The sequence below is a fragment of the Lampris incognitus genome, chromosome 3 (assembly GCF_029633865.1).
Source record: "Lampris incognitus isolate fLamInc1 chromosome 3, fLamInc1.hap2, whole genome shotgun sequence".
NCBI classification, from domain to species: domain Eukaryota; kingdom Metazoa; phylum Chordata; class Actinopteri; order Lampriformes; family Lampridae; genus Lampris; species Lampris incognitus.
The window spans coordinates 29,087,302-29,159,390 of NC_079213.1; the positions used below are offsets into that span (position 1 = coordinate 29,087,302).

The 72,089-nt window shown below is 45.8% G+C and overlaps 1 protein-coding gene across 1 annotated transcript; it reads left to right on the plus strand.

Moving 5' to 3' along the window:
- The first annotated feature begins 9,702 nt into the window (after window positions 1-9,702).
- Window positions 9,703-58,347, plus strand: syt1a (synaptotagmin Ia). Its single transcript, XM_056277218.1, has 8 exons — window positions 9,703-9,868; window positions 23,757-23,929; window positions 27,678-27,803; window positions 33,019-33,186; window positions 34,286-34,453; window positions 39,206-39,323; window positions 53,723-53,856; window positions 58,141-58,347. The coding sequence occupies exons 1-8, from the start codon at window positions 9,703-9,705 to the stop codon at window positions 58,345-58,347; spliced, it is 1,260 nt and encodes a 419-aa protein (XP_056133193.1).
- Window positions 58,348-72,089: the final 13,742 nt, after the last annotated feature.

Below are 72,089 nucleotides of genomic sequence, written 5' to 3' on the forward strand. Positions count from 1 at the left end.
ACAGTGATGAGTTTCACCAAGGGGGCCGTAGCACGTGGGAGGATCATGCTACCCCCCCCGAACAGGCGCCCCAACCGACCAGAGGAGGCACTAGTGCAGCGACCAGGACACATACCCACGTCCGGCTTCCCACCCGCAGACACGGCCAATTGTGTCTAGGGACACCCAACCAAGCTAGAGGTAACACGGGGATTCTAACCAGTGATGCCTGTGTTCGTAGGCAACGGAATAGACCACTATGCTACATGGACACTCCCCTCATTAGCGTTTCTGTGTTAGTAAAAATGAAGGAAATGTGTCCCTTGTATAACTGGTTCTGGTTCCCTCAGAAGAGCAGAGTCTCCATTGGGCCTGCTTGTCTTGTCAAAGCACACTCGTATTGATTCAGACTATTGATCGCAGCATGATGCAGAGCAGCTAGAAACTCTTCCTCCCTCTCTGTGTAAGCACTTGATTTGTTTCTGGGCAAACACTTATGCTTATTAGTCCCCGTTTAGAAAAAAACAAACAGATTAATCCTGTGAATTAGCGTCAACTCTTATGGAAAAGTATATTTCATGGGGTCATGTGATTACAGTTCAATATGGGTATATTCTGGTGTTGCTAATCAGTTCTTCGAGCCCTCCTTTGAGGAGTTGTATTTGTTCACTGTTTAATTGAAATAGGAACAGGAACCACCTCATTTAGTTCAGTCAAACCACTTCTGTGTTTTTTTTACGTCATTAGTGGGTTTGCATTGTAGCATGACGTAATCGAGTTGTTATTTTGTCTGATTTTTGTATGCATCTTGCAATGTAACAAATCTTAAGTTTGTGTAAATGCAAGTACAAAACAGTACACTGAAGGGAAACGTCGGATTGCCAGAAGTTCAGGAAATGGTTTTAAATCTTCACTTTCTGTTCTGTTGTCCTTTTGATAATGATAACCAGCGTTATGTGTTGGTCATTATCCAGTGTTCATACTGTCTCATTCACCAAGATGATGAATGTGTATATATACCAGGTAGTTATTGACTACCTCATTCTCGAATAGGTGTCTACATGCATTCAAATAATTTGAATTAGGTTGAAATATATCAAATATTGAATCGTTTGTGATGGCGTGCAGAGAGTTCTTGGTTTAATTGGGTTAATGGTCGATTTAATGGGTGGTTAACTCACAAAACGCAATATGATGAGGAGGAGAAAGAAGCAGCGCTGATGAATAGCTGCCCGAGCATCGTCTCACTCCCTCGATACAACCCTGAATGGAAAGCAACACTTGGGGCCAGCGCTTCTCCTGACAGCCTTATAATGTCCTCAAATGGACATGGGCTGTAACACCTGGCCTGCTCCCGAAACGGCCTAAAATTGTGGGACTAAAGAAGTCCACACGTGACCAATATGCTGTCCACACATGAAAATTAATGGAGGTGTTATGAGCAATTTTCCTCCGCTACAGTCACTCTCATCCATCTCCTGTCTTCCTCGTGCCTGTTTATCTCTACCTATCTGTTACCACTCGCTCCTTCCTCCTTGTCTAATCGGCTGCTAAAGCTCCCTTAAAACCAACTGCAGCGCCTCCATCAGGCCAATGTGAGGGGCACAGCTGCTCGATTTGGGGAGACAAGAAAGAAATCGTTGGAAGAGATCCAGGCAGGGGGCGGAAAGATGAAGGAACGGAAAAGATGGAGGGAGGTACAAACCAAGGATGCTGACCCAGTTATCATGTGTGTGTGAGAGAGAGAGAGAGAGAGAGAGAGAGAGAGAGAGAGAGAGAGAGAGAGAGAGAGAGAGAGAGAGAGAGAGAGAGAGAGAGAGAGAGAGAGAGAGAGAGAGAGAGAGAGAGAGGGGAAAGCTGGGCATGAGCACAGCCAGTATGAGTGGGGACCTACTGGGCCATCTGGTATCCCTGTAATTGGGTTGGGGTTTTACACCTGTGTGGCACACCTCAGGAGAGATGGTTTGGGTGGAACTGGAAAGAGGGTCGAGGCATCGTGTTTCGTCTTGCAGCAAGGCTTACAGGGAAATGACTTTGACAGCAAAGAACTGATTATGCCACGCTGTTGTTTTTCTGCACTGCTCGTTTTGATTTTGAAACGTTGAGGTCTTCCTAGCATTTAAGCCCGGATTGCTCACACTTTATGGGTCAAGAAAATCTGATCTGGCACCTTTAGCCGAGCAGGATCGCGGGACTTTATTTAAAAGAGGTACTAAAACATGTGCTTTTTTTAGCTGTAAACTGGATGATATGACAGTTTGGTGATGAAACACATCAATGCTGGTGTTAATAATGATATTTCTTACCAAATTTATAAGAATGGGCATTTCATGGGTCGTAAGTGGCTCTACTGTTTTAAATCAGCCCCGAATCTTGCAAGGCCGATGCTGAGGTAGAGTCAACCGTCGGGACCTGTCTACGTAATTAAATTTAGAAAAGGATATTAATGCCCTCTGATCAGAGGTAGGAACACCCATAGTGGGGGAGAGGGGGAAAGCTTTCTGGGGTCCAGCCGCTGTGGGGGGGGGGCAAGGAGGCCAGCAATAATCATGTTCATCCTAAATATAAGCAATGATAATGGCAATACTTGCCATTGAGTGTGAACTGGCTAAACAGATGGACTTTAATATATTATAAAGACTGCATCCAATAAGACAAGGTAGATGGCTGTATAAGAGACAAAGATGAAACGAGAAGGTAAAAAAGCATTTTCTACTAAGAAATGTGTGGTGTAAGTCTAGCAGGTCTTTGTTGACCTTGGTGTGTTTAAGTGTGTCAAAGAGTTCTATTATTATGCACGTGTGTGTGTGTGTGTGTGTGTGTGTGTGCGTGCGTGCGTGCGTGCGTGCGTGCGTGCGTGCGTGCGTGCGCGCCTATGTAGCCCGTTACTGAGTAAGTCTGCCAGTTTACATGTGTGTGTTTAGAAGGAGAGCAAGCATACATTGATATGAGTAAAGCAGATTGGGGGGGCATTCACTGGACCTTATCGGGGGCCCAGCCATTTCTGTCAGCAGGCGTGATCAGAGGTGGGCGACCAACCTCCCTCAGCCCTGCCCTTTAGTATGAGTTTTTGAAGCCGCACTCATTTTCAAATATAGTTTGATCGAGACTCATCGTTCACGGGAGTTTACTCGCTGACCTTGCGCCTTTATTACTTTTTCTACCAACCTTTTGAATTTCTCTGTTTACAGTTATAGTTAAATTATTTCATCATTTTCAGTTTTGGTGCAATGGTTCGGACTTTTGCTTTTGACGGCTGTAGAGGCACCATGGAGCTGCCAGGGAAGAGGAAAAGAGGAAGGCCAAAGAGAAGGTTTATGGATGTGGTGAGGGAGGACATGCAGGTGGAAGATGCAGAGGACAGGAAGAGATGGAAAAGGATCATCCACTGTGGCGAATCCTAATGGGAGCAGCCAAAGGTAGTAGTAGTAGAGGCACCACCAGATAACTGGGTTGGTCGGGCTGGGGGAGCAGTCGCCCGCCTGTCTCTGCCATAGGAAAGCCGTGGCCCATCTTGCGGGGCCCCCTTCCGTCTTCGGCGCATCTGTGTTCCAGTGGTCAGGTCGTCTTCACAGGACAGTGTCCAAAGGCGGGCCGGTGGAAGGGGCTGGGTATGGGGGGGTGTGGCGGTAAGCTGGCAAACACCGGACCCTTTGCGCGATCTCCCCAGCTACTCCTGCTCATGCTCCTGCCTCACACATCCACACCTTCTCAGCTCCAGCCCCTTGCCCACTTTTTTTTAAGCATTTTTGAACTTATACAGTGGCTGAAGTTATGCTCAGAATGGGGGAAAAGTCACCCTTTAAAATGGCAAAGCGGCCATTTTGTAGGACAACATTTCTGCATCTTGTCATGTGAATCAGTAAATGTGGGCTATGTGATATATTCTTCAAAGTTAGCAAGAAAGAGGGTCATGGTAATGTAAGGGCGGATATTGACTTTGTGTTGCTGTGGAGATATGATTGCAGAGTGATGACAGCCCTTGGCAAGGCAGAAAGGTCAACATTGCTTTCGGTTTTTCAAGATGATTTTATTCAGTCTGAATGATGCTCTCCATTCAGTTAGGTTGCCTGCTGTGAGCCCTTACACACACTGTAGATGATATGAAAGCTGTGATTTTATGCACAAATGGACAAGAATTCATTTAAGTGCAATAATGGTCTGAATTAATTATGTTCTACTTTCCCCAGTGATTTGAAACACAATTGGAATTGGTAGTCCCTTACACAAACTGTACAGCTGTTAAACAGGAGTCCAGTGCCTAGTAATTAACATTTTCTTTAACACATTGAGATAGCCTACATCAGACTTGCGTAATTACAAAGAAAAGTCTATATGATAGTACCTCATGTTACCCCAATGTCTAACCATGTGAGAACCAAATCTTGGGGCAATTAACTGTTCAGTGTGTCACTTTGCACATTGCATAGTTCTGTAATGAATGAATGTGTTGTCCTCTGCTTTAGATAGTAGCAACGGTGTTTTGCTTGGCCCCACAATATCAATCTGCTGTTAATGGACAGCTGAGTGCTACCTCCTTCAAGGCAATTATTGTCTTTTCAAAATGCCGTTCTTTTATATCTGACTCATGCAGGTAGGGGTGTTGTGAAAGGTCATAGGTGTGCATTTGTGTTGCCCACACCAGACAATGACTTACATGGAAATATTGAGGTGAAGCCCCCCCCCCCCCGGCATGATCGATTCATTTTCCATAGAAGAAGCCTCCTATATGCACTCTCCGGAGCATCATTGTGCTCCCTAAAAGTCCTCTTCTGCGTTGAAGTATCTCTGTCACTGCCTAGCGTACCTCTCAATGGCTCAGCCCCCACACAAACCTTGCAGAATTTCAAAGGGAGACCAAAGGGAGGCAGAGAAAACATGGACTTGTGTAGGCGGACATGGAAGCGACGGGGAGGTTCAGGGGGCTTAGGTAACTGATGGTTGCCAGCTCAATTCATCTCACATCTATTCCATTCCTTTCTTGTTTTAACTGCAGAATTTCTATCTGTTGTATGTTTCCCAACATTAGATGTTTTCCATGCAAGGCATCCTCATCCATTTCTGTTAGCAAGTGAAATAACAAATGAGAGATAAAGGCCCTGTTCACACCTGGCATTAACATGCGTCTTGGGTGATCCGATCACAAGTGAACAGCTCTAAGTACATCAGTTCACACCTGGCATCAGAATGCGTCTCACGTGCATCTCGAGTGACCACTTGTATTCGGATCTCGCTTTCCCCTCTGTATGCAAATAAAAACATACATCACTTCCGTTTGCAAAGACCAAGTGCGTTGTTGTTTTTAACTGGTGGGAGGTCTTTTCAGACGGGGATTCGCATGCCTAAGGGCATGTGTCCATATAGTGTTTTTCTATGGCAGAAAAACGCTGGCGGGGCTAAGAGGAGTGGTGGGATGAAGCGCTTGTGTGGTAAGAGAAAAAAAATGCTGGCCGTGGGTTTTGTTTCTATGACAACAATATCTTGACAATTTCCATGACAAGCTAACAAAGCTTACAACATGATAAAAGCACAACACTCACCAGCAACATTCAGTGTCTGGCCAATCTGCTCCCACAAATGGGCTTTTCTGTCTTTGTTATGATAGTTTCTGTCTGACACATCATAAAGCTAAGGATAGACAGACAAGGCCAGAACAAACTACTCCTCCATTTTCTTGGTTGCCAGGGTGATGAGTCCTGCCCCAAAATTGACGAGAGACAGATACTTGCCGTTTGATATACAGTGCATCCGGAACGTATTCACACCCCTTCACTTTCCCCACATTTTGTTGTTACAGCCTTATTCCAAAATGGATTAAATTCCTTTTTTTTTCTCATCGATCTACATACAATACCCCATAATGACAAAGCGAAAAAGGTTTTGTAGAAATTTTTGCAAATTTATTACAAAAAAAAACTGAAAAATTGCATGTACATAAGTATTCACACCCTTTACTCAGTACTTGGTTGAGGCACCCTTGGCAGTGATTACAGCCTCAAGTCTTCTTGGGTATGAAGCTACAAGCTTGGCACACCTATATTTGGGGTATTTCTCCCATTTTTCTCTGCCGATCCTCTCGAGCTCTGTAAGGTTAGATGGGGAGCGTCGCTGCACAGCTATTTTTAGGTCTTTCCAGATATGTTCAATGGGGTTCAACTCTGGGCTCTGGCTGGGCCACTCAAGGACATTCACAGACTTGTCCCGAAGCCACTCCTTCGTTGTCTTGGCTGTGTGCTTAGGGTCGTTGTCGTGTTGAAAGGTAAACCTTCGCCCCAGTCTGAGGTCCTGAGCGCTCTGGAGCAGGTTTTCATCAAGGATCTCTCTGTACTTTGCTCCATTCATCTTTCCCTCGATCCTGACTAGTCTCCCAGTTCCTGCCGCTGAAGAACATCCCCACAGTATGATGCTGCCACCACCATGCTTCACCGTAGGGATGGTATTAGCAAGGTGATGAGAGGTGCCGGGTTTCCTCCAGACGTGACGTTTGGCATTCAGGCCAAAGGGTTCAATCTTGGTTTCATCAGACCAGAGAATCTTGTTTCTCATGGTCTGAGTGTCCTTTAGGTGCTTTCTGGCAAACTCCAAGCGGGCTGTCATGTGCCTTTTACTGAGCAGAGGCTTCCGTCTGGCCACTCTACCATAAAGGCCTGATTGGTGGAGTGCTGCAGAGATGGTTGTCCTTCTGGAAGTTTCTCCCATCTCCACAGAGGAACGCTGGAGCTCTGTCAGAGTGACCATCAGGTTTTTTGTCACCTCCCTGACCAAGGCCCTTCTCCCCCGATTGCTCAGTTTGGCTGGGCGGCCAGCTCTAGGAAGAGTCCTGGTGGATCCAAACTTCTTCCATTTATGAATGATGGAGACCACTGTCCTCTTCGAGACCTTCAAAGCTGTAGAAATTTTTTGTACCCTTCCCCAGATCTGTGCTTTGATACAATCCTGTCTCGGAGGTCCACAGACAATTCCTTTGACTTCATGGCTTGGTTTCTGCTCCGACATGCACTGTCAACAGTGGGACCTTATATAGACAGGTGTGTGCCTTTCCAAATCATGTCCAATGAATTGAATTTACTACAGATGGACTCCAATCAAGATGTAGAAACATCTCAAGGATGATCAGTGGAAACAGGATGAACCTGAGCTCAATTTTGAGTGTCATAGCGAAGGGTGTGAATACTTATGTACATGCAATATTTCAGTTTTTTATTTTTTAATAAATTTTCAAAAATTTCTACAAAACCTTTTTCACTTTGTCATTATGGAGTATTGTGTGTAGATTGATGAGAAAAAAAAGGAATTTAATCCATTTTGGAATAAGGCTGTAACATAACAAAATGTGGGGAAAGTGAAGGGGTGTGAATACTTTACGGATGCACTGTATATAACTGTTTTCTTTTTTGGCTTTTCCCCAATTATACTTGGCCAATTTCCCCACTCTTCTGAGTCGTCCCAATCGCTGCTCCACCCCCTGTGCCAATCCAGGAGGGCTGCAGACTATCACATGCCTCCTCCGATACATGTGGAGTCACCAGCCGCTTCTTTTCACCTGACAGTGAGGAGTTTCGCCAGGGGGACGTAGCACGTGGGAGGATCACGCTATTCCCCCCCCATTTCCCCCTCCCCCCTGAACAGGCACCCCAAACCAAACAACCAGAGGAGGCGCCAGTGCAGCAACCAGGACACATACCCACATCCAGCTTCCCATCTGCAGACACGGCCAATTGTGTCTGTAGGGATGTCCAACCAAGCCGGAGGTAACACGGGAATTCGAACCGGTGATCCCCGTGTTGGTAGGCATTGGAATAGACCACCACACCACCCGGATGCCCCTGACATGGTCTTTTCTGCGTATTATGGTCTTTTCAGCAAGTACGTAGTCAAAGCATGAGTACATACTTTAGTCTTTTTGGCGAGTATGTACTTCTGCTTAAACAGAGGATGTCAGTTAAGTAGGCCGTCTTTCAGTGTGACCCAGGACACATTCGTGTTGACACTGCTAAATGAATGTGGCCATAGGCAGCCCAAACTACCTCCGAATGTGGTCTGAGCGATCAGATGTCAATGCGTCCTCAATGCACTTAAAGCTGTCCACTTGTGATCGGATCACAGAAGATGCATGTTAATGCCAGGTGTAAAAAGGGCCAAAAAGAAGTTGTCGTGAGTGTTAGATAAGTGTTAAAATCACAGCTGGAAAGTGCCAAGCTTAGATGCTTTCCCAGCATGATGTGACACAGCAAGCGAACATGTGACAAGAACATAATTTAAAGTCAGAGATCAGAATCGCTACCATTGCTGCTCGGCGAATTCAGCTTGTTTAACCAGCGGCGGCACATAACAAGACCTTATAAATGAGAGAAGGGGATCAGACAGGGACAGAGGTGAGGAAGGGGAAGGTCGGAGGGGGTACTCTGCATCGGGCTTTTAAGCTTCACCACCTGTTAGAAGTGAGCGTGTCGACGGCATTCTGCCGACATCACTGATCACAGGCAGAGAAGTATGTGCTTGTGTTTGAATCACAAGCGAAGGCTTTGCTCGTCTCTATTCCTCTTCATCCACTTCCTTGCAAAGCCTGCTCTTCAATGCATCTCAGTTTCCTGAGCTCATCAATAAGCCATGGCTGGCAGTTTTTGTACTTTGCAATAGTTTTTCTCTTTTTGTGCATACCCCCTTAGCAGCGGGAGATGGAGAACCACCCTATGGTGCAGATATTGGTACCGTTTGTTCACGTCAAAACCTGTCCACCAGTCGGCTGAGTCAAGGACATAGCTTTCCCATTTTTCACTGGGTCCAACAGAGTATTATTTGCTTCAGACAAATGCAAGTATTTTCCCAGAGTTCCTCCAAATAATCCCTGATTCCTTCAATGAACCAGAAAATCTATTTCTCAGCCATATCTGATAATCCTGTTTAATCTAATACTTCTTGATATCCAGTTTTATCCTGCAATACTATACCCAATAAACTGTCTTGATGTCTGGAGTCTGTTAACTGATAGTACAATATTGGACAAGGGCTGAATACACAATGTGAAACCAATCTATGACAGTACAAGTGACTATCTGATGTATTGCAGCTATATATAACAGTGTATCGGAAATCCACACAGGTGTGACTGTGTGAATACAAACACATTTATATACACAGAGTATTGTTTAAGCAGAATGTTATGTTTCTTTCTCCTTCTGAGAAAGACGTGAATGCAGAGTAAATACACCTGTTAGCCACCTGAGGCTATTGGACATGGTGTGATGAGATTACATTTGGGTAATCCCTCCCCATTACTAAAACCTGCTGTATCCTCAGTCTATCTGAAAAAGGACAGCACGACAAATGAACCAGTAGCTTTGTTAGGGTTTAATGTGCAGCAGTAATAAATAAATGCCACTTCATTTTTACATGTTATTAAAATCTGGGGGTTAAGAAAGGTGTGAAAAAACTTTGGGCTGCTCTCAGCATTATGGCCAACTCTTCATGCCTGCAGCGGCTGGTGGGCGTCTGCAGGATCATTCTGGAACCCCAGGTGATGTTTACTCAGGCTGAGCCGGCAGCTGCTCACACAGACTGCATCAAATTACTCATTTGACAAGGCAAGAACGCCGTCTCTGAAATGCATCTGTCACAGTAGCAAAAATCTCACCCATTCTTTCTTGTCTTTTGCCACCTGTCTCTCTCTCTCACTCCATGTCTCCCTTTCCAGCAACCGCCTGGCTGCCCAGCACTACCACCATGAGTGAGAGTCGAAGGGAAGCCCTGGCGGCGGCTCCTGCCTCCACCACCACCTCTCTGGTTGGTGCCAACACCACCGACCTGGCCAGTCCGGGCGCTGGCGAGAAGGACGAGGCCTTCTCCAAGCTCAAGGACAAGTTCATGAATGAACTCAACAAAATCCCACGTGAGTCTGACTGTTTTTCCCCCACCTCGCTGTGGCTGGCTGACTTGGCATTGGTAGTGTGTGAGCTTATGTTTAACATCAGTCAAAGGAATTATGATTGGATATCACCATGGCCTTTCTCCAAGAATTTTACTTAATAAAGACTACCAATTTGTTGTTTGATATTTAGTTCTTTTTGAATAAAATTAAGGCAAAATAATGCCAAAGCAAGCATTTGAGTCATTCCTGCAGGTTTTAGCATATCAATTAGAGAAAACTATGTTAAATGATTTAAAAACGAAAGATATATTTTTTTCCATCTCTCGTATTATCAGAAATTATATCTTGTCACTTCATTCATTGCACATCCTGCATTTTTGTCACACTTTGATCAGATGCTTCACCAGGTTTTAAGCTTATGGTTTTTTTTTGCAATCCAAAACATGATCTCTAAAATCTCTGACTCGTTTGCATCAAGGATAAGGTATTGCCTTGATAACCACAAGACTTTTTTTCTTTAATTCACCACCTAAATATAGATGTGCCCATAGCCTCATGTGCAAGTAATTCAAAATCAGGAAATGGCTCCTGTGGAAAAGAAGCCCCATTGCTTTGGCAATGATGTGAATGACAAGTGATATTCTCCTCTCAGAGATTCATGGTGCAAGGAGTCTGAAGAGAGATTTCTTCTTCCACCTGGGAGTGCTTATCTGAAACAAAGAGCATATTTGCCAGGGAAAATAAACCCATATTTTTTTTCTTGGTTCATAGCCACCACCAGTCAGCTGTTTTCCGAGCTCCATGAGGACATATAAGTTGGAAACTGATTAACTGAAAATGGTGGCGATTTTCCTGCACTGAAATATAAGCTTTGATGTTGTGGTTGAACAAAAATAGCAATGTGAACTATATGGAAACTGCAGTGAAGGGGGCCTGAAATATATGAATCCTGTGATTTAAACCTAAATCCCTCTGCCTCAGGTTCATAGCTTTTCATTCCACTTAGGCACAAAGGTTCTCCATCATATGTCAGTGTTGGCCTGAAGACTCTTACCATGACTGTTCATTCTCAGTAGAATCAAACTATTCCTCCAAAAGCCCACCGCCTCTTTTCAAATGTTTTTATCTGGCAAAGGCAGAGCCAATTCATTATGCTCCCTAATTAGCACATTGTGATCTCTGGACAAGCACTAAGTAAGGGGTTGTTTAGCATGCCAAAGACAGAAGAGCTCTCCAGAGGAGCTTAAATTACTATTATTTGCCTCATTCCGTAAATCAGCAGGAGCACGTTTGTACCCCAGCACTACCAAACTGATGATGAATACCCAAGAAATAGTTAAGGCAATGTGTGGGAAAAGGTGCCACTGTTTTCTGCAAAGTCAATCTATTGCTCTTGCCAAGGGTTTTCAGTGGATTTAGAAACTAGCTTCAGCCTTCAGCCCTAAGCTTTAGAATTGAATTCACAGAGCTGTTGCATGGGCCCAGCTTGTGGCTGATTTTCTTGTGACGCTCAAGATCTGTCGGATACATCTTTGAGCTACAGCCATACTACCTCAGCCCCATCTGTTGGCTGTTGGCTTGAATTTGTTGTCACACAATAGAGTTTATTTCTGTCTCTCCAAATCTTACTGGCAGTTACTTTTTGATCTTGGCTCTATGTGTATTCCATATGCATATCTTAACTCTATTTAGTATTGACTCCACTGCAGTTGATTCTCAAAGATGTAATCCTTTATTTTGATTTGAATTTCTAAAAAGCCCTATTCAGATCATGCTAGCGATCACGCTAGGCTGATGATGAAGGCATGCACAGATGCAGCAGCACATAGCTCTTCAATTCGGTGCCTTTACTGTGTGTCTTACTTTTTGTTTATAAAGTTTTGTCAAGCAAATTATATCTACAGCCACCAAGACTTGCTTGATATTGGATTACAATACAAAACAGCCATCTCAAGCGACTTTCACCAGACTCATAACATACCGGAGGATATAACGAGACCACTGGGGTCTCCATGGATTGTTATCATGTCTGTCAGGCGGCGTAGACAGCAGAGGGAGAGAAGGCAGAAGTGAGGATGCTGGTCAGGCTTACTAGCCAGGCTAAGGAAACAATCAAACAAACCTCCGCTACCGAGCATCTTTCTTGTCAACGCCAGATCCATTGCCAAAATGGACAAGTTGAAGCTACACATGGCTGCAACAGCTTCGTTTGCAGCAGCTGTGTGATGATAATAATGGAAACCTGATATCACCCAAATACTGCATATCCCAGATGCAGCAGTACAGCTAGCGGGCCACACGATTCATTGCCACAACAGAAACAAAGACTCAGATAAGAGTGAAGGTGGAGGACTTTGCATGTATGTGCATAGTGGCTGGTGTACTATAAGTAGAATTATTGACTGCCATTTTTCCCCCGACCTAGAAAGTATGTCAGTTATAAGTAGACCCCTCTATCTGCCACGAGATCTAACATTAGTAATTGTCATGGCTGTCTACATCCCACCAGATGCTAACATTAGGACAGTTCTTGCCCATCTACTCAATACTACAATCAAACAGCAGCATGCTTATCCCAACGGAGTTTACATCATAGCCGGGGACTTAAATCAAGCCAGCTTGAACACAGTGCTTCCTAGTTTAGTCCCAATATGTGACGTGATCTACTAGGGGAAAAACACACTCGACCATGCCTATCCAACATTAATTATGCATATAGATCCACACCTCTCCCACACCTAGGCCAGTCAGATCACCTCTTGTTGCTCCTTATTCCAGCATACAGTCCCTTTAGGAGGAAAACAAAGCCAAATATGAAGACTTTAAAAACTTAGCCAGAGGGAACACTCTCAGTTACAAGACTGATTTAGACAAACAGAATGGAATATATTCAAACACCAGGACCTAAGAAAAATACACATAAAATGTACTGTTCTCCATCAAAGACTGCGCTGACAGTGTCACTTTTGACAAACGGATCTGGGTCTTTCCCAACTAGAAACCCTGGATGACAAGCGAATTTCTGACACTTCTCAGAGACCTCAACACTGCCTTCAGGTCAGGTAATAGGGCCCTGTAAAGCACTACTAGAGCCAACCTAAGGAGAGGCATCAAAGTCGCCAAGGAGGCATAGAAGAGAAAAATCGAGGACCATCTCACAGACAATGACCCATGGCAGGTGTGGCAGGTAATACAGCACATCACAAACTACAAGGGCAGTAACCCTGTAACTGTCATTGCTAATGCCTCACTGGCAGAGGAACGAAATAGTTTCTTTGCCCGCTTTGAGGTAAAAAGGCCTAACAGAGATTCACTATATCCACCTTTCTCCTGCACCCACACACTCACTTTACAGGCACATGAAGTGAGATGTGTGCTAAAGTCAGTGAACCTGAGGAAGGCCACTAGTCCTGGCAGAGTTTCCAGGAAGGTACTTGAAGCATGTGCTGATCAGCTCTCAGGGTTCTTCACTAAGATCTTTAATCTCTCACTAACATAAGTGCCAACCTGCCTAAAGGCAGCCGTCATCATCCCTGTCCCCAAAAAGCCAGCCATCGACAATCTAAACGACTTTAGACCGATCACACTCACTTCAGTAGTCATGAAGTGTTTTGAGAAACTGGTCTCACAGTACATCAAAGTCAACCTCCCTCCATCCTTTGACCACCATCAGTTTGCTTACAGAGAAAATAGGTCTACTTAAGATGCATCACCCAGTGTTGTAGTCGAGTCACTAACCTCGAGTCCAAGTCGAGTCTCGAGTCCTCAGTGTTCGAGTCCAAATCCCCAAAGAGAGTCCAACTCAAGTCTCCATTACCTGAGTCCGAGTCTGAGTCATCAAGGTTGAGTCTGAGTCGAGTTCCAAGAGGTTTCCAGTGCTTCACTCTGGCACCGTAAAAAAGTTGACCTACAAATAAAAAAGGTCTACATTAAACAAAAATGATGCAGCTGTCACCATTTCAAAGGGAGTGTATTTACTTTGTGACAAAACAGCCAAACAGATGCACTCGCAAGCATGTACACACACCAGTGTTGTAGTCAAGTCACTAAACCTTGAGGTCGAGTCTCGAGTCCCCAGTGTTCGAGTCCCCAGTGTTCGAGTCGGAGTCATCAGTGCTCAAGTCCAAGTCGAGCCATGAGTCCTGAAAATCAGGACTCGAGTCAGACTCGAGTCCGAGTCCTGGACTCGAGTACTACAACACTGGCATCACCACAGTTCTTCACACCATGCTGAGTAACTTAGAACACCGGGGGAACTATGTAAGGATGCTCTTCGTAGACCGGGCCATAAGTACACTGAACTCCAATAAGCACCGAATAACCCCTCATGTGCAATGTGTTGACTGTCTTTCTAGGGAAAGCCATTCATTCATAGCAGTGCAGATACATTTATACCAGTGCAATAACTGTATTCGTACTAGTGCAATAATTACATTTATTCTAGTGCAAAATCACACAAATTCTTATTTATCTTATTCATTATTTTAGAACCTCTGTTGTTAGCTGTGATTGTTTGGATGTTGCGGTTGTTTTTTGTTCTTTGGTTTTGTTTCCATGTCTTTAATGCACTGATCAGGAGCAGCACTCTTGATTTTGTTGTATTATATACAATGATAATACAGGCTTTCTACTTCTTCACTTTACCAAGCAAGTAATCACACTGAACCACATTTGGCTTGTGTTTAAACAGTCATTGCCTCCAAGGAAACCAATGTATTAAATTTCCCGGCGAGTTCCCTAAACACCTAAGGCTTTCCTTGCTAATAATAATTAACTTCTGGACAAAGAGACTGTTTAATCCGGAACTGTGGGCACCACCAGCCGTTACTACAAAATAACAAACACCCATAATTGACATTTCAGGAAAAATAATAACGCCACTCCATTTTGTCGGCACTTTTATGCATTTTAACTCAGCTGCCATGTTTCTCAAAAATTGTGCTAGGCGATGCTGGTATTATAATAGTATCAGCAGCTCAGGTTTGGTCTCTACATTGAATGTTTGATTCTAAAAAATAGTTTTAACTGTGACTCTGCCTAACTTGTTTCACCTAGGGACTGCTGAGAGTTGGAACAATAGATTCACGGGTAACAAGCTTCATTTATTGTTCTAAAAGCTCTTTTCTGGTGTTTAATTACAAGGTCTATATTTATTTTATAAATATTTCCCCAAACCTCAACACAGTATGACATACATGGGAACAGTACAATGCAAACATTTCTTATTCAACAGATCCCTTGATTTGAAAAGAATAGCAATAGATTTAGATATTTTGTTTGATATAGTCTATATGTGGCTTCCAACAGAGTTTATGATGTATAATCACTCCCAAGATCTTTTTTAAATTAACCTTTCAATTTCAACTCCATCTTCAGTTTCATTTTACAATTAACCCTGAAACCACCAAACATAAATTGTTTTATTTTCATTTAGTGATAATTTATTAATCTTATTCTTCTTCTTTTGGCTTGTTCCCTGTTTCCCAGGGGTTGCCACAGCAGGTTTGATAGTTTCTATCGGTACCCTGTGAGGGCACAGCGCCGATGGCGGTCTTGTCAGTCTACATAATGATTTGGCAAAATTTTACATCGGATGCCCTTCCTGACACAACCACTAACCCTATGTATGTCAAACCTTTTTTATTTTTTTACATTCTCACTTTCCTTTCTACTGTTTTTCAATAATTAATTCATGCCCACCCCTAAATAAAATAAATGTGTATCATCAGCAAACAAAATACATGTCAACATATTAGAAGCTGTACAAATATCATTTAAACAAAGTATAAATAACCTAGGTCCCAATACCAAACCTTGTGGAACACCACAAGTTACTCTTCTAAATTTGATTCAGTGTTTTTAATTTTCCCATATTGAGATCTTATTTAAAAGAGTTCGTTAAAAGAAAGACTCAATGGTAGGGAAAGTGCTCAACAAATAAGTAGCAAAATAATCCAGTGAGTCAAGTAAATTCTTTATGAGACAGTACAAGCCTGTTTCATGCCATCAGCTGTCAATCTTTTAATAACTTCAACTTAGCTTTCAGTTACTTTCAGTATTTAAATAACTTCTTAACCAGCATTGTGTGACACCTCTTATACCATAGCATTCCAATTTCTGCAAAAGTAAGTAATGATCGATTGTGCCAAATGCTTTACGTAAATCCTTAAAAACAAGTGTGTTGTCTCTTTTCTACTGCTGTGGCTATATTTTCTACAAAATCCATCACTAATAAACATGTCAACCACTCCTACATCCATATTGATGGTCATTCCATAACTCATATTTCTCAATAAAGTCATTAAGTCTGTTTACAAATAATTCTTCAAGTATTATAGAAAATTGAGGTATCAAAGACACGGTCTATAATTTGATACAATATGTTTATCACCATTTTTATAGATGGGAACCACCTTAGTCATTTCCATTTTATTAGGAAAAATACCAGGCCATCACAGGGTAGTAAATGGCTTGATGACACAGTCAATTACTTCTTTTATTGGTGACATATAAATAGTATTACCATCAGTGGATTTTTTTATTCTTAAACTTTCTTTCTCTCTCTCGTTTTTCTTTTTTCTTTTATTAATTTTATTTCTGATTTTTCTCCGAAGTTAGTGGCCAATTGCTCCCTATTCTGGTTCAAACACCCACTCTCGTACTGCATGCGCTCGCCAACTGCATCTCTCCGGCCGGCAGTGTCGAAGGAGACGCCTTGCCACTTTCGTGACAAGGCGAATCCAGGCCGAACCACTGCTTTTTCTGACACACACAGAGACGCATTCTGTGACGAACACAAGCCAACTCCGCCCCCCTCCCGAAGACAGCGTTGCCAATTATTGGTGCTTCATCGAGTCCGGCCATAGTCGGATCTGATGAGACCGAGGCGCGAATCCCGGTCCCCAGTGGGCAACTGCATCAACACAAAGCCGATGCTTAGACTGCTACACCACCGCGGACCCCCATTCTTAAACTTTCTAACCACTTCTAACACATCACTCTCACAGACTCCACCAAGGAACATTGAATTGCTGTTGTCAAATACAAAATCTTCATCTGTGGGAAGGTTAATTTCCTTTGCCAAATTTGAGCCTTTCCTTAGCTGAATTATCATTTTTTACTAAATGCGTTGGAAAATCCTTTTTAGTGTGACTTTTAATCATGTCTTTAAGCACACTGCAGGTATCCTTAATATTATTTTTGATTTTGCAACAGCTGATTATAGTAGTCTTTTTGTTGTGATCTCATGATAAATGTTAATCTGTTTTTGTATTTTTTGTACTTTTTTTCCTTTGTTCGATGCTTGGTAAATTCCCTGCAGAGCCTATTTTTCTTTTTACAAGCTTTTTCCGACCCCATTGTAAATTATGCTTTTCCCCTCTTTTTAGGATTTTGTCTGTACTCTTTCAACGGACAATGTCGGTCATAAAGTGTCAGGAATATATCTAAAAATGCATTATTTGAATCAGTAGTATCCTCCACTGCTCCACAAAGTCAGAAAATGCTCCCTGCTGTGGTTGTTATTGTTTGCAGTGACATCCCACAGTGGGAAAGGACATAGACAGAGTGTTGTACTCATCGGCGTAACAAGATGTAATGTCAAAGTTAATTGACCAATAGGGTTCCGTCGTATTGAATTAACACTGGCTTCTGGTGGGGGGTACTACCCAGATACCGCATTAAACACACACACAAATCAATTAAATGCTCCCTCTTTTGGCATTCTCTCAAGTTAATTAAAACTTTCCAAGAAAAAAGAGGGATGTATTCAATTATAGCATGTTAGTAACAGAATGCAATAAACTAAAACATATGCTAGCAGTTTGTGAGATGCCTTCACTCTGATGGAGCAGTTTTTGCTGATAACCACTTCTGCAGTAGCAAAAGCTCTACAGAGAGGTTTTGCGACTACAAAATGTACAGTAAATATATTATTATATGGGTGTTTTTTGTGTGCATGATATATGGTCACTAACCACAGCGCCACTGTGCCGCAGTGGTTGGCGCAGTTGCATCACAGCAAGAAGGTCCTGGGTTCAAGCCCCAGGGTAGTCCAACCTTGGGGGTCGTCCCAGGTCGTCCTCTGTGTGGAGTCTGCATGTTCTCCCCGTGTCTGCGTGGGTTTCCTCCGGGTGCTCTGGTTTCCTCCCACAGCCTAAAGACACGAAGGTCGGGTGAATCAGCCGTACTAAATTGTCCCTAGGTGTGATCGTGTGTGTGTGTGTGTGTGTGTGTGTGTGTGTGTGTGTGTGTGTGTGTGTGTGTATGTGTGTGTGTTGACCCTGTGATGGCCTGGGGACCTGTCCAGGGTGTCTCCCCGTCTGCCGCCCAATGACTGCTGGGATAGGCTCCAGCATCCCCGTGACCCTGAGAGCAGGATAAGCAGTTTGGATGATGGATGGATGGATTGATATACGGTCATTGTGAGAACGTATTGTCACTTAGAATTTCTCCATATGAAAGGAATAAATTTCGTATTTAGCTTTTTCCCTTATGACATATACTTTATAGATAATCTTAAATTCTGTGGGTCAGTGACATATGGCTGGGAAGACTGAAACAACTGCCTGTATTTCAAAGCAGTCTCAGTAAAAAAGGTGACCTTTGCTTTATCTTGGAAATGTAAATCTTTGACCTTCCATCACACAAAAATTACATCTGCAAAGTTCTGGTGTGAAAGTCAAAAGGCGGCGATGTGGGACATCGAGTATCACTGACAGAGAGCCAGAGGCAGGTGGGGTTGTGTTTTGTTAAAAGATCCTACTGGATAAATCGTCAAATGTCACATTAAATAGACCGCTATATAACCTTTTTTTATCAAATATTTGTAGTCGGAAGGAAACAGAGTTTGGTGCAAAGTCCACTGCATAGCCAGCATCAAACAAACGGCTATCAGGAGTATTTGCACTTTTGAGTGGTGCAGTGAAGACGGGGCCACAGGGTCGAGACGTGTCCTTTAATATCGTGGGGGAGAAGCTGGCATCTTTTCCTGTCAGTCGTTGACTCAGCCCTAAAAGCATAGACGGGTGTGCCGTCGTGTCATAATGTTTTATATAGCACAGCTTAAACGTGAATAAAATAACCCGGGATATCACCATCCGCCTCACATCTGTTGTGGAGTCCATCGTCCATGTAATGTCCTACGTGCTGCAGAAGGGATAAGTGCACTGCACGTGCTACTACCTCGCTCTCTCTTTGTCACTCTACCTCTTAATTTCCTCTCCTCCTTTTCTCCCGAGAAAAGACAATGTAGTTAATTAGGGGATGCTTTTATTGCTTTCTGGGACTGAGGTTCATTTAATTAAGGAACACAGACGTGTCTGTCAGTGGTAGGCATGTGCTTGATGAACAAGATAAGGCCCGGCTTGACGTGTTCTTTTCCACAGCAACCAGCGGAGTGGTGTTCGGTTACATAAATGCAGGGTTAATAAATTGCCACTAACTACATTGCACCAACACAAGCGTTTGAGCAGGTTATGATTACACACGTACAGATGTAAGGCGATATACGGTGCAGAGGCACAGCGCCTACAAAAGGTTAAGTAAGGTATTTTGTCTTGACCTTGGCAGTCTTATTGCATTAGATGCATAATTCTTTCATCAGAAATTCCCTTTGAATAAAGGCCACCGGTCTGTAGCTCTCTTTAGAGGGGTGACTGCTTATCACCGCAGCTTTCAGGCTTGAAATACGAACCTGCCACATCTCCAACACTTCCATTAAAAGATAGTCTCCATACCTTGTGTGTGTGTGTGTGTGTGTGTGTGTGTGTGTGTGTGTGTGTGTGTGTGTGTGTGTGTGTGTGAGAGCAAGTGAGCGTGGAAGAGATGGCTGGTCCATTGGTCGGCAACCTTTACTATCAAAAGAACCAATTTTCGCCACAAAAAAGAAATCTGTCTGGAGCTGCATAATATATTTGAGCCTTGTAATGAAAGTAACACAGCCTATTAAGTCTAAATTAGCCAACCCAGATGACTAATAAGTCCAAATGACCTTTCATTAATATGTTTTACCACATGTGTCTACTCTGCAGTGGGCTACTTATGATTATTTGGTACTTTAACTTTTCATTTCCGTTACAATAATGCCATGTTTTGTTGCATTTTTGAAATTAAAGAAGTAAAATAAAGAAAACTGTTTAAATTTTTGCTGTTTTTAATCTATTAGCAACGCAACACAAAACTGAGTAGAAGTCCAGTTCAGTACGAGGTAATCCTCTTCTTTTTCTCTCGGGCCTGAGCATGGCGGCATGGTGGCCCAGTGGTTAGCGCTGTCGCCTCACAGCAAGAAGGTCCTGGGTTTGAACCCCGGGATTATCCAACCTTGGGTGGGTCATCCCAGGTCGTCCTCTGTGTGGAGTTTGCATGTTCTCCCCGTGTCTGCGGTGGGTTTTCTCCGGGTGCTCCGGTTTCCCCCACCATCAAAAGACATGCATGTTAGGGTTAATACTCCTGTCTAGGTAGGTAGGTAGCTAGGTAGCTTCCCTGTGGGGATCATTAAAGTATATCAAAATCAAAAAATAAAACACAACAGCTAAGAGTCATTCAATTCATGACAAAATCACAATTAGCTAAAACAAATACTTTGTTGCAAAACGATAGCCGATTACAGGATAGCGTTCTCACTCGTTTCATGCGATTCCTGTTCCTGAACGTCCCTGTAGCTCTTCTGCATATCAGGGCTGTACTGCAGCCTCTCATCTGTGAGGTGAGAGCCATATTTAGACTATGTAGTTCACGGTTGAGGTGGGGAGACTAGCCACCACTATTGAGGCTCGGCAAAGTTTAGAGGGAAAGGCGCCGGCCGTAAACATACGCTATGATGCAAATTTTAGTTGACGAACTGTTAAAACTTTTTTTTTTCAGTGTGGAGAATATAAGAATCACTTTAGCCCTACAGCAATGATAAATGAACATTAAAATGTTGAAAAATATCTGATATTCATTTCCATATAAAAAAAATTCTTCCCCCAGTTGTACCTGGCCAATTACCCCACTTTTTCGAGCCGCCCTGGTCACTGTTCCACCCTCTCTGCTGATCCGGGGAGGGCTGCACACTACCACGTTTCCTTCGATACATGTGGAGTCGCCAGCCATTTCTTTTCACCTGACATTGAGGAGTTTCACCAGGGGGACGTAGTGCGTGGGAGGATCATGCTATTCCCCCAGTTCCCCCTCCCCCATGAACAGGCCCCCCGACCGACCAGAGGAGGCGCTAGTGCAGTGACCGGGACACATACCCATAGCCGGCTTCCCTCCCGCAGGCACGGCCAGTTGTGCCTGACCAAGCCGGAGGTAACACGGGGTTTCGAACCCAAGATCCCTGTGTTGGTAGCCAGTGGAGTAGACCGTGAAGCTACCCGGATGCCCTCCATATAGATTTTCTTAAAGCCACAGGGAGCCACTAGAGAGGGGCAAAAGAGCAGCAGGTTGCCAACCCCCAGGCTAGTCAAATGCTGAGATGTACCTACAGTTTCCCCAAAGTTACTAGTCTCAGACCAGAGCGCTTCATGTCATGTGGCCAGGGTCAAAGCTCTCTTTCTGGATGTACATGGAGAACTAAGCCTGAGACTTTGCAAACACAGCAGGAGATGGGGTTTTTTTCCCTACAAAATGAGTCATACTGGCAAAGCGCTCATCATCCGCCCCACACCTGTCATACTGGCACAGAGCATAAGCACGAGTTTGCGAGAATGGACAATTGGTGGCTTGCAGTCATAGCTTTTGTGTTCGAACTAAATATTTGCAGTCCTCCAACTGTCATCTTGTGGTTAATTATTGCCATTATGAATATTTGCAAAAACAGGGTTTGCAAATTCAGAGTAAGAACTGGATAATTTAGTCAATAGCAGGAACTAGTGTTTTGTGGTTCAAGTGAAAAACCACAGTTTGTAATCCACCAAGTGAAGTCCTGAGGCTGGCTTTGGATTTTTAAGGCACAAACTATTGGTCTGGGATGTCATGTTGTAAATGATGTACATCCAGAGTGTCGCCTCCATTAACACACCACCCTTGGGAGAGGCCAAAGCCGTAGATCTCAAAGTTATTTTAGAGCATCGCTCACTTTTTTCTTTTCCCTCAGAGAGTGCTTATTGATTTTGTCAACTGAGCATTGATTTTTTTTCCCTCTGCCCCTCCAACCCCCCATCCCTGAACCTCAGTGAGACGACCACAGCCGAATGCTGGTGAACAGATGGCCAAGAGAGATCAGCTGCAGTATACTTTTATGTTTTGATGGGTTTGTTTTTTTTTTTTGGTTCTTCAGATAAAGTCTTCATTGAAAGACTTGGAGGGGGACTTAGTGTTTCACAGCGGTAAATATTGACTTAAGTTAGAACATGGCCCAAAATTGGCCAATTGGCCACTTCCACTGCCAGGTGTTTGATATCTTGAGAACGGGAGAGATGATTATGGCTCCTGAGGAGAGAGAGGTCCTCATTATTTGCAGCCCATCTGGATGCTCTTTTATGTCTCTGATACTTTTAACAACCCATTTCTTGCTCTATTTTTTGTGTTTTTGTGTGTGCACTTTGCACTTTACACACCACACACGTGTGTATGTCTGAGCGTGTGTTTAGTAGATACACACTACACTGCTACAGTACACACTCACGCCGTGTGTGTAGTATCCTTCTGTGCACGTGCACCAGGAAGTGGTAACTGACTGTATTGTTTAGAAAGGTGCCTAAGTGTTTGGCCTGTAACTGTGCCACGAAGCGGACTGGCTTCAATTTTTCAGGCAAAAGAATTGCCTGCAGGTCACCCCATAGTCCCGTTAGAGTCATGAAGGACGCAAAAACTATAAGGGCATCTGGGTAGCGTAGCAGTCTATTCCATTGCCTACCAACACAGGGATCGCCAGTTTGAATCCCCATGTTGCCTCCAGCTTGGTCTGGCGTCCCTGCAGACACAATTGGCTGTGTCTGCGGATGGGAAGCCGGGTGTGGGCATGTGTCTTGGTTACTGCATTAGCGCCTCCTGTTGTCAGTCAGGGCGCCTGTTCAGGGGGGTGGGGGAACTGGGGGGGAATAGCGGGATCCTCCCATGCACTATGTTCCCCTGGCAAAATGCCTCACTGTCAGGTGAAAAGAAGCAGCTGGCGACTCCACCTGTATCAGAGGAGGCATGTGGTAGTCTGCAGCCCTCCCCAGATCGGCAGAGGGGGGTGGAGCAGCGACTGGGACAGCTCAGAAGAGTGGGGTAGGTGGACGGGTACAATTGAGGAGAAAGGGGGGGGGTCAAATAAAAAACATCTATAATCAACCTTTCCGCGTACAGTGAACTTGAAAGCACGTCTGGGCTGTGTGGCAGGGAGGGCGTGTCCAGCCATAAACCATGTTAGGTGTGGGATCAGCACAGAATGACTAGAACTGTGACTCTGAGAAGACTCTTACTGTAGCCTACAGTACTTGAGCAAGGTGTGTCAACGCTGTGAGCCTGTTCGCTCTCTACTGCGTCATTGGCTTATCACAGTCTTAAATGCCTCTTAAGCAAACCCTGAACAATTACCCCCGCTCTCACTCCCAAGCACTTTGCTGCTGGTGATTGCCATGGAAGTGTCAGGTGTCTCCGAATGCTTTGTTTAAATGCCAAGTGGAAAATGCCAACATCTGTTATGTCCACCAAATTGGCCAAGGCTGATCAGTGAGGCATTGTCCTCCTTCTCCAAGTCAGGACCAGTTGTTAGAACCATGGCACCTCAACTGCCAAGACCCGGTGAAGGTGCCGATTCTGTGGCATACCCCACACACACACTTTTATTACTTGCCCTCATTTCAACTCACAAGACAACCGTCAGTCAACTCGGTTTAATGAAATGGTGTTTGCGTTTTCTCTGACTCAGCAATAGTTTTTGCTTCACTTCTTCTGATTGTGGTGTAATTCAAACTCTCTGCCTGTTTCCTTCCCGCAGTACCGTCATGGGCCATCGTCTCTATCGCCTTTGTTGCCATCATCCTGGTCTTGGCGTGCTGCTTCTGCATCTGCAAAAAATGGATATTTAAGAAGAAAAACAAAAAGAAGGGCAAAGACAAGGGCAAAAATGCCATCAACATGAAGGATGTCAAGGATGGAGCCAAAACCGAGGTGAAAACTTTGAACTCCTGCCACCTGATGTTTTTGTCAGTAAAAATGCTCCCTCCATGTTTCACTTGAAAAGTATTGTTGGCACTGTATTTACTGCTAAGACAGTGTGTAGACCGCTCCTGTTGCATGCTCAGCGCACAACGCCTTGTTAAGTCCAACAGTCAGTGTTTCAGTCAGTAAAGTAGCTCTGAGATAGTGTCAGAAGATGTTAAGTAGCTCATTGTTTTGTACTGCACACTGTGATTCAATTCCCCAAACTGCTTTTTATAACTAATGCTTCCTCTGGGGGACATACTGTGATAATGGACTTTATTTAACACATTTGCAGTAACAGCATTAATACACTATGTTTTGTAATCTTCACACACCTTTAAAAAAAAAACAGAAAGAAAGAAAAAAAAATAGTGCTAATTTTGTGGTGCTGTCGTCACCACTGTATACATTATATTCAGTGTCGCAAAGCAGAGACGTACAGTTTCACACACATTTCTACTTGGCGGGAAATTTAAATCTCTCATTTTCTTCTCTTTTCTTCTTTGTAATTGTTTCCGTTTGTCTTATGAAGACAAGTTGGCCCGTTTTAGAGTGCTGAGTAGGGCTCGGCGTGCAATAACATGGTATCCACCCAGAGAAATGACGTCACCTTATCAGAGAATCAATTGAACTCACTTCTTCAAAAAAAAAGAAAAGAAAAAGTAAAGGGAAAAAACGTCACATTGGCTGTTTTTACACCACTTAACATGCTAGTTTCACCACAGGAGCATACTCTCATCCTCACCGGAGTCATTTAACAAAATATATTTATTTGCAATGGGTCCAATACTGACATATTTGCCATCAGAGGTGGGCCTGTATAATAGAAAAACTTGCATGATTCAGGGCTCGTACTTAGACAGAGGTACTCACGGGGGACAGGAGTAACTTGCACACTTAAACCAGGAGTAACATCGTAGGGACTCATCTTAATTTGATGTTGCATAGTTCATCAAAATGAGGGGAAGCTGCAGTAAGAAAAGGTATTAGTTGAGGGGTTTCTGGGTAGCATGGCGGTCTATTCCGTTGCCTACCAACACGGAGATCCCGGTTCGAATCCCCGTGTTACCTCCGGCTTGGTCGGGCGTCCTTACAGACACAATTTGCTGTGTCTGCGGGTGGGAAGCCGGATGTGGTATGTGTCCTGGTTGCTGCACTAGCACCTCCTCTGGTCGGTTGGGGTGCCTGTTCAGGGGGGAGGGGGAACTGGGGGGAATAGCGTGATCCTCCCACATGCTACGTCCCCCTGGCGAAACTCCTCACTGTCAGGTGAAAAGATGCAGCTGGCAACTGCACATGTATCGGAGGAGACATGTGGTAGTCTACAGCCCTTCCCGGATCAGCAGAGGGGGTGGAGCAGAGACTGGGACGGCTCAGAAGAGTGGGGTAATTGGCTGGATACAATTGGGGAGAAAAAGGGGGGAAACAAAATCCAAAAAATAAAAAAGCCATTAGCAACAGCAGCGCAGTACATCACATACGTCCATAATGTTTTTAGATTTTCCAGACGGCTGGTAGAGTCCAAAAAGCTTTTAGACCATCCACATTTCATAAGAGACGACCACAGTCAGTGGTCCCATTCATGCTGAACCTGCAGTAGGTGGAGCCAGTCATTTCTCCTGGTGTGTCCAGACTGGTGTGTAAACTCCTGTGTGTGGTTGTTTTAATTTGTGTTTCTTCCTTCTATGTCCTCCTTATCTGTGTTGTGTCTGATGACTGTTCGGGATTGGTCGCTGGCGGTAGGTTCCCAATTGCTGTTGGATCTTCTTGATAAGCCTGCTGCTCTGACGTTTTTTGATAGCCTCTTGACAGCGATTACTCCCATAGAACCAAATATATGTAACTATGCATACAGTACATGTATATCTTTTTTATATATGTGCGTAAATCCTGCATATGCACATATATATATATATGTCTGAAAAAAACAACACTGGGTGCGCTTTCATAAGGTTGAACCACATTGATTTTGTTTCTTTTTTTGCCCAGCACAAGTCTCCTGCCTCCGAGTTTTCGACTTGAATTTCAAACAGGAGCCCGTGAGCAAATGTAGAATGATTGAGAGGCTCTACAAGTAAATGCTCTTGAAATTGGCGATGAAACGAGAAGCTTCTCACAAATTCTTCACGTTAACATCGTGTCATGTCAAGCAACAGAGACGGACAGTTTCTTTTGAGGAACGTCAAGCTGTGAAGCTGTAAGACCTGATAAAACACTCAGTCCACTGTTAACCAGGCTGATAATTGGTGCTTGTTCTTTCCTCAATCATTTTACCCGCTCTTCTTTCCTCTATTTCACATGTAAATGATAACAGTCACGGGCGGCACGGTGGTTAGCGCGGTCGCCTCACAGCAAGAAGGTCCTGGGTTCGAGCCCTGGGGTAGTTCAACCTTGGGGGTCGCTCTGGGTCATCCTCTGTGTGGAGTCTGAATATTCTCCCCGTGTCTGTGTGGGTTTCCTCCGGGTGCTCCGGTTTCCTCCCACAGTCCAAAGACATGTAGGTCAGGTGAATCGGCTGTACTAAATTGTCCCTAGGTGTGAATATGTCGACCCTGTGATGGGCTGGTGGCCTGTCCAGGGTGTCTCCCCGCCTGCCGCCCAATGACTGCTGGGATAGGCTCCAGCACCCCTGTGACCCTGAGTCGGATAAGCGGTTGGATAATGGATGGATGGATAAGTCACCTGTGCTGTCTTGAACAAAGAAAATAAGCTAACAGATAAATAAATGGTATTCCCAGACAAGTTCGCTAAGGGCATGGACCAGTAGGCTGGACCGAAATTCAAATCGAATCAATGTTGTTTGGCCTTTTGCTTTCACACGAGCAACCTTCCAAACTGATAGGAGCAGGGCCTGATCGACATTACAAGCCCTCTTACAAACACCTACCCACCCATCGCTGGCATGATGCTTCTAGCTACCATTGGCGTTGGGGTTAACGTGAAGCTGAGGGTTATGATGACAATGCGACTGTTTGTGTGAGGGGGTAGTGACACATGGGAATGGGGTCACACGAGAGCACTGGTTTGTAGTATGGAGAATGCTATGCATGCATACTGAAAGAGAGATCTTGGAAGGCAACTTTTGACACTGAATGAATGACCTTGACAGCTAGTTTTTGCCTCTTCAACTGCATGTGTTCTTAAAACATACTGTTCCACCTCCTCCCCCACCACTGCCACCACCTGTCACCCCCCCCCCCTCCTCAGTACCAGGCTATTGAAAGGGCAACTTCACGTCTCACGCTGGCATTTCAGACATTTCCAAATTGCTGTGTTTTTGCCAGAGACTTGATCTGCCTGAATAACATCAAGGGAATTGTCTTATTGTGATCTTTCCAGAGGTCTCCTCTTTCTGTCTACCCTCTCTTCCTGTCTTTCTCTAGCCCTTCCCCCCTCCCCTCCTCCTCTAATGCTTGCCCATTACTCTCATCTCTGGCGCTATCATTGGATCTTTCCTCCCTTCAGTCCAAATCCTGCAGATTGGTAGAAAGGCATCTACAGGTGACCAGGCTCCGGGCTGTAGTGCATCACAGAGCATGCCCTGGTGTTAACTACTGTGGTGTTCTAGTGCTTGCTCCCCACCCAAAAATAAAATAAGCGAGGCAGCTTTTACAGGAGTAGGTCTGTCGGCAGGCCCTGGGCGGGGCACAGCTGGCTAGGCGCCGGCACCGACGACGCACAGACAACACTGACTCTTGGTGGGTGTCTCCTTCAGGCCTTGAAGGATGAGGATGATGCAGAGACAGGGCTGACCGATACGGAGAAAGAGCCCGAGCCCAAGGAGGACGAGAAACTTGGCAAATTACAATACTCCCTGGATTACAATTTCACCGAGAATACGGTAAGGCTCCCCTCTCCGATCCGCTCTCACTGTGTTGTTGTTTCAAAAGGTCCTCTTTCGTAAGTATGGTCACCCCCAGCCTCTGTGGTGGTCCAACTTTATCATCTTCCCCATTGTGAATCACTGAGCGTTGACTGCGGCAGTCCCAGGTTGTGCCTAACATTCTCACTTTGTTGTATCCCCATGGCGGTAAAGGCGTTTTGGTTACCAAAGCCTCTTAGCAGTCACACAGGAATATCATCATGGATGAGTTTGTTTGTTTATCACTCAGCCTTGTATATGATAGTCTTGGGATTTGTTGTTGTTCTTTTTTTTCTGGAACATCATATTTTTCTGACTTGATTAAATACTGTCCCTGCAGAAACCCATCTGCTTCCTTTTCCAGCAGCTGAGTTTTAAAAAGCAGAAAGAGTGAACAGAGGAGCGCTTTAACTTCCTGCCACCAGATGTTGTGCGACAGATAATGGAAGCCATGCGTGAACCTGGTGCTGTCCCTCACTAGGCTACCTAACTCCCCATTATAACACAACTGACAGCAGGAGATTACAAAGTAACACTCGTTGCTCATACACTCTCTCTCTCTCTCTCTCTCTCTCTCTCTCTCTCTCTCTCTCTCTCTCTCTCTCTCTCTCTCTCTCTCTCTCTCTCTCTCTCTCTCTCTCACACACACACACACACATACACACACACAAGCAGACATGCAAAATCACAAACATACACCACCGTCATCCAATTATACGAAAAGGACTGACAGATACTCACAAATGTTGATAAACCTGGGGCATCTGGGTAGCGTAGCAGTCTATTCCGTTGCCTACCAACACGGGGATCGCTGGTTTGAATCCCCATGTTACCTCCGGCTTTGTCAGGTGTCCCTACAGGCACAGTTGGGAAGGTGGGAAAGCCAGATGTGGGTATATGTCCTGGTTGCTGTGGTCAATCAAGGTGCCTGTTCAGGGGGGAGGGGGAACTGGTGGGAACAGCGGGATCCTCCCATGCGCTATGTCCCCCTGGCGAAACTCCTCACTGTCAGGTGAGTGAAAAGAAGCAGCTGGCGGCTCCACATGTATCGGCGGAGGCATGTGGTAGTCTGCAGCCCTCCCCGAATCGGCAGAGGGGTAAATGGACTGGGGTAATTGGCCAAGTATAATTGGGGAGAAAAAGGGGGGGGGTTCCAAATTAACCCCAACCTCAATGCAATCAGAAATGTCAAATCAGTTTATAACTACAGTATTCATCTTTGCATAAATTGTACAGTTCATAATGATACTTATGAAGGTAAAGTGTGCAGATATATCATCAGTGTACAATAGTTCATAAGATGATGGGAGGATAGAGTGTCATCAAACACAATGAATCATCATCTTAAACTAGTATCACCGGTCCAGTATTGCACTGTGCAGACTCTATCTGTCATGCAGTGGGCAGCAGTGACAGGTTTCCCTATAAGCCTCTTGATTACACTGGTAATAAGCTCCAGAATGGAGCTGCGGTGTAATGGCTGAATGGATGGCAGTCGTCACGGCGTATGACAGTGACCTCGGTGCATTGGGCTCAGCTCGCTGGCTGCCTGCGAAGTTACAGTGGCTCTCGAGAGGCACACTCGGAAAGCCAGAAAGCCAGTCATCCGCCTGACCTACTTTTGGCTCAGCGGCGGTCACAGTCCAGAGCCACAGTGGCATGGCATCCTCTGAAACGCTGTGTGTCCCCCAGCTTTGAGGTCTGTGCAATCAGTGTGAATACGGCAGATCTTCCCCAGGAGGAGGAAGAGCACAAATGACTATTCCAACACCACTACCCTGAAATGGAGGGAAATGGAAAGGCAAGGTGCGTGTGTGTGTGTGTGGTTATCGGTGTGCCCAGAGGGGAGGGATGCCAGCTTGAATGAGGAAGATATGAAAGAGGGTTGAGGCTCACATGGTGATATGAGTCTTGTTGTTTCCCTCTGTTAGCCACTGGAAATGACTGCTGCCTCCCGTCCTCGTGATACTACTAGCTTAATGAAGTATTGAGGGCTGGGGTTTGTAAAGGACCTAAGTCACTTGGGGAACGGAAACAAAGCCGCAGCAGGCAGATACACAGCAAATGAGCCACAAAGAGCCCCCACGGTGCAGCAGGAAAAGAATTATAATGCCATCCCACTTTCAGCATCATTACCATATTCATTGGTCCTTCAGCAGGTCAAGAGGGGGCTTGTTGCGTTGTGGCTTCCTGGAATGTGTGCATCACAGATTGATTATCATGCAGAGGTGAATTTGATTTCTCTTTTTATGTTTTTTTTTAACTTTCCACAGGAGTTTAATCCCTGATTCCCATTTTTGATGCTGCAAAGAACAGTGGTCTGTCCAAAGATGATATCATGTCCCTCAGGCAGTGTTTAAAACACCCTTTGCATGTATTTAGTTTGTGTGTGTGTGTGCGCGCGCATGTGTATTTGTGCATGTGATGCCTGCAGAGTTGTCAGAGCAGGACCCTTATGTATTAGGACAAATCCCTTTCAAGATAGGCTGCCAATGGCTGAGTCACCATCCTATACCCATTCCGGTCAGCGCACTGCCCGCCGGCCTGCCCAACTGTGAACAATAACAGACAAAGAGAGAGGGATTTATACCCAGCAGGCCCCTGCTGTGACAGGCGCCCTCGCTTAAATACAAACATACACACAGATGTGCAAACACACAGCCATAATTGTCTTAGCAGATATTGGCTTGTTGTCCTGTAACACCATGGTCAACTGAAGGAACTGTAACATCATAGTTACACTATGCACTCCTTATTCAGTTGTGTGGCTGCATTGGGATAACTTTGTGTGGTACTTCTCTTGTACCATGAGGTTTAAAAACAAGCATATGCACAAAGCACACAACTGTTGTAAATGTAACTGTAGGAGCAGGGGTGTGTTATCACAGAGAGCAGGTAACTGTGCAAAGCAGTCACTTTTTCAACTCGTTGTGGCTGAGCGCTAACCCAAGTCTCACATCGGCCCATCATCAGCAAAGATGCGGTAATTGGAAACGGGGACCTGCGTATCATCATTTCAAACACATTCCCGCTCCGAGCTCCTCTCGATCATCAGTGCAGCTGCCTGTAAAGATGGCGTGACATGCTGTGTCTGACACACACACACTGTATTGACAGACAGGCAGAAATCCGGTGGACAGCGTGCAAGGATGAATCGCCACACTGTAATCTTACTGCCACTTCTCAGCACAGCAGTGCAAAACGTTGCTGTAATATAAGCACACTTGACTGTGGTTAAGCGCCAGTCCAAATTGGTTATACGTTTCTTCCTGCGCTGCGCATCTATTTTGCGGTGTGTAACCCTGATAAGCACCATACTGCCCAAATAGTGCTGTTCGGGGAATTACGTCTCCAGTAAAGTGACCGATTCATATCTGTGACAGGATATCATACCACTTGTGCTGTGATGTGATTACGCTTTTTTTGGGGGGGGGGTCCCCCTTTTTCTCAAGAAGGTCCTGGGTTCGAGCCCCATGGTAGTCCAACTTGGGGGTCGTCCTCTGTATGGAGTTTGCATGTTCTCCCTGTGTCTGCGTGAGTTTCCTGCAGGGCCTCCGGTTTCCTCCCACAGTCCAAAGACATGTAGGTCAGGTGACTCGGCCGTACTAAATTGTCCCTAGGTGTGTGTGTGTGTGTGTGTGCCCTGTGATGGACTGGCGGCCTGTCCAAGGTGTCTCCCCGCCTGCTGCCCAATGGCTGCTGGGATAGGCTCCATCATCCCCGTGACCCTGAATAGGGATAAGCGGTTTGGATAATGAATGAATGTATCTGGCTAATTACACCACTCTTCTGAGCCATCCTGGTCGCTGCTCCACCCCCTCTGCCGATCCGGGGAGGGCTACAGACTACCACATGCCTCCTCCGATACATGTGGAGTCGCCAGCCGCTTCTTTTCACCTGACAGAGAGGAGTTTCGCCAGGGGAACGTACGCATAGGAGGATCACGCTTTCCCCCCCCACCCCCCAGTTCCCCATCCTCCCCGAACAGACGCCCTGACAGACCAGAGGAGGCGCTAGTGCAGCGACCAAGACACATACCCACATCCGACGTCCCACCTGCAGACACGGCCAATTGTGTCTGTACGGACGGCCGACCAAGCCAGGGGTAACACGAGGATTCAAACCACTGATCCCCATGTTGGTTGGCAACAGAATAGACTGCCACGCCACCTGGATGCCCCGTGATTAAGCTTAAGACAATGTTATGCATTACCTGGGCGTCCTTTTGAGTACAGCTACCACTGAGTGTGGATGTCCCCATGCTTTTCCAGTCATGCTCTCTTGTCCAGTGCTTTGTCTTCATTTAAGTGTTGATACTCGTGATCCATGTGTGTGAGTGCACGGGAGCGTGTCTGTGGTGCTTTACATGGTCTTTTTGTTATCATACACATCAGTCCACCAAGACCTTTCTCTATTGTGATCTCACCAATCTACGTTAGTTTTGTGTCAGATGAGCTCGCGAATAAAAGATAATAAGTAACACAATTTTTTTATTTTTTTACCAAATTCTTGCTTTCAAAATGGCAGAGGGCTAAACGTCACTGGTTGTGTTGACATTTTGTCGCAAAGCAAAACCCACGCGGGCTCTTGACAGCTGCAGAGCTCGGTGGCAGAGTGCCCTGGTCACCCTCCAGATTGCTGCTTGATGGCTGCCTGATAGGAAGTTGATTGACTGACTAGCTGCACCTCCTGAGAGGCTACGGAGGAAGCACTCTGACTGGCAGGTCAATCAGCTACCCAGGCCCCCTGGTGTGGTTATCAATTATCAGCCTGATGCGAAGAGAAACAGGCCTCTCACTCTTCACGTGACGTGCCCTGACCTTTGCCTTACTCCTTCGCTGCTACCAGGCTAGAAGTCCACACGGCCATCTTTTATTTGGCATCAAATCAGAGAAGAAATCAGTAGCATCTCTGCCCCAACCTTTGATTAGCGATCTGTGCTTGTAATTGTTATGAACCGGAAGTTACTTACGGCGTTTCAGCAACAGGACACAAAGTTGGGTTTCAGAAACCACAATTAATCTTGGCAATGAGACAAAGGACATATTTCTTGGCGCGAGGCAAACTTTGAGCCGATTTCTTCCGGTAGCATTGCAGTGGGACCGCAGTGCAGGTTGTGCAGTAAAGCAGTGGAGATGATGCTGACTTTTTTCTTTACCCCCTCCTTCCCACCCCTCACCCGTTTCTGCTCCAGCTCATAGTGGGGATCATCCAGGCTGCGGAGTTACCTGCTATGGACATGGGAGGCACGTCTGACCCATATGTCAAGGTGTACCTGCTACCCGACAAGAAGAAGAAGTTTGAGACCAAGGTCCACAGGAAGACGCTCAACCCCACCTTCAACGAGCAGTTCACCTTCAAGGTAAATTCCAAGCTGAAGAGTGATGTGTTATCTTATTTCCATGTTTTTATGGGAGGGGGCGCCCCCCTGACAATCTTATTTGCATGCAGCAGTGAATTTTGGGAAGGTGTGGAGACAGTAACCAGCTGGCCCATTAACAAGCTCCTGACAGAATATTTTACACACACACACACACACACATGTGCCAGGTTTGAGTGTTTGCGTATGTGTGTGTGTGTGTGTGTGTGTGTGTGTGTGTGTGTGTGTGTGTGTGTGTGTGTGTGTGTGTGTGTGTGTGTGTGTGTGTGTGTGATGGAAACTCACTGTGATTGGGATTAACTCAGACAGATGCACTAGTACACCCTGGCCCTGCCTTGGCCTAGATTTCAGCAAACATTTCTCCATAATGGATGCACGGCTGTTGCTCAAACAGAGAAGTTGTGTTATTCACCCAGCAGTGAGGAGCGCAGGTGTTGTGGCTTGTGTTGGCATAATTCGATGTGATATTCATCTCAGTACCAGATTTGTCTTTTTTTTTTTGTGTGACAATTCAAAATCAGTGAAGTGATCATAAAGTTTGACAAGGATAAACTGGGGAGTCTTCCCTCCCTCTCCCTTTCTCTTTTTTTCCATGCTGAGTCACTCCTGTGTAATGAGTTTAGTCTGCAAAAGCAAACAAGGGAAAAAAACGACAGATCAATCGAAGGCAATCTTGAATCAGATGCAAGATACTATAGGTTGCCACCCATTCCCATTACCTCCAGGAAAAGGGTTGATAGGCCGATGATGGATCTGAGACCGTAAACGACCCCCGCTCCAACAGACAGACACACACACACACACATATGCAGCACACACACAACTGAGTCTTCACTTGACATATAATTACTCGTAGGATAGATGTGCCACAACAAACCTCTTCCTTAATGCAGAGACAATACGAGCCTCTCAGTCACTCTGGAGTGCACCATGTGCACCTGCGGTTTGTCACTTTCGTAATGGGCGATCAAAGAGCTGTGAGAGCGACCCAATCAAAGCAGAGATGGTATCTGAGGTCAAAGGTGATACAGCGTTTTTTCTTTTGCGCATTTTGAACAGTCCTGTCTTTCTTCCTTGTCAGGTTCCGTACGTCGAGCTGGGAGGCAAGACGCTGGTGATGACGGTGTACGACTTTGACCGCTTCTCCAAACACGACGCCATCGGCGACATCAAGGTTCCCATGAATAAGGTGGACTTCAGCCACGTAACGGAGGAGTGGAGGGATCTGCAGAGCGCTGAGAAGGAGGAGGTAAGGAGGCGCAGCAACCGGCAAAGATCTACTCTTCTCTACAGCAGCTTACTAGAGCACGAAAATTCAGCAGTTTCAGGGCATGCGGGTAGCGTGGTGGTCTATTCCGTTGCCTGCCAACACGGGGATTGCCAGTTCAAATACCCGTGTTAGCTCCAGCTTGGTCGGGCATCCCTACAGACACAATTGGCCGTGTTTGTGGGTGGGAAGCCGGATGTGGGTATGTGTCCTGGTCGCTGCACTAGCACCTCCTCTGGTCAGTCAGGCCACCGGTTGGGGAGGAGGGGGAACTGGGAGGAATAGCGTGATCCTCTCATGCGCTACGTCCCCCTGGTGAAACTCCTCACTGTCAGGTGAAAAGAAGCGGCTGCCGACTCCACGTGTATCAGAGGAGGCATGTGGTAGTCTGCAGCCCTCCCCGGATCGGCAGAGGGGGTGGAGCAGTGACTAGGACGGCTCGGCCATTTCTTCATAGCTTTCCCCCCCACACCCACGTGTAGATTCTGGTTCACTGAACGTCACCTATTCCATCTTTTAAACTACTCTGTGAGATGCTTTAATTGGATGGAGGGATGAGTGATGTCACGATAGTATATTTGCTGCGGTAAACATGTTCCATGTGGTGCCGTGACTCGAATACTACATCGCTCCCATAAATATCACTTAATCAGCTGTCCGCACTTCCCCTTCAATTAATATAAGTGTGACCTTCCAAGTAACAGTTCGAGATATTCAATTTTCATGGTAAATGTCATGGCATATAGCATGTGTTGCCAGGAGAACCGTTCCTTCGGCATCGCAGAGTTTTGATTTAAAGGTTAATTTTAACAGTGTCAAACACTTGCCAGTGTTGTTTGAGTGGAAGGGCATCACAATGCTACCCGACCAGTGGGTCGCACAGCTGCACCTGACCATTTTATGCAAGGCTTGAGAAATCATACTAATGCTGCTCTGTGTTGGCGCTCACTCGAGTGTACTTGCGTTGAAGAACGGACGTTGTGCATTCCAACCATTCAAACCATCGCATGCAGGCAGTGACTGATTTTTTTTTAATATTCAAGCGTCAACGTTATGCGAACGGTCCCATCATAATGTGATGGCGGGTGGTGATTGGGGATGTTTTGGAGTGACTCTTCTGTCGAGGAGGAACTTTCTCACACCGCAGTTGTGTGTTCTCCCTGGGGGTGAATACATCCTCTGACAACTGCTCCAGAGTTCATGGCACGCCTCATTGGCTGCAAATTATACCCACCAAGATCAAAAGGAGTCATTTCCATGGCAACTACTACCATTCTGGAGCGTGAGGCAAAGCCCGCCGCCTTTGCCAGTTATTGGTCACAATTTTTAACTCGCTGAGAGTGTTTAGGTGTTCCTGTATCCAGGCTCACATCCCCGGTTGGTGCGATTAAGGAAATGATTCCTATACGACTTGTTCACGTCCGCAGCACATCACTCCGACAGACATTTGTGCACACACAAACTAAATCGTTATGCATTTTATCGAAGAAACTTGACTTGGCACAGACTGGAAACACAAAGAGGGTATGGCGTTTAAAAAGCAGACTCTACAGTGCCCCCGCTAAACCCATTACACTCTATTAAAAGGAGCCAAAGATGTCCTCGTAGTTTAGTGTAATACATGACTGTGAAAGCAAAGCTTCACTGGGATCTGTCTTCCTCACCTCAGCTGAGGTTACACATAACATGTATGCAATACCCCCGCACACGCGCACTCTCTCTCTCTCTCTCTCTCTCTCTGTCTTGTTCTCTCTCTCGCACGCTCTCTGTCTCTCACGGTCACTTTCTCTCTCTCTCTCTCTCTCTCTCTCTCTCTGTCTTGTTCTCTCGCTCGCACGCTCTCTGTCTCTCACGGTTGCTTTCTCTCTCTCTCTCTCGCACTCTCTGTCTCTCCCTCTCTGTCTCTCACGGTCGCTTTCTCTCTCTCACTCTCTCTCACAGTCGTTTTCGCTCTCTCACTGTCTCTTGTGGTCTCTCTCGCTCTGTCTCTCTCGCTCTGTCTCTGTCTCGCTCTCGCTCTCTCTCTCTCTCTTGCTCTCTCACTCTGTCTCTCATGCACTCTTGCTCTGTCTCTCTCACTCTCTCTTGCTCTCTCTGTCTCTCTTGCCATCTCTCTGTCTCTCTCTCTCTCTCTCTCGCTCTCTCTCTGGGAAAACTTTCCTCTTGATATCTCTCCAGTCAAAGGTGGAGTGACGGGCTCAGAAAATGGTCTCTCACGTTGAACATCAGCAATAAATAGAAAATATTGGAGAGTATGCTCACTGCTCCAAACAAGCAGAATTACACTCTTGCCTGCCCCCTAACCTCCCCGGGGAGCATGCACCATGTTCATGTTGATTAAACCTTTGGTCCTACCTATTAAAGTGAGTCCATTTAGAGCTATTGAGCTGGTAGTGGGTCACACAAGTCAGGCAGATGACTGATACACTGGGCGACGGCTGCAGCAGCAGGCGGCCCCCTTTGGTACTGTACGGCTCATCCTGATCCACCTCATTTCATTCTTAACACACTGACTCGCCCTGAAGACACGGTCTCTGATGGGAAGTTGATAAAACAGCTTTTGATATAAAACAAAGGTCTAGTCTAGTCTAGTTGGCCTCTGATTTGTCGGCGTCATTCATAATGGCGTTTCATAGCCAACATGTGACCTAGGAGAGTTATTGAGCCCATCTATTCTTCTTGTTGATATGAGATTTGTCAGGAATGTTAATAACATCCTGCCCGGAGTGTGATGGAGACCAGTTGTTGCTCTGCTGATTTGACACAGTGAAGTGACTGAGGTACTTGCGGTGGCGATGAGCCACAAACCAAGACCAGGAGCCGTCATCTGAGAGGGAGGCAAGATGCTCTCACACCAAAACCTGAGAGGTTATGTACCAGGATACATATGCAGCTTTCTTTTTTTTTTCCTTTGGATTTTCCCCCATTTTTCTCCCCAGTTGTACCAATCACCCCACTCTTCCAAGCTGTCCCGGTCGCTGCTCCACCCCCTCTGCTGATCCGGGGAGGGCTGCAGACTACCACATGCCTCCTCTGATACATGTGGAGTCGCCAGCCGATCTTTTCGCCTGACAGTGAGGCGTTTTGCCAGGGGAACATAGCACGTTGGAGGATCCCGCTATTCCCCCCAGTTCCCCTTCCCCTCTGAGCAGACACCCCGACCGACCAGAGGAGGCACTAGTGCAGTGACCAGGACATATACCCACATCTGGCTTTCCCACCTTCCCAACTGTGTCTGCAGGGATGCCCGACCAAGCTGGAGGTAACACAGGGATTCGAACCAGAGATTCCCATGTTGGTAGGCAACGGAATAGTTCACTACGCTACCCGGACACCCGACGCATCTTTGTTTTTGGAAAGACAATCAGACCATTTCTATATTGCCCCACCGTGCAAGGCCTCGGTGCAGAACTGCTGCTTTGCTACCATACAGTGTACTGTGATGCTCGTATTTGAGTCAACTGCTTCTAGTTTGGAAATTAGATTAAGTCCAGTTCAACTTCACTCATTTCCCTACTTCCAGGCTCACTTTCATTGGATCGGAATTTAATTGTTTTGAATCATAACTTTTCACAACATCCCACAGGCGATAAACAAGTCACACTGTACATATTTGTTGAGCCTACAGAGCCATTACACAAGGTGTTGCAGACTGGGAAGACTCTCACATAGAATCTATCCAGCTGTCAGCTTCACACACAATTTGAAAACCCCTTATCTCGATTTACTGATGCAAGTATTCACTTGTACAAATGTTATTAAATCTATCACTAGCAGACTGACTGGTGTGATGTGTTGTAAACACAACGCTCATCTGGTACTCCTTCCCCAACATTCAACTTCGTTAAATTAACCTCACTTACGTGAACCAGATGTCATACAGTGTTTAGCTTCAATTTCAAATATGTCTTCTCTTATTTACCAGGGGAGAAAACGAGGAGTTGAGTTACAACGGCCATGTGTACTATTACAGAAGATTTGGGAATAGTTGTAGTCACAGCATTGTAAGCACTGGTTTGAACAAGAAGTCAAAAGACCATCTATGTGAAGAGGGAACAACCATCCCTGAACCAAGGGGGGAGGGCTAAGAGTACATCTGTCACCATCTTACAATGCTGTGATTGCAACTATTCCCAAATCCTCTGTGAATAGTACACATGGCCATTGTAACTCTAGTTAATGGTCACGCCCATATTTGCATATGAAACTGATCGTTGGTTTGGGTCGTTATGCCACTGTGTTGTTTATAAGGGTGAGGATACCTGCAGTGAGTTGAGACTGGAGGTCGCTTATGCCCCTTTTCCACTACATAGTATCGGGTCGACTCGACTCGCAGAGTGTCGTTTTCCATCACCGTAACAGGACCCCATCACTGTAGCTGCTCTGCATTGATTGTGGTACCCGCTCCAGTTTTTTTGGAACCTCGACAAAGGTGGTACCAGAAAAGTGGTTACAGTTACCAAAATGCCGGTACTTTCCAGTAATGGAAAAAGAAAAAGTGGAGTCGGGTTGAGCCGGTACCATGTAGTGGAAAAGGGGCATTAGATGAATGATGAAATATATCTGGCGATAAAGGTTGTGTCCAGATGAACTGATTCAACTTTCTTTGGTTTTCTTACCTGGATTATTGAGCATGCATGAAGACAATGGTTTCATATTTTCTGCGTTTAACTGCATTGTTTTCGGGGTGCACCATCGTTGTGTACCTCTGTAATGTGTCTGTCTCTCCAACAGCAAGAGAAGCTCGGTGATATCTGCTTCTCCCTGCGATATGTGCCCACCGCCGGCAAGCTGACTGTGGTCATCCTAGAAGCCAAAAACCTGAAGAAAATGGATGTGGGGGGTTTGTCAGGTGAGGAGAATCGTGTGTGTGTGAGTGTGTATTTGTTTGTCTTCTGACTTACCCTGTGACAGACCCATTGTCTGTAATTACACCTTAACCGCAGCACTACTCCCACAACCCTGCTGCTATTTTGTCTATAACAACCCGCGTACACGTTACCAGCTGCAATTATGTCTGACCGAAGAAAACCGAGAACATCTGAAATACCAGCCGTGTCTCAAAGCCTCCCCTCCCTGAAAAATACCCCTCCCAAACCAGCTCATAGTAGGGGAGATGCTGATGAAAATGTATTTTTCTCCCATGGAGAGAACAATCATGGCACCGCTGCTGTTCGGAGAAACAAACAAGGTGCTCAGAAAGTAGTACTGCGAGTAGAAATTGAAGTTCACTGTTAAAATAAACCCAGATTCTGACTTTTTCCTCAAAGGTGATGCAGTTCAGACTTGTTTGAGAGAACTGAGCGCACACGCATACATACACACACAGAAAAACATATGGAAAGGTGTCTTTTCAATTTGATCTGGGCATATGTGGCCCCAGATCAAATACATGTCTAATGTGCCACCATGCAACTCAAGTTTGTATAGTGAAGTTGGTGCATTTTATGGTGGGGGGGGGGGGGGTTAATCCATCATCTGGCCAACTTTGAGCGATCTTCCATCAAACCAGGGAGTGAAACTCCACTCCGGAGACGGGGAACAGTCTGACTGATCCCCGCCGCAGTCCCACGATGCTCTTCTAATCAACAGGCGTAATGTTTGTACAATGAGCTTGGCTTACTCCAACTTCCCCATTAAAAGATAACTTTCACTTTCATGTTGCTGTGAGAAAACAAAAGGATCTCATTTTGTGAATCTGTTTATTTCCTGTGGGAGACGCCAGCGATTTGTGAGCAAAGGTGCATAGCCGAGCCGGCTTTGTGCACATCATTGCTTTCAGTTGAAACACACGTGCACACACACACATTGAAATTGAAATACACACACTGAGTTGACACCCTCCCCTTCCCCATCTCTCCCTTTACTTTCTGAGTTCTGAGGTGAGGTTTTTTATTCAATCCCCCAATGTGAAATTCTCTCCCACCTCAACTCTCTGCTGCAATTACCGTGCACCTGGGTCCACTTCCTTTATGCCTGACAGCTCAGCCTCGCCATCCAAGCCCAGCCGCCATACAGTACAGTAACCCACTGCACATTAAAAGCTCAAAGCTCCCTTTTATCTGTCAGACGAGCGCAGGCAGCCATTTGGCAGAGAACCCTTCCCTGCCTCCATTTTATGCTCCCAGCGTTACATCTCACCTGTATGCATTTGTATCCAGGGAGCATCGACATCCCATGCTGTCAGCCGAACTGACAAGCTAATGTGAAAAAGGTGAAGTGAACGCATGCGATGTGAAGTCTGGGTCTGAGACTAAGAGCCTAACCGACTCCCGTCTCTCACATGGGGGACAAGTCACCTAAAGCAGGTTTTGTCCGCATTCACTGGTTTCCTGGAACATGTCTCATCTACGCTTATTGTCCTATACCAGGAAACTCACCTGAAGAAAAGCTCATCTAGTGCTGCGGTTCAAATTGGATTTTTTTTTTCATTTTGGATATACTTTATTAATCCCCGTGGGGCCATTCTTTCTCTGCATTTAACCCATCCTAGCTGTGTAGCTAGGAGCAGTGGGCAGCCGCCGTGCAGCACCTGGGGACCAACTCCAGTTCGCCTTGCCATGCCTCGGTCGGGGCACAGACAGGAGTAGTAACCCCTAACATGCATGTCTTTTTTTGATGGTGGGGGAAACCGGAGCACCCGGAGAAAACCCACCGCAGACACGGGGAGAACATGCAAACTCCACACAGAGGACGACCTGGGATTGGGCAAGGTTGGACAACTCTGAGGTTCGAACCCAGGACCTTCTTGCTGTGATGTGACAGCACTAACCTCTGCGCCACCGTGCGGCCCATGGTCCGGGCTGTCCGGGTTCGATTGCCAGCTGCCCCCTGAATTCGCTACACTGGTCACGTTGGTTACCTTTGGTCGTGTTTTATGTAAAACAGCATTTGAAAGGAAACTTGGCTTTATCTTAACATCGTATGTAGACTTACGTATCATGTTAGACCATTCACTTCCAAATCATTAATTTCTCTTTTTAAACTACCGACAGAAAACTAAAAATTTTTAACGTTCAGGTTCCTGTCAGCATTGCCTCCTCACCGGTCCTTCTGGATCCTGCAGATGTATGGTATTTTAACTGTGTCCTCAGCCATAAATAGCGAAATTGGCCTCCCTGATTCCCTTTCTGCTCTTTTAGCAAGGTTATTTTCCGACATATCAGAAAGGTAAGTGATGATAATGGAGGCATATCTCAAGTGGCTAAACATCGTTTTTCTGACCTTGAGGTCTAAAAGAAATTACTTACCAACGCTGACATAAAAAACCTTGCCATTGGTATTGTAGATTAGATTGCATGTTAGTCAACCGTGTCTTCATGCACACGATGGCCTGTTTTTCATCCCATAGTCTCCTCTTGAGGAGGTAATACCTCCTATAGAGCTCCCCCCCCCCCCTAAGAATTGACTTCAGAGTGTGACGAATGGATGAAATAATGGGCAGGTTTAGTATAATAACAATAATAAGCCTCTGTTGCACGGCGCGCCTCGGCCATACATGGAAGAGGAGGACAAGTAATTGATGTCCCAGGATCCGTTTGCTCTGCTTTCCTGTTAACCATGCAATGATTATAGTTCAGAAAAACAAGATGTGGGTATTTTTCATTAACCAATGTGTAATCACAAATAATTATTTTTCAATTGTCAGCTCCTCGGCAAGCCCGTTTCCATGTCGGGCTGTCTTGCACAACATCCTCACAGAGTTTAAAGAGAATTCAATTAAACCTCGATTAGTGCGGTTGATGTTGCGTTCCTGTTCCTCATGATTGCAGCCTTTAGCGCACGCTGATGTGGAACCATGCCCTGTTGCTTTAATCTACAGGAAAAAGGAACAAAATCCATTCAGTCATCAATCATTCGTCAGAGTCAGATTTATTGGCCAGACATGTATGGATTTGGACTCGGTTTGACGCACATGGATCAGCACAAAATAACAACAGCATAAGGTCTGAGGGTAATGATCAATAGTAACAATAAAGGTTTGAGGTGTCCAGATAGCGTAGTGGTCTATTCTGTTACCTACCAGTACAGGGATCGCTGGTTCGAATCCCCGTGTTACCTCCGTCTTGGTTGGGCGTCCCTACAGACAATTGGCTGTGTCTGCGGGTAGGGAGCCGGATGTGGGTGTGTGTCCCAGTTGCAGCAGGAGCACCTCCTCTGGTTGGTCGGGGCGCCTGTTCGGGGGGGGGGGGGGCAGCGTGATCCTCCCATGTGCTGCGTCCCCTTGGTGAAACTCCTCACGGTCAGGTGAAAAGAAGTGGCTGGTGACTCCACATGTATCGGAGGAGGCATGTGGTAGTCTGCAGACCTCCCCGGATTGGCAGAGGGGGTGGAGCAGCAACCAGGACAGCTCGGGGAATAGTGGGGTAATTGGCCGGCTGCAATTTGGGAGAAAAATCCAAACAATAATAATACTGGAAATAAATAAATGCTATTTTGCACAGATGAAACACTCATATGTACAGTAAACAGGATATCAACTAGAGTATTACACTAAAATAATCTCAGATTACAGTTAATCCATTTTGGATTGTTGTGGACAACTAAAGACTAATAAACATGCAAAAAACAAGAGATTATAGTCTTAAGGTTGGTGTTGACGAATTTTAATTTCTCATATATTGTACAGTATTGCGTTTAACATTGAACATTTAGTTTGACCACTACTGACCATTTTAGGGGTGGAGTACCATCTAATACAGGGATGTGGCTCACTGGCACGAAGAGCTTGTTCAGTATCTACAGAACGGAACAAGGCTCAGCACTGCATGGCTCAGGAGGTAGAGTGAGTCATCTAGTAATAGGAAGGTTGCTGGTTCAATCCCCGGCTCCTCCAGAGAGTGGGTCGAAGTATCCTTGAGCAAGACACTGAACCCCTAACTGCTCCTGATGAGCAGGTTGGTGCCCCCACCATCAGTATAAGAATGGGTGAATGTGAGGCGTACACAGTAAAATGCTTTGAGTGGTCGGTAGACTAGAAAAGCTGTGTATATATAAATGCAGGCCATTTACCATCAGAATCAGAATCAACTTCTTATTGGCCAAGTGTGCTTATGCATACGAGGAATGTGACTCCGGTTTACAACAGCTTCTACTACTAAAATATATCACTCACAAAAAAAACAGAAATAAATTTAGCATGGTAAGTATGTATGCACAACAGGTATGTCACAACTATACAGAGTTTTGTTATGGCTGAATAATTAATAACTTATGCATTATATACCAATATTTTATTTTATACAATATATTCATCCATTGTATTTTATATAATTATATACTTATAATTGCACCAATAACAATAATAATTTGTAAGTAGTAGACAGCAGTTACCATTTACAATGAAAAAGACATTGGTCGCCTCAGTAGTTGCTAATAAGTGAGTCTTGATTCAGTGCACAGTCTCAATGACATGTGGCCTCATCCAGCATGTCTTCTCACTCAACTTCTGCCTGGTGGGGTGCGCCATCAAAAGTGAGTGTGTGACTTGTGCTAATTATGCACTTTTGTGCACAGATGTGTGGGCGTGTGTGCGTGCGCATGCATGTGTTGGAAACAAAAGGCGAAATTGGCTGCCGGTTGGATCTGGCAGCTGATGGCGGGGGAAGCGGTGGATGTGCTGTGCCCACCCTCCCTGTGCCCCCACCCCCTGCGGTTCGGCACAGAGAAGTATGGCTGCCTGTAACGGGTAATAGACCTCGGTTGGGGCAGGTTATCAAAGCGCTGTGGAGTTAGAAAACAACGAGACAGGAGACGTGAGAGTAGACGTTGTCGAGGTAGTTTACTAGCTCCAACTTAGCATGTCATACATTCGACAACGACACTGAACTGTGAACCGGAAGCGGAAGTGCATTATCTGACCCCTCACCTCTTCCCTTAAAGGTACACCGTCCTCTTAGGTGAATGTCTTTCGTTATATAGATGTGGGTCACCACACAGGCCCCCCCAGAATTCACCTACACAAAACAATGCAAAACAGCAAAAGTGCAAGTCATGAACATAAAAATAGACTCTACAATAGAACAGTCAATGACATAGTGCAAAGTCACGGGGAAAACAGGTGACGAGTCGGGGGGCGGACCCTGCGGCCATAACGGCTGCGCTTCACAGGAGGGGAAAGAGATGGGGCCGAAACCCGGGCCATAGGCGGGGCCGAAGCAGGAACAGACGCAGGTGCCGGGGCCGACCTAGGAGGGCGCCCCCACCGCGGGGGTAGGGCCAAGCGCATTGGCTCCCCAATGTCCAAGTGAGCGGGCTTGAGACGGTCTATAGCGACCCGCTCCGGCCTGCCCCCATGTCCACCACAAAGTTCTTATCCCCCGCCTCCAGGACGCGGAAGGGCCCGTCGTATGTGGGCTGCAGCGGGGACCGATGGCTGTCGTGCCTAATGAAGACGTACCTCGCCGATGGCAGATCCTTGGGGACGTAGGACCGGGGGAGGCAGTGTTGAGACATCGGAACGGGAGCGAAGGCACCAGCAGCACTCCGGGACGCACTGAGGTGAGAGGCGGCCGACCAGGGAGCCGTAGCATCCGGAAGAAACTCCCCCGGAACCCGCAGGGGCTGGCCATACACCAGCTCAGCGGAGGAGGTCTGGAGGTCTTCCTTCGGGGCCGAACGCAGGCCGAGCATGACCCACGGGAGCCGGTCCATCCAGTCGCAGCCAGTGAGGCTTGCCCGCAGAGCGGTTTTCATGTCCCTGATGGAACCGCTCACAAAGTCCGTTGCTCTGCGGGTTGTACGCCGTAGTGCGGTGGATCTTCACCCCCAGGTGCTCAGCGACCGCCGTCCAGAGCTCCGAGGTAAACTGGGAGCCCCGGTCGCTCGTGATGTCACCAGGCGTGCCGAAACGGGCCACCCAGCAGCCGATGAACGCCCGTGCTACCTCTGCTGCCATCGTGGAGGACAAGGGAATAGCCTCTGGCCACCTGGTGGCCCTGTCCACAATAGTGAGGAGGAACATATAACCACGGGAGGGGGGCAGGGGACCCACCAGGTCAACATTGACGTGGTCAAACCGCCTCTCTGGAACCACAAACGGCGCCAAAGGGGCCTTGGTATGGCGGTGCACCTTGGCGCGTTGGCACGCCACACACGAGCCGGCCCAGGCTCTAACATCCTTACGGAGCCCAGGCCAAACAAACTTGACGCTCACCAGCTTGGTCGAGGCCTTCACTCCCGGGTGGGAAAGGCCATGGACGGTGTCGAAAACTCGGCGCCGCCAGGAAGTAGGCACCAGGGGGCGCGGTTGACCGGTGGAGATGTCACAGAGGAGGGTGTTGTTGGCCGCGTCGAACGTCACGTCCTCCAGCCGTAGCGCCATAGGGGTCGACCGGTAGTCTTGAACGGTCGCGTCCTTGGCTTGGTCCGCTGCCATAGCGGCGTAGTCGAGTCCCAAGTGAACGGCGTTAACAACCGCCCGTGAAAGGCAGTCGGCGACGAAGTTATCCTTGCCCGACACGTGTTGTATGTCCGTGGTAAACTTGGAAACCGCCGCGAGATGGCGCTGCTGACGCCCAGACCACGGTTCTGAGGTTTTGGCCATACAGAACGTCAGCGGTTTGTGGTCCACGAAAGCGGTGAACTGTCGGCCCTCCAATAGGAACCTAAAGTGTCTGGTTGCGAGGAAGAGACCCAGTAGTTCCCTATCAAAGGTGCTGTATTTGCGCTCGCTCTCACGGAGTTGTTTACTGAAGAACGCCAACGGCTGCCAGCCCCCCCCCCCCACCCACTGCTCACACACGGCCCCCACGGCGTAGTCGGAGGCATCCGTTGTAAGGGCTATGGGGGCGGCAGGCGACGGGTGAGCTAGCAGTGCAGCGTTGGCCAGCGCGGTCTTGGCGGCCACAAAAGCCTCGTCCATCCCCGAAGACCAGTCCAGCTCGTCCTTAGACTTCTTACCCCGCAGGGCCTCATACAGGGGACGCATGATGTGGGCGGCACGGGGCAGGAAACGGTTATAAAAGTTCACCATGCCCAGGAATTCCTGCAGCGACTGTACAGTGCGGGGGCGGGGGAACATGGTGACAGCCTCAACCCTGGCAGGGAGGGGAACGGCCCCCTGTGGAGTGATGTGGTGCCCGAGGAAGGTGATGGACGACTCCCCGAACTGACACTTAGCTGGGTTGATAATGAGGCCGTGTTCGCTGAGCCTGTCGAACAGCTGTCTGAGGTGCGTCATGTTTTCCTCCGCCGACGCGCTGGCCACGAGGATGTCGTCTAAGTACACAAACAAAAATGGCATGTCGCGGAGCACAGAATCCATAAGGCGCTGAAACGTCTGCGCCGCCCCTTTAAGGCCGAAAGGCATACATAAAAACTCAAAGAGCCCAAAGGGTGTGATGACAGCCGTTTTTGGGACATCCAGTGGGTGGACCAGCACTTGGTGATACCCCCGCACTAAGTCGATTTTGGAATAGATGGCAGCGCCCGCCAGGTGGGTAGAGAAATCTTGTATTTGCGGTATGGGGTACCGGTCGGGGGTCGTGGCATTGTTTAGGCGACGGTAGTCCCCGCACGGGCGCCAACCACCGCCGGCCTTAGTAACCATGTGAAGAGGGGAAGCCCACGGGCTGTCAGAACGGCGGACAATCCCGAGGCGCTCCATAGTCGAAAACTCCTCCCTGGCTATTGCGAGCTTGGCCGAGTCGAGGCGTCGGGCCCGGGCGTAAACTGGGGGGCCCACTGTTGTGATATGATGTTCCACGCCGTGCTTGGCCACCGCCGAGGAGAAGGTGGGTGTGGTCAGCTCGGGGAAATTTGCGAGCAGGCGTTGGTATGGATCCCCGGTGGAGAGTGTGTTAGTGAGGCACAGCGCTCCAGCCCCCCCAAGCGTGCAGGGGTATGACGCAAAAGAGACGGCATCAATCACGCGACAGTTTTTAACATCCACCAGCAGGTTGAAAGCACAGAGGAAATCCGCACCTAGGAGCGGGGTGGATACAGCAGCCATCACAAAGTCCCAGCCGAAACGTCGGCCGCCAAAACACACGTCCACATGTCTGATACTGTACGTCCGAATGGACGTGCCGTTGGCGGCGTCCATCTGGGGGCCGTGACTGTCGGTCATTGTGTCCACAGCTTGTGCTGGTAGTATGCTGCGTTGAGCGCCAGAGTCAACCAGCAGTTGCTGGCCCGACAAGGAGTCTCTGATGAACAACAGCTTGCATTCACGGCCGGCGCCCATAGCCGTTAACGAGCGCCGGCCTTGGCTTTTCCCGTAACCCTGTAACTGCAGGGTTTGCGACACTGTTTTGCTTTTGCCCCAAACCTGGCATGGTAATAACAGAGCTCGTCGTCAGGTTGGCGGCGGGCTGTCACCGCAGCCGCGGTGTCCATATAGTCGTACACAGGTGGTGGTGGGGCGGTCTTGTGGGGTAGCAGGGCATGCACAAACTGTTGCCGGTTGGCCAGGAAAACCCTGTCTGCTTCAGCAGCCAGAGAACGGTAGTCCTTGGAGGCGGCGAGAGGAGAACTGGCCAGTGCTGTGCGTACAGGTGCGGGGAGCTGCCTCAGAAAAATGCGTGTGAAAAGAAAGGCCGGATCAGCCGATCCCAGCACAGACAGCATTTTTTCCATTAACTTAGACGGTTTGCCGTCGCTGAGGCCATTCAGGGACAGTAAACGGTCTGCCTTCTCCAGCTCCGACAGTTCAAATAGTTTCAGGAGGAATGTCTTTGTAGCATCGTACTTGCCAGCAGCTGGCGGAGCTTCCAACAGTGTCATTGCTCGCGCCATTGTTGATGCGTCTAACGCCGCCACTACGTGGAAGTACTGCGTTGCATCCTGCGTTATCCCTCTCAGCTGGAACTGGGCTTCTACATGTTGGAAACCACGGCCGTGGATTATGCTGCCAAAAGTCGGGTAGCTTCACAGTAGCGGCATAAATGCTAGCGTTAGCAATAGCCATGTTGTTAGCACCGGCGTCTTCGTTGTCAGACATACTCGTATTAGTAGTTCGATCACGTCGGGGTCACCAATGTGGAGTTAGAAAACAACGAGACAGGAGACGTGAGAGTAGACGTAGTCGAGGTAGTTTACTAGCTCCAACTTAGCATGTCATACATTCGACAACGACACTGAACTGTGAAGCGCAAGTGCATTATCTGACCCCTCGCCTCTTCCCTTAAAGGTACACCGTCCTCTTAGGTGAATGTCTTTCGTTATATAGATGTGGGTCACCACAGCGCACAGGCACCGCAAACGGTGGTAATGACGCTGCACTTCCCACAACCTGGGGCGTGAGCTCGCCATCAAGCCTCTCAGTTGGAGTCCTTATTTGTTTTGTTTTTTCATGCATGTTGCCCGGCCCCTCGGATCATGGCTCGTTTTTATAGTGCAGAGTGTAGGTGCTGCAAGGCAATGGTCCCTGAGGTCGTTAAGATGATGAATGGGTCCACAGAGAGAGTAAGCAATCTGAAAGTGATTAGGGAGTGCAAACTTTGTTTTGTTTATGTCTATGTGACGCCGTACTTGGCGTGCCGACTGGCCAAACCGAGTAACATGATTTTAGAGAATTGTTGAGCGTAGCTTTTTCCCAGTCCAGCTCTGCAGAAAGAAAAGAGGAGTGCACTATCGCTGAGTGACGTGGCTGCGAGTGCATGTTAAGTGTCTGTGTTTGCGTGGTACTGTAACTGTGTGGTTCCACCTCCAGAGTGTTTTAACTAAAACTGACAGCCACGTGTGCTTACCGCCCCCAACCCCAACCCGTGGCAAATCTAAAATGATAGCAGGACAACTAAGGTGACAGCTGAGCTATAATTAACCTGCTTGCATTAATGTTGATTTAGCATGTGCTTGCAAACACATAGTTAAGACGCTAACATTGTATTTGCTGTTTTATATCAATATAGCTGATGCAGTCAGTGAGTGCTTCCCTTGCCTTTAAAATCCAAATGAGAAGCAGTTAGCAGTTATAAACAGCCTGAAATTCACTTCTAACCACATGAAACCAGTCAGCGTTTGTGACACCCTATAGCTCCATCTGCTCCTGCAGCCAATTTCATCTCTACCTTCCTGGGGCAAATGTTCGGACCACCGCTGGTGAGTCTCTTCATAACACCGTGGCCAAGGTCCAGTTCTCAGATAAGTAACACTCAGGATAGTGAAAGATGTGCCTCTGTTGTGCACATGTATGTGGGATATCGCTCTTGTTATAAGCACTACAGCCATTCATCCATAAAATGAAAGATTACATCTGTGTAGGATGAGACTGCAAAATGGACCGGATATGAGTTACAGCCAGCCTCCCAAAACCCAATATTACCAGGCACTCATTTGCTGGCCAGAAAGATAAGGGGTGTCTGGATAGTGGTGTGGTCACGCCAGTGGTGGGGGTTTTTTATGTTGCCTTTTTTGGGGGGTGGGGGGGGGTTATTCTTTTATTTCTCTGCTCTCAGCCTGATAAAGCATTATCTTGCATACCATCATTCATTTGCCATGTCATGTATTTTCTGGTACAGTTTCAGCCACTGGGGATAATCTTCCCTCTACCATCACTGTTCTCTTAGGAAGATCAACTGAGGCTCACATAGAAGACCCTGGTGTCTGATGGTTATGAAGGGACCTTCACATCCAATGTATGTTGTTGCTTTATGGAAGGGACATATTTCCAGTGAATAGTTAATCCTTGGGTATTGGGTGTTTTCACCTCGGGGCTCTAGACTACCTCAAACTCGCAAGTGTAACGAGTCAGTGCTGGGCCCCAGCCTGCCCATCACAATCAGACATAACATAACGTCATGTCAGTAGCGAATGAAAGAAGTTAAAGCATGCAGCTTTAAAGCGACCAGCAAGAGCCAAATGCTCTGCACAGTTGATGCCTAAATGAAATGATTACTAGGAAAACAGCTCACCACCGCCATGCTATAGAGGATGAGTTATAATAGCAAGGCCAAGATAATGATAGACTAGCAAAATTTGGTGTTGGAGCACCATAACAGATGAAAACAAAATCGGTGACAGCGCACCTGGACAGATATGAAAACATAATCGTGACACCGCACCTGGACACATGAAAACATAATCGTGACAGCGCACCTGGACACATGAAAACATAATCGTGACAGCGCACCTGGAAACAGGAAAACAGCCGGTGACAGCACACCTGGACACATATGAAAACATAATCGGTGACAGCGCACCTGGACACATATGAAAACATAATCGGTGACAGTGCAACTGGACACATATGAAAACAATCGGTGACAGTGCACTTGGACACAGGACACAGATGAAAACATAATCGGTGACAGCACACCCACACATTGACAATATTATTCATGTCTGCACTTAGGCCTTACAAACACAAAACACAAGTGTGTAGGTTGATTATTAGTCAAATAAATAGTAAATAAGCCCTACTTACATCATAGGTGCACTCCGGGCTTTATGCTATGCAAAGACTTGACACTTCACTAGCTAGCCAACTCTTCTGTCCGGATTTTGCTACGCAATAGTACATATGTCCATAATTACATGCTGGCACATGTTTGAACATACTGTATACTGTCAGTGCTCAAGTCAAGATCTTTGATACAATAGTGACGAGATAAAGAGTGCATGCATGCAGGCGCTAAACTGTTGCGGGCCCCAATGCAGCTGCATTACCTGCATGTATGGTAGTTTTGCGTCTGCTCAAACTGTCGTATATTGTGTTTCATCTGTGGCAGCCTTAAATGATGGGTAGGCTTTCCATATTCCCATAGATCTTGAAAGCTGCTATTTTACAATGAGAGCTATCTAATTTGTAATCTACATTTTGTTGAGCAGTAGGTGTAATGCTTGATATTTTTGACAAATAAGGATAAATAAAGGACAAATAGGAGATGGTAAGTCAGATGAATAGAAAAAGCCCTGCCAGTCTGAAAGATGTTGTTGTGGAGCAAATTCTGCCTTAAAGACCACATGAATGGTCCATCCACTGGGTGATAAGGAAGGCTCCCGCTGCCATTTGATACCAGCGTACAGGCCAGATGGCAGTGGAAGAGGATTCTCATTTAGATATGTTTTTAACATCCTACCGCGCAGTCTCTTTCTCAGCAGGAGAGCAATCATTGACACCCACTCCATTAGAGGCCTCGCCATATCTCTCCCCATCCCCTCGCCATCCCCTCTTATCCTCTCCCGCTTCTACGGTTTTGCTTACATCTCTGTCATCTGTTTATTCTCCCCCCTGTTTATCTGTACTCCTCTCTGCGTATTCTTCTAAACAGTATGGGAAGGGCCCACCAGTCCACAATCAGATCTTATCCCTCTAAATTGGATAACATATTAAGGGGGAGCTAAGCCTCTCCAATATTTATTATTACTGGAAAACTCAGAGATGTACCCACTCAGAGATTGTTTTTTTCCAGTGCTACCCTTACACAAATCCTAATAAGGGTTTTTGCGTATGGGATTGAGAGATGACTCCAGATTTTCGGTGCGAATGATGGTTCAACAACTAATTACGAGCTCTAATTCAAAGTCTTCCTCCTCATCTGCAGAGGAGGTGAGCTTAGAGCCAGGCAGATTAGCCATTGAGGCCAATTACAATCTGCTTTACATCTCCAAAAATGACTGCTAATTTGTCTTTCACAAGCCGCGTCTTGACTTTAATGATTAATAGCAGTAATGCTGGGCAGTATGGAAAATATTACCATCACGGTAATCGTAGGGAATTTTAGACAATATCAATATATATCACGATATCTGCTACATATGCAAAAATACCATTTTAAGAATCCAGCTGAGGTTCATCATATTGAACTGTTTGGTGATGTTAAGTATATCAAACCAGAACTAGTTTTCATACAACACTCCCTTCGTTATTTCACACGTAATTTTGTGAGAAAACTTTAGCTGGTATATTCTCATTATCATTAATTTAGGCAATACGATTGTTAATCATGATGTGATATACAATGCCATTATAAGATGATACATGATTACACTGAATTATTGCCCAACCACAATAGTAGAAAGCAGTTCTAATTCCCTTTTATTTCTGATTCCCTCTTATTTCTAACATGAATTTCATCATGATTGTTTAGCCTAAAGGCCAGTAGTTCTTCGGTGTCACTTGCCAGGTGCCAGAGATGAGTAATGTCACCTATGGAGCCCATTCAGCCCTTTTCACACAGAACAGGTGGAACTTGACGCTGCGTCTGGGTCAGACTCCAATTTTGGGGACTCTTCAGATGTCCCACAGGCTCCTGCCGTGCTCTTCCATTTAAATCAGTTTTGGTTTCACAATTCTGACTGGACATCGCTCGCTCCCTACTCTTCATTCTCATCCCTAGCCTTGACCCACTCTCTCCTCTCATCTCCCTCTGACTTGGTCGTGATTAGCTTTCTCGGGTGGTGTAAACAAATCAGGGACATACTTCAGGAGTGATGGGCGGGTCTGTCCTCCTCAGAGATGCCCTCTCTGTCTGATTAGCGGAGAGCCAATGCGGAGGGAGAAGGGCAGGCTGACTTCAGCAGACCACTCGGGAGGGACTTGAGAAGGCATTTTGATCAAATGAAAATTGGGCCTTGAGGGTGAGAAACATGAAGTGAGTGCTATAAACACACAACACTAAACATGAGGCCCCCGGTCGTTCTGCAAGTGTGAGTGTGTCTTGCCTCAATTTTTCTTAAGTGTGGTCTTGGTGTGGTTGACTTGGTCAGTTACAATGCACTGGATAATGCAAAGAGAAATTGTTTCTTGACATTCGTTTGTCAGTCAATTAAGAATAAGCATATTTGGCATCCGGGTAGCATAGCGGTCTACTCCGTTGCCTACCAACACAGGGATCGCCGGTTCAAATCCCCGTGTTACCTCTGGCTTGGTTGGGCATCCCTACAAACACAATTGGCCGTGTCTGCCGGTGGGAAGCTGGATGCGAGTATGTGTCCTGGTCGCTGCACTAGCGCCTCTTCTGGTTCCCCCCTCCCCCCGCCTGTTCGGGGGGAGGGGGAACTGGGGGGAATAGCGGAACCTCACACCCACTACATCCCCCTGGTGAAACTCCTCACTGTCAGGTGAAAAGAAGCAGCTGGTGACTCCACATGTATCGGAGGAGGCATGTGGTAGTCTTCAGCCCTCCCTGGATCGGCAGGGGGGGGGGGTGGAGCAGTGACCTGGATGGCTTGGAGGAGTGGGGTAATTGGCCGGATAGAATTGGGGAGAAAAGGGGGGGAAATCCAAAAAAAGAAAGAAAGAAAGAAAGGAGCAGCATACTTGGAATGAATCACACCTCGTTCTCACCCCTCCCCCTCCCCCCACAGATCCCTATGTGAAGATCCACCTGATGCAGAACGGCAAGAGGCTGAAGAAGAAGAAGACGACAATCAAGAAAAACACCCTCAACCCTTACTACAACGAGTCCTTCAGCTTTGAAGTACCATTTGAACAAATCCAGGTACATCCTCATCCACACGCACAGCCAAGACATGCACAAGACATACACAACAAACACAAGAGATCATGAAACATGTTTTCAAAGGTAACAGAACCAAAGTTTTCACTTGAATGGCAACTGCTCTCAAAAATTCTCCACTTTCAAAGACGTAGTGTTCTACACAGTATGCCCAGATTTGCATAATCTGGACCATGAGGGGTTTGTTTGTGCAGGAGGAGGCTGTAAGAGAGCTCATTTCGTCATCACGCTAAGATTATTGGCACTTCAGTTGAAATTAGTGTTGAGTTTGTATTTTAGAAACACAAGAGGAGCTACAACACACAGTCGTCTGTGCGTTGTGTGCAGTTGTTGCACGCCTGTTTAACACACCCGTGTGTCGTCTCCGAAACGCCTGCAAATCCAAATTCTAAACTCATTCCTCCTTTCACGCTGCTGTGTTTTTTTTATATAGTTCTCTAATCACGATACGATCATCATTAAGTAACAATCGGTGCGATCAATTCAGCTGCAGATGCTTCATTGCTGTAGTACCGCTGAACCCCCTGGTGAAACATGTGAGGGGTTGGTTCGTCTCTGCATCTGTCCAGCGCCTTTGTAAGGATAACACATCCAGAACAGAGAGTAATACACACTAGATTAGAAGTTTTAGGAAAAAATAACAAACGAGCAATTTATGAAAAGTTAATTGATTTTTGAAATATTCAAAAAGACCTCATCAGGAATCTTTTCATACCGCAAAACTGTTTATGAGAACAATTAAAAATAAACTGCGTTTAACAGCAGGGGCTGTGTGTTCGTTTGACCTCGGGGCTTTTGTCACAATTAATCTACACAAGTTAATTGTCTAAGAAATTGTGTGGGTACAGTTACTGCCACCGTTTTTAATTGTTGTGATTGACTGCTTCCTGTTAAGCATAAATTAACTGTGAAGGTGCTCATGGTTACTGGTTTTCATTTTATTATTCATTCCTCGCTCCCATACACTCACTTTATTTTTGCTCAAACTTTCCTTGATTCTGATCATGATGACCAAAACCTGTCAACCTTGCATATGGCGTGTACACCTGCTAGACCTCTCAGGGGGCTTATATGAGGGGTGTCCGGGTAGCATAGTGGTCTATTCCATTGCCTACCAACACGGTGATCCCGGTTCGAATCCCCGTGTTACCTCCGGTTTGGTCGGGCATCCCTACAGACACAATTGGCCATGCCTGCGGGTGGGAAGCCGGATGTGGGTATGTGTCCTGGTTGCTGCACTAGCGCCTCCTCTGGTCGGTCAGGGCGCCTGTTCAAGGGGGAGGGGGAACTGGGGGGAATAGCGCGATCCTCCCACGCGCTACGTCCCCCTGGTGAAACTCCTCACTGTCAGGTGAAAAGAAGCAGCTGGTGACACCACATGTATCAGAGGAGGCATGGGGTAGTCTGCAGCCCTCCCCAGATTGGCAGAGGGGGTGGAGCAAGACTCGGAAGAGTGGAGTAATTGGCCGGATACAATTAGGGAGAAAATGGGGGGGCAGTTGTCGTATTCACAGTAAATGGAAAACTTGAGGGACATTATATTCTGTTGCAACCCATCTCGGCCTCGGAAAAGCCTCCGTTGGATGTTCAACTAGAAATAGATTGAGTGACTGGGCGGGCCACAGCGTTAAGATGACCTCATTGCCATGTTTGTGGAATCGTTCATGGACAGTCATAGCCTTGCTGCATGGGGCATCGTCATGCTCAAAAAAGATGCATTTGAAGATAAACACACTGCTTTTATCAGAGAGCACAATGAAACCCCACCCCAAGCCACTGCACCACCAGCTTACACTGTAGACACACAGGATGATGGATGTGTAGATTCATGTGTCTGTCTACCAACACTAGTCCTCCCATCTGCATGAAACAACCGGAGCCAGGATTCATCAGAGCAAACAATTATTGGGCCTCATTCATCAATCGTACGTACGTACAAATTTGTTCTTATAAGCCCATGGAATATTTTAGCCCTGATCTTGGTCTTACAGACCAGTGTAGAACCTGGTGATCCCTGAATTTAGACACCAGTCAGCCAACACTGACGTCTTTGCACGCCTGGGTGATTGCTCGTTGCAAGAGATAGACAATAGATGTTGGGGGGGGGGGGGGATTACAAATAAGCATCAGGCTTTGCTGCCGACTGCAGGACACATTTGAGAGCTAAAAAGTCCATGGAATCTGGAGTCAGGGACATTTATTTGTCATTTCATTTCATGCACTTGTGTACATGAAATGAAACGAAATGTTGTTTCCCTCAGCCCACAGCAGTGCAATACAAAGACAAAAACACATCCAGACTACAAAAACACACATAGCCAAAAAAAAAAAGTCACTGTCCAAGAGAGCGAATGCCAGGATTACTGTCAGAACTGCAGGTCTGCATGGGCTAGCAGTTAGCTTAGCCTGCCCCGCTTCTGCGTCCTGTCAGACCGCCCTTGGTGTTTCCTCCTTGGGTGCAGCTCCAGGCAGGGCCGTGGTCCCTGGGCCCACCGGACACAGCGGACCAGGCTCCCATGTGTCCCAGGCTCCATGGGTGTGTAAGAACAAATTTGTACAGCTGAATGATTGATGAGTGAGGCCACTGCTTTCGGTTTTCTCTTGATCCTTCGGTGTCCAATGTTTCTGTTCTGTTGCATACTGAAACTTCAGCTTCAAGTTTGTTTTCCTGAAAGATGTCGAATTCTAAAAGGTCCTCATTTTCCAAATCGTGTTTTTGCAAAGGTGCAATGAGTTGTGCAGTCTTTTATGGGTCCTTCAGCTCCATGCTGTACTTGACCGTTCCTTGGCTAACTGTAGACAATGGGCTGTTTTCAACCAGAGACCTTCCACTGGCTGGATGTCTTGGTGGTCCTGGACCATTTCCAGCACACACAAAACACTGTTGAATGTGGAAGGTCCCAGCAGCATTGCAGTTGTTGACATTCTCAAACCAACACGCCTTGCATCTCACATACCTCCATCATCCTCACTTGAGTCCCGTTTCCTGCTCATTCTACCTTAAACGTCTCAAATGTCTCCAGGCTTAAAAGATAAACTTGAACAATTATCCTTCCTTTCATCTGACGTGATCGGGGTGGATTTAACGGGTGGTTGATATATGATCAAATATTTCAACTAGATTTAACTAAGCTGTTATTTCAAAGAAAGCACGTCCCATGTGGTTTTCACACCGCTGTATTTTGAGTGCCACGGTCCCATAGATGGCGTCCTGTTGAAACGTGACGTGAGTCAGAATGTATTCGTCGTTATTGCATTAGCACCATTAGAATTAGCCACTAATAAAGCGAAAAGAGTCCATAAAGCAACACGACGACTAGCCAGCAATGATCAGTGTGAAATTATTGCTGTAAATTGCAAATCAAAGTACCACAGCATTTAATGATTCAGCAGCAATTTGAAGGTGAGCTGTTGCTTTAAAAACCCCGTAACCCCGACTAGCGGTGCAGGAACCTTATCCAGTATTTCATTACACGGCGTATTAGGCATGCTCTTTTAGAACAGTGCTTCTGTACTTGCACAAGTGGCATTAGCCATATCACAGTGTGCTGGTGGATCGAAACTTAATCAGGGTTTGTTTTTGTGCATTAATTCATAAAGCGACACCCAGGTCACTCCGCTCTGCAATGCCCTTTTGAATAAACACATGCCGAGGCTAAATTGTGGATTTATGACTAATCAGACAATCTGCTGCACTTGGCTATGAACAAAATTAAAGCTTGGTCTGGAATGCCATTCATTATTTATGAACACTTGTTTGTGAAAGAGCGTCTCGGTGAGTGCTATTCTGAACTACTTACCTTCATATGTAAACACATAGAAGTGGCTCGGTCTCGGGACTGTGTGACGACAGGTGATATGCTTTGTTTGATCGAAGCTTATGCGCCGTTGTGAGACGAGACATACACTTAATATACACTGTGAACACTGACCTCTAACAGATGGACTCCATCCTTTATCTGCAATCTGCCACTCTCTCACAGCCTATCAGATGTATTCGATGGGATGGGCAACATGATCCAGAAGGGGCCGGTGTGGGTGCAGGTCTTTGTTCCAGCCAAACAGTTACACACCTGAATCTACAAATCAAAGTCCTTAGCAAAGACTATATTGGTTGACTAATAGACTCAGGTGTGTAACTGCTTGGTTGGAACAAAGACTTGCACCCACACTGGCCCTTTCTGGATTATGTTACCCACCCCTGAGATGTTTTTATTCCACAAATGCCTCTCTCCTTCTTTTCGTCTTCTCTTCTTCCCCTTACAGAAAGTGCAGATTGTTGTAACTGTTCTGGACTATGACAAGATCGGCAAGAACGATGCCATCGGCAAGGTCTTTGTCGGCCTCAACAGCTCGGGGACAGAGCTGCGCCACTGGTCTGACATGCTGGCCAACCCCAGGAGACCCATCGCCCAGTGGCACGTGCTGAAGCCCGAGGAGGAGGTAGACGCTCAGCTCTCCACCAAGAAATAGGCGGGGGAGGGGGGGCCCTTTCAGCACCTGCCATGTAGTGCTCTTTAGCCAGTATGTGTAAATACCTCAGTGATATATGGGTCCATCCATTGTCAGCCCGCCCCCTGTCCTCTGACCCCCCCCCCGGGCCCCTGCTGCAGGTCAAGCCACCCGATTTTCACTCTGCGTGTGCTATCGCCCGTCTTTTTCTAATTGTTCAAAGGTTCTCGCCCCCTCTGCAGAATTTGTTCCTTTGTCAAGTTTTGACCTCTCTCTCTCTCTCCCTCTCCATGCGCCCTCCTTCCTCTCTCTCATGGTCTATAACACATCATTCATCTCCACGCTCTTAACCCCACCCCGACCAAACGCCCCCTTCTTTTAAGCAATATGATCTGTATAAATAGCGCATGACTGAAGGATTTATTGTACCACAGTTGTATATATCAGTATGCAGAAGAAAATGATTTCTAGTTTGTGTGTTTGTATGTGGTTACCCGTTTCCTAATCCGTGTATATCTCGATGTTTTTAATAAGATGTTCTATTTTAAATTATGTAAATGCAGATATAGAGGGAAGCCAACATTATATATATATATATATATATATATATATATATATATATATACATACACACACACACACACATATGTCCCAGGATTTAAATATTCTACCTTATTGCATTCCAGAAAAGAAAAAAAAAGGGTAAAGAATTCCAACCTGGAAAGACGCTAGTGGAAGTATACTCACATTGTAAAGGACAAGTATCTGGCTTTAAGTTCAAACGAGGATCATCCCGGAAAACACAAATGAGTGTAGAAAAAACTCCAGCCATACAAGGCCATTAACTGCTATGGTTCTGTGGGCAATGTTACGCTGCTGGAAATTATACAAGCACATGATTTCTTATGACTTTTTGTACTTATTTCTCACTCAGAGGGGCCTACGCGTTTAGCTCGATGCACACACTTATCAGAAACTGTAATCCCTGCGATCCGGTTTGCATTTAATTTCCCCCGTAACTGTCAAGGGTCTTTCCTCCTGAGTGAAAATGGGTCTTGGATGTACAGGCGACCTTGTACCTACAGTATACCGGTTCATCTGTTTCCCCCGCCCCAAAAATAGAGGTAAAAAAAAAGGGGCCTCCTAAACCCCCCCCCAAAGATTCCTCTCGAGACTCCCAGACCTCCACTGTAGAAAACTAAAGGACCAAGTTGTAGCCATTGTGTCTTTAAGCTTGTTTAACACCGATTTGTTAAGCGTTTCCTTTCGATAGCCTTGTCGTTGTTGAAAACCCATTGCGTTCAGGCTGGGGTTCGGTCTCCAAGACCGAGCACACGAGTAGGAACTCTAGTTTTAAGATGACTATTTTTTAGAGCAATTCAGCGTCTTGACTATTTGTAGTAAACCGCATGATTTTTTTTACAATATTTACTAAAGGCCGGGATGGGGGAGATCTACCGACACCAGGGGGCTCTCTCTTCTGATACCGTCCCCTTGCCTTCAATCAGAGGAGAAGAAGAAAAATAATCAGGAGTGACGTTTCAAAGTCTGGAGCCACTAGATGGGTCAACGTTAGACGGTGTTGACAGCGGTTAAGTGAGCTTTTAAACACTGCCATTTTCAGGGAGGCGGCATGTACGTGTACGCACCCTCCCTCCACGTACACTCCCACTGGATCGTGGCCGTAGCTTCGGTTTATTGGGAACTGTGTCTTCGGCTGCAGCGGTGCCCAGAAGAGCAGTTTTTGCTTTGCGTTGCCTTCTCACAGTGACAATAGAGCTAGCCATGTTTTACTGCCAATCTTAACTTTTATGTGGCTGCTGTTTTGCACTGGATGTCTTTGAACCGACACTAGCTTGTTGACTTCTTTACGCCATTTCGGGACTCCGCTGGCTGGCTTAATGTCAGGACACACTGCAGGGGAGCGTCTGCCTCGGGAGCTCCAAACGGTTTTTGTTTTTGGTCTTTTTCTTTCCTTCGGTCGGCTAAGGTTATCTCACGAAAAGCCACACATCCTCTTTCAGCCAACAGCAGTGGCACCTGTTACGTTTCATCGTTGGCTTAGGACAACATCGAGGAAGGAGGACGTGAAACAACCGTACAAGTTAATGGTCTGCGCAGGCGATTCTATTAGTCCATCATGTCCTTTACTGCGACGGGTCCAATTACGCAAAGGAATTACCTTTTAATCCACGGAGACCCGTGAAGTCTCTCTTACCTTTTGGAGGAACCTCTTGCATATAGTCAGCGCTAGCTTTCAGGAGGACTTTCTAAATGTTTTCAATGTTATTGTGTAGTTGATAGCACTATTATGGAGAAGAAGAAAAAGCTGTTCGTCATTCCATAGGAGTCTCGGGAGACTGCTTCGTGTATCACTGTGACTGCCGTGTGTGCTTAGAGGTGTAGACTTATCAGTAGGTAGCGAACCCGTTTGTTCTGTAGTGATGTTGTAGCGTTAACGCCATTTCCCTTCTACATGCAGAGAGAGAGAGAGAGGGAGAGAGGGAGCATAGCCGCATCACCTCGGGTATCTCTTCAGACAGGTTGGCCCGACTGACTGGTTGTAATGATGCGGGACATTTTTCGTTTTTTTCCTGAGCGAATTGCTTCACACAGCATTTTGTTGAGCACTGTGCAATACTTGTAGGCCTATGTGCATTCCATAGTGTTATGTGGGTGGTGTTGCCTGAGTTTAAAAAAGAAAGAAAGAAAAAAGGATATAATCTAAAGAGGATTTCGAGGAGAGGGGTAGAGAGAGAAGTGGAGAGTGATAGAGGTAGAGAGAGAGCGAGAGAGAAGTGGAGAGCAAGCGGGGTAGAGAGAGATGTAGAGTGAGAGAGCGAGAGAGGTATAGCCTTTCCACTTCAATGGTTAGGACACAGCACATGTAGATTCTACTTAGGTTGGAGCTTGACACTGTTGACCTGTGTTTAGGGTCCCCTCCCTCCCCTTTCTCCGGTTCGTTTTTCTTCTTGCACACAGTTCCAGCATCAGACGTATCAGGGAGTATTAGAGAAATACCAAACTATATACGTTTAAATATCTCCTTCCCCTCGAAAAATGCCATGTATATATTTACATAAGTGTGTGAAACAAAAATGTATATCTCGCATAAATAGGAAATGACATGAATTAGAGTCCGTCACAATCATTCTACCTATAACCACATACTATATCTCACCACACCGCGGTCATAATTTTCATTTATGATTTTTTTTTTCATTCATCTATACCTGTTGAATACCTACCCTTTTATATTTGAGATGAAAACTCTGAATGTACAGTACGGACTGTGTGTTGGTGTAGGCTATTTTTACCGTGAGACTAGGTGTACTTTGCACTTTTTGTTGTAAAAAAAAAGGCACCATTGATTTATTCTCTATTATGACAACTTCATTTAATAACCCTACACGGTAGTGTCTCCCCCTGTCTGATAACATTCCCAAACTTTAATAACAGCTACATTTCCAGCGCGCCCCCGCATCAGGGACGCTCCAGTTCCAACACCTTCTGCACATGCGCACGTCACCACACACGTCACAGCTTCAGACGGATTAAAAGGACAGGTGTTCAAAGTACAGCGCACCGGCTTTGCATAGAGGGTCCGGTGCAAAACCGCGATGAGCACCGACCGAAACGTGTCGCAATCAATTACGGACGCTTAAAGATAAATAAACACACGCGTGTAAACGAGTCAGGGGGTCCCGTAATAGGCAGCATTGCAGAACCCATGGGGTTTCCGCGAGGTTGTACGGGATACAAACCAGAAAAAAGCCATTATACTCGCACTGCCATGCTGCTCTCATTACGGTTTCCTACCAAAGTACGCATGCGTAGTCACCGCCCTTCTAAATCTCCTGTGTGGCGACGAGCAACGTTAAAGAGATTCTCTCCGCTGACGCCGCCGGAAAGCCACACTAATCTTCTAAAAACAAAGCTGTGTAAAGTATTAGAATCTGATGCTGTAGAAAGATCCTAGTTGCCTTTGTGTATATCAACTGCCTGCTTGAAGTATTTTGTGCGTGGAACTTTTCTCTGTAATCTCGTACAACTTGTTTGGGGTGTTTTTTTGTTTTTGTTTTTCCCGCCATAACCTTCCGGGGCGACCCAAGAGCCGCCGACGGTGATATTTGCTGTGTATACCTTCATTTTTTGACGAGGTGTTTTACAGTTCTGTTTCACTTTTGTGTAGTGATTCACTCTGTGGAGTTTTCTGACTGTTGTTATATAACTTCATATTACACAAATGATCAATAAAAACGTTTTATTTCCTGTTGATACAGAACCTTTTCCTGTCGTCTGTTCATTGGCTGATTTGCTTTACGGCGCAGCGCCGCGCATCAATCGATGTCTGCAAACGTTGGCAACCAGCGTGGTAACGGTGGCAATGAGTAGACGACTGGAGACACCCATTCGCACACAAGTCTGTAAGACAATATCTGACTGACGTGGAAAATGACGGAAGGTATGGCTTGTCGGTGTAATGTTTGGACGGTGACTGTTGCGCGGATCACTGCTGCCATCTACAGGATTTAAAGGGGAATACACATAAAAGATCACTTTTTATATCCAAACCGCTTATCCTGCTCTCGGGATCGCGGGGGTTGCTGGAGCCTATCCCAGCAGCCATTGGGCGGGAGGCCATCACACACACCTAGGGACAATTTAGTACGGCCGATTCACCTGACCTACATGTCTTTGGATTGTGGGAGGAAACCGGAGCCCCCGGAGGAGACCCACGCAGACACGGGGAGAACAAGCAAATTCCACACAGAGGACGACCCCCAAGGTTGGACTACCCCGGGGCTCGAACCCAGGACCTTCTTGCTGTGAGGTGACTGCGCTAACCACTGCGCCACTTTTTTTTTCTTCAACTCTGCCACCTCCAGCTCCACCTCCTGTCATTCCATCAATGCCACCGTCTCCAAACCATATAACATAGCTGGTCTCACCACCATCTTGTAAACCTTGCCTTTAACTCTTTCTGGTACCCTTCTGTCACAAATCACTCCTGACACTTCTTCCACTCCCCGTTACTTTAGACAGTTGACCTCAACTATTTAAACTCATACACCTTCATCACCTCTACTCCTTGCATCCTGACCATTCCACTGTCCTCCCTCTCATTCACGCACAGGTATTCTGTCTTGCTCCTACTGACTTTCATTCCTCTTCTCTCCAGTGCATACCTCCACCTCTCCAGGCTCTCCTCAACCTGCACCCTACTCTCACTACAGATCACAATGTCATCCACAAACATCATAGTCCACGAAGACTCCTGCCTGATCTCGTCCTTCAACCTGTCCATCATAATATGTATATTGTATTCTTCTCCTTTTGTTTTGTGTATCTACGCCTGGCATGAACAGTTTGGTTTGTTCATAATTTACATGTGTTTTGTACAATAAAGGGGAAAAAATAATATAAACTAGATCCTGTTCTACATACTCTGGTATGATAGGTGATGGTGTGCACGTAAAAGTTGGTGTTGCAATACACGAAAAAATGCAAAGAAACAAAAAAGTAAGGTAGATGGAAGTTGGTGGACCAGAGAGACGAAGAAGGAGAAGGACAACGCTTTGTGCAAATCAAACTTTTCAAGACCATGGAAACATGTCAGGTTACAAATCAGCCATACCGTGAGTGTGGAATGGGGGAAAGTTCTGAGGAATGGGATGAGGAAGATATGGACTGGTGTGCTGCGTTGAAAAGAAGAAGGAAAAGGCGAGAGAGGAGAGAGAGAAATGAAGCTTGGCCAGATCCAAGCAGTCAACGTGCTACAGCGGGAGATGGAGAAGGAGTGAAAAGTCATAATTATGTTTGGAAGGGAGGATGGGGCATTTTCACTCAGTGCGAATGACCAAAGCAACTGGAAAAACTCTGAAAGAATTTAACAGCTGAAGAGTCCTTATCTCAGCTGTCGCTAAACAGCAACACGACAAAATCCTCAAGTTAGGTACACTTGATGGTGTAAGGATCACAACACACATCCCTGGTCTAGTGGCTAAACTGAGAGGTGTCATTCAAATGTTCCACTAGAAATGACGGAGGAGGAAGTGCTAGATGTTAAGAGACTTCAGACAAAGATTGTGTGAAGAAGGACGGTCTGTTAATGTTGGTGCAATTCGAGAGCACACTTTACCTTAAGAGATTAAAACGGGGTGGGTCAGAGAATATATCCCAAATCCAGTAAAATGCTATGAATGGGACACACGGGCCAACAGCAACACGGTAAACAAAGATGTGCAAAATGTGGAGGTGATCATCCATCCATCCATTATCCAAACCGCTTATCCTGCTCCCAGCTGGAGCCTATCCCAGCAGTCACTGGGCAGCAGGCGGGGAGACACCCTGGACACGCCACCAGACCATGACTATGGTAAATGTGCGAAGGATGCAAAACTAAGATGTTGCAACTGTGGAGAAGAACATAGTGCTGCGTATGCGAGGGGGGGGGGTGTGCAGTCCAGATTAAATGCAAAAGAGGTACAGAAATACAAAGTAATCAATAGCATGTCCTATGCAGAAGCTTTAGAGAAAGTAAATGATGTACAGTAACGTATGAAGAGGTGGTGGTTGGAAATGGTAGCGGCCCTGGGCCTTCACCCCAGGGAGCAAGCCGACCTACATACAGCAAGAAGACAGAAGAGGTAGAGCTCCAAGAACTCAACAGACTCGATGTTCCTATAGATGCGAGGTAAAAGAGGACTCGTTGGTGGTAAATCACACAAGTTTCACAGCCCTCGTTTGTAAAATAATTCATGCGGCAACCAGGCAAGAAAACACGTGATAGAATGAAGACAGCGGCGAATGTGGCAGAAGAATTTCGGGGTATTAAAGAATTGAAAGCAGAAGATATTCATGAAATGTTGAAAGGAAACGCTGATGGCGGGTCTCGGGGTAGTGATTAACGTTGTTTTCATGGTGATTCACTTATTACATTGGAACACGAGAAGCTTCCTTTCTAATGGCCAAGAATTTAAAAGATATGAATCAGAGTCGCAGAGCCATGATGGGACGTCTTGTGTGCACAAGAAACTTGGCTAAGACCCCATCTTGACTTTATTGTACCAGGACATGGCACCTCAGCTCGGTGCGACAGTGCAGACAATCAAGCTGGTGGCCGTGTTACATCTATAAAAGGTAGCGTAGTCTTTCACAGACTACCATCACCAGCAGACATGGGATGTGTTATCAGTGAAGTGTGTAATGTAGATATCAATCTCCAAATAATCAACTTTTACAGTCCATGCAAGAAGTTGAGTGTCTAAATGTTTAATGCAGTTGAACATGGTAATAGAAGAGAAATCTGGCGCGGTGATTTTAACACACACAATAGCTTATGGGGTTGTAAACACGCAGATACTAATGGCAATGTAGTTGAAGAACTGTTGGAAGAAAGATCCTTAGTCTGTGTTAATGATGGCAAAGGAAGGAGATCAGATGTACACAGAAATGCTCCATCAAGTCCAGATCCAACGTTAGTTTCTAGAACTATAGCACGATCATGTGAATGGAACATTAATGGAACGTTCTAGCACAGGAAGCCATCATTTTCCAATTTTTTGTTCTATGAATCTTAATATCCATGCCCAAGAAAGGCAACTGTTAAAGAAATGGTACTTTGGAAAAGCTGAATACAGCATGGAGAAGGCCAATTTGGTTTCATCCATCCATTATCTGAACCGCTTATCCTGCTCTCAGGGTCATGGAGGATGCTGGAGCCTATCCCAGCAGTCATTGGGCGGCAGCTGGGGAGACACCCTGGACAGGCCGCCGGGCCATCACACAGGGCCGACACACACACACACACACCTAGGGACAAATTAATATGGCCGACTCACCTGACCTACATGTCTTTGGACTGTGGGAGGAAACCGGAGCCACCAGAGGAAACCCACGCAGACACAGGGAGAACATGCAAACTCCACACAGAGGACGACCTGGGACGACCCACCAAGGTTGGACTACCCCGGGGCTCAAACCCAGGACCTTCTTGCTGTGAGGCGACCATGCTAACCACTGCACCACCATGCCGCCCGCTAATTTGGTTTCAATGGATGGTAATGCAGAAGAATGTGCTTCTGTAGTGACGAATTTAACTTTGAATGCTGCTTTGTCCAACATACCCATGAGCAGAATAACTGGGAAGAGGGAAGTGGTTCCCTGGTGGAAAGAAGAATGTAATAAAGCTGTTAGAGAACGAAATAAAGCATTACAAGTTTTAAACAGTAATTTGAATCAAGAAAACTTAATAGATTACCAGAGGAAAAAAACTCTGACTCGCAGAGTTATCAAATCTAGTAAAAAGAGTGCATAGAGGAAATACTGTTCTGCTATAGGTAATGATGTAATTGAGAAAAAAAAAGACAATGAAGACTCAACTCTCAATGCTGATGTGTGACTGAGTGAGTTAAAAATAGCGATACACGGCACTGGATACACAGCAATGGGGTAGGACCAATTAAGTTAGGCTATGTTCCATAAATTACCTGATCAAGTAGTGAGTATCATCCTGGAACTATTTAATAAGATACAAAGAAGGATTGATGCCAAAAAGTTGGAAGAGTGCACTTATTTTACCTTTTAGTAAACCCAATAAAGACCCAAAAGATGGAGGAAATTATAGGCCCATCACCTTAACTTTAACTCTGTGCAAATGGATGGAAAAGATTTTTGGTCTAAATACTTAACTGTATTGTAGAACAGAGACGGCTAATAGCATCATATCAGAATGGATTCAGGAAAGGAAGATCTACCATGGACGCTGTTGTTAAAGTAAGTAATCTACTACTACTGTTACTGCTACAACTTTCGGCTGCTCCCATGAGGGGTCGCCACAGCGGATCATCCGTTTCCATCTCTTCCTGTCCTCTGCATCTTCCTCTGTCACACCAGCCACCTGCATGTCCTCTCTCACCACATCCATAAACCTCCTCTTTGGCCTTCCTCTTGTCCTCTTCCCTGGCAGCTCCATAATTCAGCATCCTTCTCCCAGTATACCCAGCATCTCTCCTCCACACATGTCCAAACCATCTCAATCTTACCTCTATTGCTTTGTCTCCAAACCGTCCAACCTGAGCTGTCCCTCTAATATACTCATTCCTAATCCTGTCCTTCTTTGTCTCTCCCAATGAAAATCTTAGCATCTTCAACTCTGCCACCTCCAGCTCCACCTCCTGTCTTTTCATCAGTGCCACTGTCTCCAAACCATACAACATAGCTGGTCTCACCACCATCTTGTAAACCTTGCCTTTAACTCTTGCTGGTACCCTTCTGTCACAAATTACTCCTGACACTCTTCTCCACCCACTCCACCCTGCCTGCACTCTCTTCTTCACCTCTCTTCTGCACTCCCCGTTACTTTGGACAGTTGACCCCAAGTATTTAAACTCATACACCTTCGTCACCTCTACTCCTTGCACCCTCACCATTCTGCTGTCCTCCCTCTCATTCACGCATATGTATCCTGTCTCGCTCCTACTAACTTTCATTCCTCTTCTCTCCAGTGCATACCTCCTCCTCTCCAGGTCCCCCTCAACCTGCACCCTACTCTCACTACAGATCACAATGTCATCCGCGAACATCATAGTCCACGGAGACTCCTGCCTGATCTCGTCCTTCAACCTGTCCATCACCATTGCAAACAAGAAAGGGCTCAGAGCCGAACCTTGGTGTAATCCCACCTCCACCTTGAACCCATCTGTCTTTCCAACCACACACCTCACCACTGTCACACTTCCCTCATACATATCCTGCACCACTCCTACATACTTCCTCATACAATACCAAACCTCCTCTCTCGGTACCCTGTCATATGCTTTCTCTAAATCCACAAAGACACAATGCAAGTCCTTCTGGCCTTATCTATACTTCTCAATCAACATTCTCAAAGCAAACATCACATATGTAGTGCTCCGTGGCATGAAACCATACTGCTGCTCGCTGATTGTCACCTCTCCTCTTAACCTAGCTTCTATTACTCTTTCCCATATCTTCCTGCTGTGGCTGACCAACTTTATACCTCTAGTTGCAACAGTTCTGCACATCACCCTTATTCTTGAAAATCGGTACCAGTATATTAAAGTAATGAAATAGATAAATAATTTAAGATGAAAGAATTGATGGTGATTGTTTTCTTTGATATTGAAAAAGTATATCACTCTATGTGGAAGAAAGGACTGCTAATCCAAATGAACAGAATGGGCATTGGTGGAAGGTTATTCAACTGGGTACTAGTGTTTCTATCAGAGCAAAAGTTTAGAGTTAAAGAGGGGCCGGAGTTATCTGATGAGTATAATGTAGTTAATGGAATCCCCCAAGGCAGTGTTATTTGGTCAGTGCTATTTAACGTTATGATCAATTATATTTTTATGAATCTAGACAGAAGGACGTCACTATATGCAGCTATATAGATTAGGTGACGAGATGATCCAAGTGAGCTGAGAAAGATTAAGGAGGGTATTCTAAAAGGTAGAACAATGGTCATACATTTGGTGATTTAAATTTTCAACCAGTAGCTCTTGCTTTATGTACCTCACTAGGAAGAGAAAAATAGATGAACAGCCTCCATTTATATGGACAACCAATGGAAAAAGTCAAGGAATTTTAATACCTGGGAATTTGGCTTGATGAAAGATGTACATAGAAACAAAACATAAAAAGTAATTAATCTAATGAGAGCTTTATCTGAATATAAGTGGAGAGCAGATACATACAGGGCTGCTTGAAAGTTTGTGAACCCTCCAGACATGGTCACTGTTTTTGTAAAAAACATTAAAATAAGCTTATTACACATACATCCAAATCCCAATTTGTAAAGCACACCTTCCAAATAATGGACACACACACAAAAAGAGATATATTTTCAATATTTAATTCAACAAAGGTGGTTTATTTCACAAAAACTGAAAATTTAACATGTGCAAAAGTATGTGAACCCTTGTATTAGTAGCTTGTGGCTCCTCCTTTTGCAGCCATTACTTCAACCAAACGTCTTCTGTAACCACTAACCAGTCTCTCACATCTGCTTATGGGGATTTTTGCCCACTCTTCCTTGCAGAACTCAGCCAGTTGAGAGAGGTTGGAGGGACATCTGGTATGTACCAACTTCTTCAGGTCTCGCCACAACATTTCAATTGGATTAAGATCTGGACTTTGACTGGGCCTATCCAGAGTACGAATCCTCTTTCTCTGAAGCCATGCCTTTGTAGTTTTGCTGGAATGCTTTGGGTAATTGTCTTGTTGCATAATCAATTTTCGTCCCAGCTTCAACTCCCTGACTGATGGCAGGAGATTCTGGTCAAGAATTTGTTGATATGCCGGAGAATTCATGGTTCCTTGGATAATATGGAGTTGTTCAGGTCCAGAAGCAGAAAAGCAGCCCCAGACCTTCACATTTGCACCACCATGCTTCACTGTTGGGAGGAGGTTCTTTTCTTCATATGCAGTGTTGGCTTTTCTCCAAACTTGTTGGTTTTGATTATGACCAAATAATTCTATTTGGGACTCGTCTGTCCAGAGAATGGACTTCCGGAAGGCCTCTGGTTTGTCCAAGTGCTCTCTGGCAAAGTTGAAATGGGCAGCTTTGTTCTTTTTTGAGAGCAGAGACTTCCTTCTAGCAACCCTCCCATGAATGTCATGGCTATTCAATTTTCGTCTGATTGTAGACGCATGCACATTTGTCCCAGATGCTACCAGAGAGGTCTGCAACTCTCTAGAGGTGATGTGTGGGTTGGCCTTTACCTGATTTATTATTTTTCTGGTGCTTCTGGGTAATAGTTTTGATGGGCGTCCACTTCTAGGCAGAGTTGCTGTTATGTTGAAGGCCCTCCATTTGTAAATTAATTGTCTTACAGTGGATGGATGGAGCTGGAATCTTTTGGAGATGGTCTTATATCCCTCCCCAGACTGATGGGCTATCACTACCCTCTTCTTCATGTCCTCGGATATCTCCTTTGCTCTCGGCATTGTTGATTTGTATGGGACCACAGTGGTTTGGTTGGTTTCCTCTCTCTTTTAATTAGTGCAGGCCAAACCCTTTCCCAAGGATGTCTCATTTCATTGGTCTGCTTAAATTATTAATTAAGCACCCAAATGTGTTTCACCCGAGTCCGTTACCTGCTTGACTTAACCAATGCAGCTGGGGGTTCACTTACATTTGCACATACACTAATTCCATGTTTCATGTAGTTTTTGGGCTACTTAAACAAGTCCCACTAAACAAGTACATGCAACTGATAAACATATATCTGACATTTCATACATAAAAACTGGTGATGATAGAATAAGAAAACCATGGTAAAACAACAGAAAAATCTAAACTGCTCAAGGGGCTCACATACTTCCAAGCAGCACTGTATACACAGAGAGAGAGAGAGAGAGAGAGAAAGAGAGAGAGAGAGAGAGAGAGAGAACTTTGATGAGATCAGCAATTGATTATGGGCGTTTTATTTATGGGGCAGCAGCCAAATCTTACTTATTGATAAAATCTTACTTATTATTACTAATTGATAGAATGCAAAATAAAGCTTTGAGACCTGGCATTGGTGCAATGAGATCAACGCTATGTAATGCTGTGCTGGTAGAATTGGGAGAAATCCCAGAAGAAACCAACTGGCATTAGCTTACTGGATTTGTCTTAGAGGATGTGGGGATGAAAATACCACTAAAAGTGTCCTAAATGAATTCTGGGTGTTTCACACATTTAAGGGAAATGGTTTTGGATGGAATATAAAGGATAAAGCAGACGAATTTGACGTTAAAGAAACAAGGTTTAACTCCCCTAATCCAATAAGTAATATTACCCCGTGGCTGTTTCTTAAGGCAAAACTTGATTTTAGTATCATGGAACTAAAGAAAGATTGGGTGGAAAGTGAAATGGGGCACCATGTGAACCAGTATATAAGGAATAATTTTCATAACTACTTATAAATATTTACTGACGGCTCAAAAGATCAAAATGATGTATGTAGGAACAGGTGTATACATCCCACAATTTTAAATTCATTTAGGGACCAGAATTACAGATACATTATCAGTTTATACAGCGGAGATGATGGCAAGGATCGTTGGTCTTCAGTGGATGGAGAAAGTGTGGCTGGACAGGGTGGTGTTGTATACTGACTCTGCAGCAGTACTTTTAAGTTTACAGACTATGAAGTCAATCAGAGAAGCTCTTATGTTTGATTTTTCTTAATGTTCAATTAGATTTCAAAGATTGGGAATCACTGCAGAATTTTGTTGGATACCCATTCATGTGGGAGTAAAGGGCAACGAACTTGCAGACATGATGGCTAAAAGATCACCAAGTCTTAGGCATATAATTGATATACCATTTGGGAAAGGGGAAGGTAAAGCACTAACCAAAAAGAAAATATTGGAAATTTGGCAGAAAAGGTGGGATGGGACAGTAAGGGCAGAACATACTATATAATACAAAAGACAGAGCACAGTGTTGAAGGGAGAAGTAGAAGAGAGGAGGTAGTTTTATTATCTAGGTTAAGGTTTGATTACACTGCTTTAAATAAAACTATTTCTATTGGGAAAAGTAAATTCACATGTGTGTGTGCACTGTAATATGACTGACAATGCGGAACACGTAATAATGCACTGTGACAAATGTAATGAAGGAAGGCCGGTTGAGGCTGGGATATTAGGAAAAAATGGAGATAAGATGTGGGAAACACAGAGGGGTAATGAATTTCTCAAAAAATAAAAATTAAAAAAAATGCCGGCTTGTTTAATAGAATATTTTTTAGACT

Bases quoted from the DNA above. Each gene is read 5' to 3' on its own strand.
- syt1a (XM_056277218.1), top strand. From the start codon at position 9,703: ATGAGTGAGAGTCGAAGGGAAGCCCTGGCGGCGGCTCCTGCCTCCACC. The intron at 9,869-23,756 runs GTGAGTCTGACT...TCCTTCCCGCAG, and splicing joins TGAACTCAACAAAATCCCAC to TACCGTCATGGGCCATCGTC. The intron at 39,324-53,722 runs GTGAGGAGAATC...CTCCCCCCACAG, and splicing joins GGATGTGGGGGGTTTGTCAG to ATCCCTATGTGAAGATCCAC.